Here is a 72,089-nt window from a genome sequence, read left to right as displayed (position 1 = left end):
AGGAGTAGGAAGCTGCGTTGGGCCTAGAAGTGCTCCAGAGACCTCTTGAGCCGCATTCTACTTCTCAAATTCCATCCACCTCGGGCACCACCTCTGTTGACCCCGCAACAGTGATATGGTTTCTTGCTCCCCTTCTTGTCGATGGAGAACAATACCTCTTTATCCATGACGTCGAGGTTATGAAGGTCGTCCACATAAAGGACCATGATCATACACCTGCCTCCTTCTTTGAAGATATACAAATTTGCATTTGATGGGCTCCTCCTGAACCCGTTTTGCAGAAAGTAGGCATCAATTCGATGGTACCATGCTCGTGGGGCCTGTTTCAGCCCGTAAAGTGCCTTCTTTAGTTAACAAACTTTACCTTCTGAACCGGGGATCACAAAACCTGGTGGTTGTTCCACATATACCTCCTCCTTGAGATCCCCATTCAGAAAGGCGGATTTCACATCCATCTGAAACACGGGCCAACTTCCTTGGGCTGCTAAAGCCAAAACACTGCGAATTGTGGTTAGTCGAGCTGTGGGAGCAAAAGTATCCTGATAATCAAAACCATGTACCTGTGCAAATCCTTTTGCCACGAGCCGAGCCTTGTACTTATCCAACGTGCCGTCGGACTTGTACTTGGTCTTGTACACCCACTTGGTGCCGATTACCTTGCGTTTTGGTGGACGATCCACAAGGTCCCAAGTGTTGTTCTTCATTATGGAGCCATACTTTGACTGCATAGCCTCCATCCACCTATCATCACCCTGTGCCTCTTCAAGACACGGGTTCATCAGCACGGATCACTTCTGTCATCAAAGCATAGTTGACCAAGTGTTCCTGCGCTCTTCTTTGGTCCTCTAATCTCTTGGACCGGCGGTGTTCGGATGGTTCTCCTCAATGGCTGGAGGTTCTCTGCCGTCCAAAAGCTACTTTACCCACTTTGGAATGGCTTTTGCCATTGTGGTTCTATAGGCTCTTCTTCATCTTCTTTATCTTGAATCCTCCCAAGCACCATTGGGGGAGTTCGGTCTGCTGTTGGTGGTGGTACTGGATGGATATCCTGGTCCTGGTTGTCTGGGAAGGAAGTATCCTCCTCCAATTGATGCGGCTATTCTGAGAAGACCACATCACGACTTACTATTACCTTCTTGGTAACAGGGTTATAGAGACGATAACCCTTTTCCTCTTCACTCTAGCCCAAGAAAATACACTTCCGGCTCTTCGGTTCCCATTTGGTCCTGTTAGCATCAGGGACATGCCCAAAACAGTCACATCCAAGAACTCTGAAATGTGCAGTTGAAGGTTTCTTACAAGAAAAGGCCTGCAGTGGAGTCATCCCGTTCACAGCTTTCGTGTAGGTGTAGCTACGATTCAGAATGTAAACTGCAGTGCTACATGCTTCAGCCCAGAAAGGTTTTGGCAAATCTTTCCCTTTCATCATACTCCTGCCCATTTCACAGATGACGCGCATCTTGCGTTCTGCTACTCCATTTTACTGTGATGTATGTGGTGGGGGTTTCTTCCTCTTGATCTCGTGACTTTTGCAGTAACTCTTGAATTCAGTTGATGTGAACTCTCCACCTCTGTCTGATCTCAATTTCTTCACCTTCTTCCCCGTTTCTTTCTCGACCATTACATGCCATTCCTTGAACTTACTAAAAGCCTCGTCTTTAGTCTTCAGGAAGTATATCCATATCCTTCTACTGTAGTCGTCGATCAGCGTCATGAAGTAGTAGGAACCACCCAAAGCTTCTGTCTCCATCTTTCCGCAGAGGTCCGTGTGAATGAGTTGTAGAGGAGCCTTTGCCCTACTGGCCTCTTTAGAAAAGGGCTGCCGATGCTGCTTGCCCATCATGCAAGCTTCACATACATCGGGCAGATCTGAAATTTCTGGTAGGTCTGTAATCATTCCACTTTTATGCATCTCCTTCAAAGAACTAAGGTGTAGATGACCAAACCTCTCATGCCACAGCTTAGTGTTCTTCACATTGGCTCGAGCACTGAAAGCTGAGAGTTCGTAGATGTTGTTGCGCCGTGTACCTTTACCAACGACCTTTCCTTGAAGATCCAGGATCTGTGCACCATTCTTATCGAATGGAACTTTGAGGTCCCGATCCGTGATCGCAGAAACGGACAACAAGTTTCTCTTGATATCTAGCACATAAAGAACATCGGACAACTGTTTTACAACTCCATCTAACTTGAGAGCAATCGTACCTTTTCCTTTTGTTGGACATTTTGCATCATTGCCGAGACTGCTACCAGGATGTCATTCCCTACTGGCTGTAGAGAGGTATACCAATCCTTCCGACTGGTCATGTGGCGCGATGCACCATTGTTAGTGATCCAACGTTCATCCATAGGTACATGAACTGCCTCTGTGTAAGTCTCCTCAATTGCTATGAATAGCTATACTGGTGGTGCCTATGCGCTGTTGCTGGACTCTTTCTTTACTTTGTTTTTCTCATCTGCAATCTTCTTTCGGCACTCATTCTGCTTGTGCCCTGCCTTGTTGCAATAGAAGCACTTGATCTTCTTCTTTCTCTTTTTATCATCAGAAGAAAATGGGTTACCAGAGTCCTTACCCTTACCTTTCTTTGATCCAGCGTAGAAACCCAAATCTTCTCCAGTCCTCGTCTTTTGACGCATCTCCTCCTCTAGAAGCATCACGCTGAAATCCTCAAAGTTGAGGGGCAGATTTCTGTTATGTGTATTCAACGCTGTAACAAGACCATCATACTTTGGTGGGAGAATCTATATACACCTTCGTGCTAGATTCTCGTTGGTGATGGTGATGCCAATCACAGTCATCTGATCGCGCAGATTCTTTACCCTGGTGATGAACTTCTCTGCCGCTTCAGACTCAGACAATTTCTCATTCGTGAGTTGAATCTCTAGATTCTGAATCCGCATGTGGTTCGTGGTCCCGTACTGATTTTTGAAGACCGTCCATGCCTCCTCCGCTGTGGTGACATGTTGAATTAACGCCATGACGGAATCACTTACACTGCAGATAATAGAACACAACGCGTCTGCATTTCTTCTTCTCCATGCGAGAATCTCATCCGCAGTTGGTACTATCTATTGTCCTGCATTGGCTGGATCCGGTCTCGCAACCGGCCTCATGCCACCCCAATAGCAATGTCCCAAAGCTCATATGTGCTTAGGATGGTCTTCATCTTGAACTTCCAGAGTGGATAGTTAGAGCCGTCCAACTTTTCGCTTTCGTTGAACGATGGGATTCGCAGTCTTGCGGGCTGGGCCATCTCTCACAATCTGCTCGTAAACAGAAACACACTACCAAATCTTCTTACTAGAGTCCAGGCTCTGCTGACACCATGTAAGAAAACAATACAACATCTGTGCTCAACAGATAATCGGATCTTGTATGCAAGAGAGAATACCAGATAGTATGGAGAATCAAAAATTTGATTACTATAGAACTAATACAATAGATGGCGCTGCCTCCCAACCGTGCGCTCTTGTGAGAGAAGCTTTGATGGCATGCTGGAAACAGTAGAGGACGGAGGCTGGACGCTAAGGAATCAGGGTTGCTATAGCTAGTGATGAAATGGGCTTCATGGGCTTGCTCTTATATAGCCACCAGTCGTAGTCGATTGGGCTCAATTGGGTGACTGACCCAGTCCGTCCAAAATAGTTGACTAGGGGTCGGTCCCGAAATAGGCCACTGACCACATGATAGAAGCGATGCGCAAAATAGAGCAATTAACCTACGGAATCCGTTCAGCCCACAGCCATCCAAGATCATCTGGGACTCCAAACGGGCCCCGCAACCCTAGAGCTCTGCCTCGAGAAATGCTCCATCTACCCTCAATGTGGTCAGTCATGGGATGCCTTCCTGCACTTGCATGTAGCCTAGTTGGTAGTGTGCCAACTCCGTCCAGCCATCAGGCCACACATGGTCCTCATCTGGTGTCCAAACCAAGACCTACCGGACAACCGAGCTACTCAAATGCCTTCTCCTCATATGGGGGGCTTACAAGTAGAGTTAGCTGGTTCCCGTGTAGTTACATGAGAGTGGAGCATTGATATCTAACACATTTTGCATCTGCACCTGTATCACAACCATACAAGCACTTGAGGGTATTCAAATCACCAGCTAGATGCCATTCAACTTTAAATGTTCCATGCCCATCCACTATTAATGTTTGCCCTGCCTCTTGTCTTTGAATAATCGATGGGATGGCGATTCTCTCCAAAAACTGACTTCAATGTCTCGTGGCACTCCTTTAGGGTCTCAAAGGCTGCACACCCCCATATGTCCTTCTTAGGTTGGACTGAGAAACCATGCTCAACTTCCTCATCCCCTTGAGAAAAATGCAAGGCGTCGTTCATAATATAAATGCTCTTCCTCTCTAGCTTGTGCTCTTTTACCATATGAGCTTCATTCACTTTTATAACAAATACTAGCTTGCCATCTGTACATTGAAAAATAAATACAGTAAGGATATAGAAATGAGAGGAAGTAAAGTTGAATGCGAAGAGGTAATTCCTCTTACCTTCTTCTCTGATCCCATAGAATTTGACCATGGCTCTCTGCAAATTCTCTACATCCATGTAAATATTATTGAAAGCGTTCATCTCAAACGTTTGGATGCTAGATTTCTTTTTACTCTTTCAAGTCATTGTGCCATTTACACAATGGTATCCTCCAAGCTTTTCTCTAGCACATTGGTTTGTTTCTTGATGTGCAAGCCTTACAGACCATGGCGTTGGCAATGGCATTGTAGATATCTTATACTTTTCCTCCATAGCAGACTTGCAAATTTAAAAGTAGAGTTGTAAGCTTCATGACTTACACCAGTAGCATCACAAGCTCTAAGCACGTCCTTTTCTTGCACAAGGCCCTTGAAGCCCTTCATTACCTCTCTAGCAACTTGTTCACGTAGCCCTTTTTGTCTAGGGTCCTTCAACACTTCCATGACATCATTTGGCTTTATTAAACTTCTTAGAACATATGAAGGATCACTATCATCCATTTCCATTGTTCCCATCACATCCTCCATGAAATTCCTAGAGTACAAAAGAGTCTTAGTGGAAACAATGCAACACGAGGATAGACCTTTCCAAATCTTGTTTGCTTTCAGCGAGCTTATGATTGATTCTTCCATTCCCTGTCGCTCCAAGTCCAGTGCACATGCTTTGTCACTGAGTTCCTTGTTTTGTAATTGGAGATCCTACATACTACTATGCATTGCCACAATAGTAATATTTCCAAAATGTGCTAGTTCTTCTGCTTGGGCTCTCTGCACCTCGCTTGCTTGCATAGCTAGAGTGTGTGTGAGGAGTGAGTTTTTTTTGGCAACCCACTATTTCTTATTCCACCTATTCCAATTAGTCCTCTCTCTCTCTCTCTCTCTCTCTCTCTCTTTGTGACATCTCTCTCAACTATTCAAGGTTGAGTCCACCTCTGTCCAACACTTGGATCATGGGATGTGCCTTTGAGGCATCTTGGGATTGTTCCTACCATATTAAAATTGCTCTCTCTCTCTCTCTCTCTCTCTCTCTCTCTCTCTCTCTCTCTCTCTCTCTCTCTCTCTGTCTCTCTGTCTCTCTGTCTCTCTCTGTCTCTCTGTCTCTCTCTCTCTCAATCCCTCCCAACCCTGTGTGTGTGTGAAACTCTCTCTTTCTCTCTCTCTCTCTCTCTCTCTCTCTCTCTCTGACATCTCTCTCAACTATTCAAGGTTGAGTCCACTTGGGTTCAACACTTGGATCGTGGGATATGCCTTTGAGGCATCTTGGGATTGTTCCTACCACATTAAAACTGCTCTCTCTCTCTCTCTCTCTCTCTCTCTCCCCCTCCGTCCCTCCGTCCCTCCGTCCTTCTCTCTCTCTCTCTCTCTCTTTCCCTCTGTGTGTGTGTGTGTGTGTGCGCACGTGCGTGCATGCGGGAGTGCATATAACTCTCTCTCTCTCCCCTTCCTCTCTCTCTCCCCTCACCGCTCAGCCCCCTCCCTCACCCGCTCAGCCCCCTCTCCCCTCACCCGCTCAGCCCCCCCTCTCCCTCACCCGCTCAGCCCCCTCTCCCTCACCCGCCCAGCCCCCTCTCCCCTCACCGCTCACCCGCCCAATCCCCTCTCCCCTCACCGCTCAGCCCCCTCCCTCACTCGCTCAGCCCCCTCCCTCACCCGCTCAGCCCCCCCTCTCCCCTCACCGCTCAGCCCCCTCTCCCCGCTCAGTCCCCCCTCCCTCACCCGCTCAACCTCCCCCTCCCTCACCCGCTCAGCCTTAGCCCGCCCCTCACCCGCTCAGCCTCAGCCCGCCCCTCACCCGCTCAGCCCCTCCCCCTTCGCCTCAGCCTCTCTCTCTCTCTCTCCGCCCCTCTGTCTCAGCCTTGTCCCCCCAGCCTGCCCGCACAGTCCCTCTCAGCCCCGCAAGCCCACTCCCTCCCTGCGCAAGACTCTGTTGGAAGGGAAGGGGGTTTAAGGAAAGTCTTAAACTCCTCTCCCCCCCGTGTGAATAGACCTACAGCAAGTGTCCTTAAAGTGCAGGAAACAGAAAACAGAGTAAAAAGGGGCAAAAAGAGGCAGTTTTGAGAGCAGAGAATTCAGCAGCTCCACCATGGCCCTCAGAGGCAGTTTTGAGCAGAGAATTCAGCACTTCCAGGAGTAAGGAGATGCCACAAACAAGGAGCTCCACCATGGCCCTCCAAGGAGCAAAAGTAGAGAAAGATAAAAGCATAGGTACAAGAGCCGAAGAGGCAAGTTCTTCTTTACCCTTAACATCTCCTTCCCCATCACCTCCAATGACCTCCCTTGCCTGCACCCCAACCCTTTCCTACCCACCTACTTTACTCAATCCTCCTGTGGCTCCGACCCCATCTCCTTTACTTCCATCTCCCCCATCACTTCCGGTTACCTCCCTTGCCTCAATCCCAACCCTTTCCTACCCACCTCCTCTACTCAATCCTCCCCCTCCCCCGCCTTCATCTTCACCTCCTCCTCTTGCTCCCGTTCATTCCTCCCTAGCCCTTTCCCTTGCTTATTCCTCCCCTCTCCTAGTCCCTACCCATCCTCTTCCTTCCTCTTCCTCCCCTCCCCTAGTCCGTACCCATCCTCTTCCTTCCTCTTCCTCCCCTTCCCTATTCCCTACCCAGCCTCTTCCCTCCTCTTCTTCCCCTCCCCTAGTCCCTACCCAGCTTCTTCCCACCTCTCCCCACCGACCCTCCCTTTCAGCCCCTTCCTCCCCTAGTGTAGGCTCTTCTTCGGTCCATGACTCCCTACTTCCTTCTACCGGATCTCTCTCTTCAAGACCTCCATTTTCTGCACCCCTCCTTTACTCACCTTCTTACCCTCTTACCCCCTCATCCTTGTACCCCCTCTCCCCTTCACCCTCCACAGCGGAAGCAGTCCTGGCAGATAATCTGCGCTTGAGAGATTTAGTTATGCAGTGCATGGAGACTTGCAGACTTTAGGGCACTGCGATTCAGTCTCTCACAGCACAGATACACACACTGACTGATCAGCTATCGACAGTTGAGAGTCATAGATCTGATCAGGACTCCCATATTTGCCAGCTTCATACCAGAGATATTGATCAGGACATCCAGTTACGGACACATGTTGAGCGCATAGTGCAGCTGGAGGCACGCATTCAGGAGCATGTTGTGGCATGCGATGATCGCCTCCAGCAGCTGCATGTAGCTCCTCCAGCTAGTGCAGCAGTTGAGGAGAGGTTGGCCACACTGCAGACAGAGGTACAGAAGACCTCAGAGTGGGTGGACGTTGTGCGTAGAGCCCCACAGGCCCAGCAGACCACAGTCTCTGAGATTATTGCCGAGAGTCAGCGGCGAGCTCAGAAGACCCTCAACATCCGCATCCGCGGAGTTGACCGATCAGATACGAGATCAGCCATGGATCAGGCGACAGACTTCATATCTGGGACACTCGGAGTTCAGGATCATGGCATAGTAGCTGCATATTGAGTGGGCCGGGATCCAGCACGGCACCAGCCACTTATCATCAGATTCAGAGATGCTGAGGCCCGTCTCGCAGTATTACGAAGGAGATCCAGATTGAGGGACCATCCACAGATTCACATGGATGAGGACCTTACAGCTCTTCAGTGGGAGGAGCATAGACGTCTCATTGCACAGAGCGATGTTGCCCGTCGTGAGGGCAAGTGGGCCGTGATCAGAGAGGGCAGACTTTTGATAGGAGCTATGCGATCTAGACCGGCTGGAGCCCACAGTGGAGGACACGAGGCCTATGGGACACGTAGCCTGCCAGATAGCTTGAGTTTCGCAGTTTGGAACTGTAATGGTTCCCTCACAGCTTAGCCTGGTAACTTACGAGAGGCCTTTTTTGATCAGGACATCGTCTTCTTTACAGAGACCCATGAGAGCCCAGAGAGAGGCTTGCCGCAGGTGACAGGGTATGCCTGGGAGTCTGTCTTTCGATAGCAGACTAGACGATCAGGAGGAGTCAAAGGATCTGGCGGTGTGGTAGTTCTTTATAGAGAGCATCTCAGATCGATACTCACAGTCATGAGGAGAGACCATCGGGCCAGATATCTTTGGGTACGGATCAGGAGACCCCCCCTGAGAGACTTGTTTATTGCAGTATGCTACTTTCCCCCGAGACAGTCTCGTTATGCCTCAGATGGACCAGGACAGTCACCTTTTGAGGATTTGTCAACCGATGTATTGGAGTACTCACGCCGCGGAGAGGTCATCCTTTTAGGAGACTTCAACGCGAGGACATCAGACAGACAGGCAGAGATTTTGGACTTTGCTGAGGATCCAGTCTTAGTTCCAGCTGCCCCAGATGAGAGTTTTCCACGCTTATCTTCAGATAGAGGGGTAGAGGTGACAGATCAGGGACATCGCCTATTGGAGCTTCTCTCATCGCATGGCATGGTCATTTATAATGGACTTCGACAGTGGCCGCATTCATCCACAGCCACATGTTTTCCCTTCACGGGTGGTGGTATGAGCGTCATTGATTACGTCTTGGGTCCCCCGACTTTAATCCCTTTTGTACATAACCTCACAGTCGACCCTTTTATGCCTTCAGCCGATCATGCACGTCTGCACTTTATTCTTACCCAGATTCCTCATGCCCCTCCTTCTAGACATCATGAGCGTCAGCCATACTATGAGGTTCATTTTGACCACCAGTTTGATGATATTTATAGCCAGCACCTGAGTGGTCTTCTCCGTCCGCACCTTCTCGATGCCCTACCCTCCACACAGGATCGGTGGGACCTTGTACATACCTCCATCATCTCGACAGCCCACAAGTCCTTCCCCGTCACTTGCCACACATCCAGTCCTCCACCAGTCAGTCTTGTGCCTTGTAATGGATGGTATGATGAGGAGTGTAAAGAACTCCGCAGGAAGCTTCGCCTTGAGACACAGGAGAAGTCTCCCCTCCTCATTGAGACCAAGAAGAGTTACAAGCATTTGGTGCGACGCAAAAAGTGCCAATTTCTAGCCCGGAATGAGGAGGAGCTAAGAAGTTTACTTTTCAGCTGTGATTCCAAGGAATTATGGAAGAAATTCCTTCGCTTGAAATCTCAAACTCCTCTTACAGACCCGCAGGTTTGGCTTGCCTATACTTCCACTTTATATGATATTCCAGACCAGCCACAGATCGACTTATCCCATGTGCCTAGACCCACTTCCTCTGCCTTATTCTCATCCAATAGTGTCCGAGCAGCAGCTCATCGTTTGAAGACTGGGAGAGCTAAGGGATTGATGCCTTAGCTACAGTCCTCTCCCGTCTTTTTAACGAGTCCATTTGTACAGGTCTTCCACCTAGTTGGCTAGAAAATACTATAGTACCCATACACAAGTCGGGGGATCCTTTGGAGGCGTCGAACTACAGGACCATTATGATTGGCCATGTCATGGCCAAGATTTATGCAACCATTCTAGAAGGACATATAAATGACCATGCCGAGGCGACAGGCATGAGAGCTAGAGGGCAGGCAGGATTTCGTGCAGAGCACTCGACTCTAGATCATATCTTCACACTTAGGGCTTTGATTGAGGAGGCGAAGTCATGTAAGCAACGGCTCTATTGTTGCTTCGTGGACTTCAGAAAGGCATTTGACACTGTGCCGCGTTTCAAACTCTTCCAGCGACTTCGTGACTTGGGATTCAATGGGGAGATTCAATGGGCGATCATGGCCTTGTATGAGAGAGTCACAGGTAGAGTCAGGACACGGGCGGGGCTGTCAGGGGAAGTACGTAGTACGATAGGGGTGAAGCAGGGGTGTCCTTTGTCTCCGACACTCTTTGGTCTCTATATCGATGAGTTAGAGATGTACATACAGACGATGGGTGGTACAGGTTCTTTACTGGCAGGATCCACGATACCGATTCTCCTCTATGCAGATGACGTGGTTCTTATTTCTTCCTCCCAGCAAGGTTTACAGGCACATCTCCATGCACTCCACAGCTTTTGTCAGGACAGAGGGTTGTCTGTAAACCTTGGGAAGACCAAAGTCATGGTCTTCAACACGTCATACCAGGTTTATAGGAGAGGCGAGTTCTCTTTCACATTTGATGGGCAGGAGGTGGAGCTAGTCAGGGAGTATACATATTTGGGTGCCACATTTAGAGGTCCAGTCTTCACCATGACGCATGCAGCACGAGATAGGATCAGTAGAGGGTATGCCGCCTTGGCTCTTCTCGAGAGGCAGTGTGCACAGTCACATTTTCTGCATCCCGACACGAAGTCCTTACTTTTCGATACGTTGGTGAGACCTGCAGTCATGTATGCTAGCCCCTTTTGGGCAGGAGATCCCAGTGTTGCAGATTGGAGACGAGTAGAGAGGTTATAGATCATCATGTTCTCCAGATTGATCAGAGCGAAGCCCACTGTACCGCATCAGATTACGTTCGCAGAGTTTGGAGCTACACCCCTAGCGCTAGATGCAGCATTTCAGTCAGTTACATACTTGCATAGGATCAGGGTGCTCGGAGACTCAGCAGCAGGCATAGCACGATTACCGTGGCTAGCACTGACATCCTCGCAGATGTTAGCGGAGAGAGGTCATACTTTTTGTTGGTACCACACACTCTCCACATGGCTCACCTCGCTGGGCTTGGATATGGATAGGCTGCCACCATTTCGATACAGCATAGATGCCCCTCGCCTCCCTCTCACTCGACATGAGCTCAGCCAGGTTATCAGGGCAGATTTGTTGCAGCTACACACGTTTTGCACTTGGGTTCATCCCACGGAGCTTCCTACGAAGATGGCCACATATCGTGACCATTTTCTCAGGATTTCAGAGGATGGCTTCATCATATCCCCAGGATATATCGGCATTCATATGTCGCACTCACTCAGGATTGGGCTAGCTCAGGGTATCTTCCCACAGATTAGACGTTGAGGCTGACAGGATGCGTCGTACAGCTACCGGACATAGACCCAGGCGAGAGACTAGGATATGCCCTTGTTGCACTATGGGGGAGGTGGAGAGTGAGGAGCACTTTGTTTGCAGATGCCCTTTATATTATGAGATCCGTGGCAGATTTCACTGTTTATTTGGGCACGGATTTGGACCTCTCTCTCGGATTATGGAGTATGAGGATCAGTATTGCTTAGCGTTGTTCATCAGGGAGATCACCAGATACAGAGAGATATTCCTCAGAGAGCACCGTCGCATCCCTGCCAGAGACCTGGTTATTCATGAGGAGCAGGACGAGGTGCAGGACCATGAGCACAGAGATAGCCCATCTTGCCAGAGAGCACCGATGGTTCCACCCCGAGGATGTACATATGACATGATCCGGCAGCACCACAGGATGATCTTACACAGAGGCCGTACCCGTCGCTTTATTTCTAGACGACGGAGGATGATGGCAGATTTTCGGAGGAGATTGCTCCATGGAGACTTGGCACCGCTAGCAGCCCATTTGACACTTGCCCAGATCTTCACACTCATGGCAGGAGGCATGGTCGATGGCCATGACTTCCATCATTTCTTTGGATCACAGACCCCTTAGGGAAGACGATGTTCCTCATATTTCATATTTTACATTTTGTATCTAGGCATTTTTGGTACTCTATTTCATTTCATTTTGTATCTAGGATTTTTGTAGCCATTTTTGGCATCTTAGCGGTATTACGATGAGGCCACCTAGTTGGTGCATCGTTGATGATGTATTTTCCTTTCGGATGATTTTGTGTCCCATAGGCCATGTATGGCCTTCCGTGGACCTTTAATAAAATTTCTTTCTTTCTTTCTTTCTTTCTCTGTGTGTGTGTGTCTATCTGTGTGTGTCTCTCTCTCTCTTTGGTCTTTAGCAATTGTACACGGCATGTGCTTTGTAAACTCAAAAGCCTTGCATTCTATTTTTGCATGATGGGTTTTGCAATCATTGGCTAATTAACAATGATGGTTTAAGGTTTGTGCTCCGGTTTTCTATAAGAAGAAGAAACCATTAAGAACAACAATACTTCTACGAAAGAAGAACAAGCAATGCATTCAAGTCCATGCTAATCACACATTTTTTTGGTGAATTGAACCCAACATTACAAAGGACACAATACTCCAAATTTGTCCACGATATTGGTGTATGATACATAATTGTGTCTGGAATTATGTTCCAAAGAAAAAAGCAAATAAATAGTTTTGCTACATATTTGGGGTTTGGGGAAATAATCTCCTGTTGCCGAAAATGACTTGCAAATTGTCATATGAAAGCATGGGTTGGTGTATGAACATGTTCGCATTGGCATCCATCCCAAACACGTGGAGGTACACAAAATACAAATGCTTGCATGGAAGGAATGCCTTCCCCTCTGTCACTCGATCCATGAAATCCTGACAACTACATGCTGGGTTCTTGGCAACATTGACATTATAACTTCCCGTCATCACTCTAGAATTTTTAGTCTCTATCTTGAAAACTTCATGTTTCAAGTCTTTCAATACTATGTGGTCCTTTACTGTTGCTTCTAGAGTAAGGGCGGAATTGATCCTTATAGCTACTGTAGCTTTCGAGACTCTCGATCGATATCTTGGTGCAGATGCATTCGAATGACACTCTATTGATGCCTTGTGTAGAAAAAATCCTCTCGTCTCTAGGGAGTTTATCTCATTCTCAGTGAGATTTTTTCCACGAGCTACTGGCCATAAAACTCTGGCTGGGGAATTTTTGATCGAAGAGCATATATTCCAAGTATGGTCCACGTGGTCATTGCAAAACCACATGTATTGCCTTCGCAAGCCTGATTGATTGCTTAATTGCCCTTGTGAGGTGGACCACTCAATCATCCCCCAAAATGATGGAGTTGGCACTCCTACTACTGTGTTCTTGATATTTTTCTTGCAATTCCCCTGTCATGCCCCTAGCCATCCTTTACATTGCACTCTGCTGCGTGGTGGAGTCCTTCTAATTGCCCATACGGTATTGTGAACTTCAGTCTCCATCACCTTCTCCAAAGATGTATCGATCATTGTGGGCTCCATTTCCACTTGTCCCGCTGCGCTTTTAAAGTCGAGTTGTCTTGCTCCTTTCTTGTGAGGCTGGTTTATTGCCACAAATTCTAGCCTGTGAGTGGCATTTTCCTCCTCTATTGTCACTTTATTGATGCTTTTATGCTTATGAGCCATTGTTATGTTGTCGCCCCTAAATTCAGGCTCTTGATGCATAGGAGTGCTGCTTATGACACCCTCCACCATCCTTGATGTTGCTGTAGGGGTTGGGCTTTTCCCTTGCTGAGCTTGCCTTGCAAGGTTCTTTGCACTAGGGCCAGCACCATGGTACATCCCTCCAATGAATGTGTGTCTCTTGGTGCTTTGCAACAACGCATTGGCCAAGTCACTGACACACACATTGTACATATTCAACGTCCCCTTGAATCCTCTGGTAGCCCACCAACTTGCATGTACAGGCTCAACAAGATTTCTTGTGGGCACGTGCGATATGTCCGCGTACTATCAAGAGTGATGTATAGTGAGTGGTTCGTTTGCAAAATTTGGTGGGAAAATAAAATTTTGTATTTGTGAATGGATACTCCCACCAACAAAGTGCTTCCACCAATGCAGATATCGAACATGCCACCAGCTCAGCCAACAATCCATCACAAGAATGTTCGAATCAGAAACCTTCCTTGTGGCCCACCAAGCTTGATTGTACCTTTGCTATGTGGTTGCATCCTCCTCTGTCGATGCACACCTCCACAATCGGCACAAGCATTTGTGCTCATCTTGGAAGCTCCTATGAACATTCTAGGAGGTGTGGATCTATAGGCTTTGCTCCCAATGGAAAAGGCAAGACCTTTCCTAGCCATGCATCACGTTCTCTAGTCCATGATTGAACACTATTCGTCTGCCATCCAGTTCGCGCCAGCCTTATCTTGCATGAAGCCTTTAAAGTCCGCAGTGGGGTGCCCACGCTTCTCCATGACATCATTTAGCTTCGACTAGAAAATGATTTGAGCCTCAGTGTCCTCTTTCATCTTGCACACGGCAACAATCATCAATTCTTGGATGCTGCATCATACAACTAAAGTTAGGCATAAGCATCATCCTTTCGGTGCTGGAGGGAATGTAGGAATGCTAGCATTTGCCTTACCTAGGATCATATACGTGAGCAGCCATCGTTGTCCACTCGCATATGCACCATACATGGTCAAAACATATCCAACTATTTTGTAGATCTCCGTGGCGCATGCGGTTCACCAGATCTAACCTCGAAGTAGGCCCTATTGTCGACATCTTGAAGATAAAGCATTTGCTTTCATCATCGACCACTTGACGAGGGAAGAGGCTCCCATGGAAAAATCTGTAAGCACATCTTTGCTTCAGCTTCAAGAGCCTGGACTCCATGCCTTCATCACTTTCAGCGCGAGCACCGCGTACCATATGCTTGAACTTGAGCCAGATTGTCCAGTTGATTACGCGTTATGCTGCTTCTAAGAATGCAAAGAAAACACATTTGCATGTAGTTGCCATTGGGTTGGTCCTGTATGGCTTACCTGTGCCTTTGGACAAGAGGTTTCAACTCCTCAAGCATTGCCATCAACTCATTATCCATAAGGGAGACGCCCGGGTCACGGATGAGGGCAGTTGAGACTATTTTTTTTGCGAGTACCATTTGTAGGTGTCTAGGACCTGTTGCACTAAAGTCCACCATCTCTTTGACCATGCACCTAAGGTCTTTTACGTGGGCTCTGTTAGTACCTCTTTGCACCTCGTGAATATGCATATTAACATGAAAAAAGAGTCGCATTTTGGGCCCTGCCATCACGTAGTAGGTCACACATTCGCATTGCTTCAAAAGAATCGGGGACCTTTTGCAAAAGAAACAGGCCAAGGTTCCCAAGCTAGTAGCAAACATTCTAACAACCAAAATGTTGTTCATTTTTCCTACACGAGATGAGAGAAGATTATAACATGCAATCAAAGAGACATGGCGGCGTTCTCTAACTCAATTTCTCGGCAATGGGTGTGCTATGGACCAACCTATCCATGCATTGTGGTTCGACAATCCATTAATCGACTTGTCGGAGCAAAGGGGATTTGTACACTCTAGTTCCCCCACACACCTACTGTGATGAACTTTGCTAGGAAATGTCATTGTTGTCGACATTGGTTTCTTCTAGCAATAGCCATCATACTTTTGCTCCATGCTGTCCATTGCACTCGCTCCATGCAGTGTGGGCAGTAGTTCGAATGCAACATTCCCATTGTACATTGTCAGAACTTCCATCAACTTTCCATTGTGGTTGAATTGTGCAACAATTGATGAAGCAGTCGATGACGTCCCCCAGAAGACCTGATGTACAATGACATGCTAATGATTGCTTGAGGACCCTCCATTGCAGTGTAGCAATAGCTGCCTTCCCTCACGCTCAAAATGATGGGTCCAACTCGCATGGTCTCTGCCTCAAATTGGCTGGGCTTTGGATGAGATCTATTGTGGGTGGAGAGTGGGTAGTTGCAGTCTTTCCTCTCTCCAGCACATAGTCACATGACAACTCCGTGTTTAATATGTACAACTGCCCCAATCCACTCTTCTGAATGGCTTCCACTTGCGTAGTTTGCAGGCGGCCATTTACATGTATGATGGCCATCACACGAATGCTGTTGCCTATCACGGGGTCATGCTCACTTAGCACAATGGTTCTGCCATTTGCATATTGTATCATTGGCTTTGACGAGAGGGAGTTCAAATAGATCCACACTTCGTTGAGGTTGCTAGACCCTGTTGAGGTTCACGCTCAACATCATGTGATCATGTGTGCATAGCACCATCATGCGATCATATGTGCATAGCACTAAGCTTATAGAGTGCTATAAAGGAAAGGGTTCGATCCCCTAACCCTAACCCTAAAAGGGTTTGTATATATTCTATTTTTTAAACTAAATCTAGTGTACAGTTAGTCATTTGTGGTGTGCTCTCTAGCTGTGCCCTCTCTCCTCATCTCCACTCTTCTCCTCTCCCCTCTTCATATTTTGTCATGGTATCAGAGCACCCTTGCCTTCCGCTGAGGCATTGCGATTCTTGAGAGTGAGAGAGATTGTGAGATTGAGAGTTCTCTTGAGTGTTCTCTGTGAGAGTCCACTTCCGGTGTGAGATCTTCATCCGTCCATTTGAGAGAAAATTCCGTCCATTTTCTTTAAGAGATTTCTGTTCAGCTCTTTGAGAGAGAGAGAGAGATTAAGATTGTGTGGAGTTAAGAGAGTTTCATATCTGCTGAGAAAGAGAAATTATGAATGTGTTCCTTTTGAGAGAAAGAGAGAGGTCTATCACCTACAAAGTAAGGAAACGAAGCTCTCCTTGAGAGCTCAAGTGCTTGACGATCGACTCCTTTAGAAGCATCTATGACCAAGCAAAGCCTTCAAGCAACTACTCCAAGCTTTAAGGCCACCTACGACAAGCTCCTCCATCAAATAGGAGCTCCTACAGCAAGTCGACATCCTCTTCATGCCTCTCTCTTCTACAAAGAAACTACAAGCTTCTACAATGACGGCTCTGCATAGCTCCCTAGCTCTTCATCGATCCACCAAAGCAGCTCATCGGCCAATGCCCTTCAATCAACCTTGCCTCCACAACGATCTCCTCCATTTTTGAGAGCTCGATTGAGAGCTCATCGAAGGTCGTCAGTCGTAGAGGATCCACAACTCATGTGCGTAGGGAGTCTCAGCAAGGTAGCCCTCTAGCAACCGACTAAAATGGCCTCCCTTCCACTGACTCTAAGCCATAGTGCTGTGCATACGAGGCGCAACCACTAGCGGCGGACCTCCAAGGCATACGGCCTCCCTTCGCCTACAAATGAAGCAAACGGAAGAAGAATCGTATGCTGTAGTAGCAGGCACCACTGTGAGAGAGACTTCTACCAGCTTCACGTGTGGAGATATTGGATATGGCCGCTTCTGGAGCAATGACGACCCTGCTGATGTCAAGCTTTCCTTGCCTTGATCTCTCTGCACTACTCATCAAACTACAGATTACTCAAATTGCAGATTGCAGATTGCGCTCTTCCGTGCTCTCACATCGCTCACAGGCTCTAGCAAATCGATTGTACGCTGATTTAAAGATGGTGATTCGGCGAATGTAGCAGAGGCCGCTTCTTCCTGCAATAGAATCTCTGAGATTCTATTGAATCTTCAACAAGATTCTGCAAACCATAGTCTACCACGTGGCAAACCTTATCTGCCACATCATCGCCCTCTCTCAGCATGCCACTTCATCACATTATCTTGACACGTGGCAGCTGATTGCCACATCATCATCTTGTCTCCAACTACCACGTCAGCTGACACATCATTGTGGCCATGTCATCAGCCACATCAGCACATACACATCATCACTGACTGACATGTCATCTGCCACATCACCATTACCATGTCATCAGTGCCACGTTAGCATTGCCACATCACCTTGCTGACATCATCAATAGTGCCACCTCAGTAATCCGGTCAGTACTGACCCCTACAGGCACAGTCCCTTGCCAGGCACACTGTGCACACACCTCATGTGCACATAACTGCACAGAGCTTCACTAGCACACTTCTTGCTAAGACATGAAAGATCTTGGACTTATGCACTATTGTCTTGGAATTGAGTTCTGGAGAGATTTAGATAGCACATTCATGAGTCAGCTCAAGTATGTTGACAATCTCCTGAAGAAGTTTCATATGGCAGATTGCAAGATTGTAGCCACTCTCATGGAACAGAGTTTGAAACTTATTAAAGATTCAAAAAAGCCTATAGTCAATTATAGATACTTCAGGTAGCTCATCGGATCTCTGATATATCTAACAATCACACGGCCAGATATTTGTTATGCAGTAAGCTCACTAGCACAGTTTATGGCAAATCCAAAACAATCTCACTGGAATGCAGCCAAAAGAGTCTTGAGATACATAAGAGGTACAAGACAATTTGGGATAGAATACAGAGGAAGTCATCCACGGTTGCATGGATACTGTGATAGTGACTATGCCAGAGATCATGAGACCAGGAGATCGACACAGGGATATGCATTTTTCCTTGGTCAAGGTGCTATATCATGGTTGTCAAACAAACAACCAACTGTTTCTTGTCTTCGATTGAAGCAGAATATAGAGCACTCACTACAGGTGCATGTGAGGCTATGTGGCTCAGAAGACTATTGTCAGAAACAGATTAATTTGATGAGTCAAAGCCAAAACAATATACTATGATAATCAATTGGCTCAAGCATTGGCCAAAAATCCAATATATCACTCCAGGACAAAGCACATTGATGTCAGAGCGCACTTCATCAGAGAAAGAGTGTTACTTGGTGACATCACACTACAGCATTGTGATAGCAAAGAAAATGTTGCAGACATCTTTACCAAACCACTCGGTAAAGAGCTATTCGAGAAAGACCGACTAGCTCTTGGTTTGATGCAGAGGAAGGACATTCCCATTAAAGGGGTGTGATGAAATGTAATGCTCAGTCCTTCTTTGATTCCCCAGAATCATCATCTTGAGGGAAGGCCTACTTCATGATGTTGATCTTGAGGGAAGGTGTTGAGAGTTCATGCTCAACATCATGTGATCATGTGTGCATAGCACCATCACGTGATCATAAGTGCAAAGCACTAACCTTATAGAGTGCTATAAAGGAAAGGTTTAGATCCCCTAACCCGTATATATTCTATTTTTTTAACTAAATCTAGTGTACAGTTAGTCATTTGTGGTGTGCTCTCTAGCTGTGCCCTCTCTCCTCATCTCCACTCTTCTCCTCTCCCCTCTTCATATTTTGTCAGACCCTCCACCAGTTGGGCCGGCCATTTCAAGAGGGATCTGAGAGAGAGAGAGAGAGAGAGAGAGAGAGAGAGAGAGAGAGAGAGAGAGAGAGAGAGAGAGAGAGAGAGAGAGCTAGGGTATGGAGGAGGAGTTGAGAGAGAACAAGAGCTTGATAGAGATGTGGAGGGGCGGGGGTCTTTATATAGTTGATGTTTGACAAATAGCATTTAATGAGTATTTAATGCAAGAATAGATGTAAGGGTGAAGATGCCATTTTTTTTATTTTGTTTGTTGTCAAATAATTAAAAAAACAGCTATACCCCCCCACCTCCACCCCAAAAAACAAAAAAAGCTCTTAAAACCCCCCAAAAAATGAGCATCTTGGCTCTTGGCATAGCAATCACAATTATGCAAAAACAATTAGAAAGTGTAGGTGATTCATCTGAAAGGCAAGCAAGCCTGTAGAAAAACATGAAAACTAAGAAAATTCATATAGAATTTTTGCCAAACCGTAAAACAACCATAACTTTTGCATACCAACTCCGATTTCCAAACTTTTTGAAGGAAAATCGATGTCATAACTAGATCTACGCACAAATTTCCAGAAGTGATGTCTGCCAAATTCGGAGTGGAAGGCCCTCAAAAAGGGCTGTCTTTGCTAGGGGTGAAAGATTGTGCAAATTTTTTCAATTTTTTAAGTTAAAAAAATATGAAAATAACAAAAAAAAGGGCAAAGTTGGCACCCACAGAAGGGCATCGATGCCCTCCTGTGGGAGCCAACTTTTCCTTTTTAAAAATCTCCAAAAAAAGGGTGAAATTGGTGCCTAGAGGAGGCCTCCGGGTGCCAACTTCACCCTTTTTTTGGATATTTTTTAAAAAATTACTTAAAAAAGAAAAATTTTCCTTTAAATAAATAAATAAATATATATAAAACAAGCTTTCAAAAAACAAAAAAACATGCTTTTGGGAAAAGCTACCCCTCCCCCCATGATACTCACTTTGTGAGTGAGCTATCAAGTTACCTCTCTCTCTCTCTCTCTCTCTCTCTCTCTCTCTCTCTCTGTGTGCCTCTATCTTTCCCCCCCTATCTTTCTCTTTTTTGTCTTGTAATGATGGTTTTTGTGCCATGAATGTGGGTCTTGCAAACCCTAACTTTATACCGTATCCGCAATCCACATCCTAGCAAGAATGGCATCACCTGTATTCAAGCGAGATGACATCGTCATCTTGTATGATGACAAATATGATCCCATGGCTCAAGCATGCATCCATCAGACACATGAGTCAGAAGATATTCAATCCAGTGATGTTGGTATCATCATTTTGTGCATGTATGCCCCATTGAAAGGAATCAACAAGGACGGGGTTGAAGTGGACCTCAAAGAGAACGTGTTACTCAAGTGGCCTGTTAAACAAGTGGTGAGCTCTTCTATCATGTCCTTCTTCCTTTGCATCAGCTTAGAGTGGGCTTTGTTGGATTTTCCTAAACCCATTTTACCAATTTCTATGAATAGAGACTTGATGATATAGCCCAGCCCGATGATGTGAGGACATGCCTCCGATAGGGGGTGAAACTTCTGCAAGAGGAAGACTGCATGTTCCCAAGGGTGCTACTTCAATGCAAGGGGGAGGTAGACAAAGAAGGACAAATTTGGCTCGATCCCTCAGACGTGTAAACTCTTATCGATGCATCATCGATGGGAATCCTGTCCTCGAAACTCTGTGGAGCCTTGGTGACATTTGTTGAGGCTATTGTCGGCGCTTCTAAGTAGGATTCCAAAGGAAAGAGGAAACTTGTGATGCGAGGGAGTTCAATTGAAGAAGAGGAGGAGGAAAATGAGAATAGTTACTCCAACGAGCGTAGCAAAAGTGTGAGCACATACTCTTCCTAGGGGTGATGCGGCAAAGGCAGAGGTTGATGTGCACCAAAGCGATTGGCTAGAGAGGAGTCGGAAGACGATGACGATAGGGATGTTTTTATTGAAGGTATAAAAATATAGTATTATAATATACTGGCAAAATTTTTCATAAATTATTTTAAAAGTTTCAAAGGATTGGCGAATTATATCTTTTGTTATAATTTTTATTTCAAAACTTAGCTAAATATTCTAGAGCGTTTAAAAAACTTTCAATTTTCACAAATATACTAAAACCTAGTTATATTGAAAACTCTCTCTTTTCTTCAAAAAAGAGACTTCTATTAAGTAAGAAAAACTCTCTCTTTTCCATTTTACATAATTTCAAAATACATGAAATAGCTAGCATTCAGGATGATGTAGAGTATGCAAAACATAAAATTATTAAAGAATAATGAATATCCTTCGAATCCAATGGGGAAAGAAAATTCTCAAAGTCTAGTTTAAATAGTCCAAAAAAAGTAATTATAGCCTTTTCTTTTACAGCTTGACTTCTAGAGTGCTAATGCTTTATCATATGGAAAGCTACTAACATAATAAGAACAAGAGTATAACCTCAAGATAAGATCTAAGCTATCATCTAGCTTATTATGAAGCTTATTCTTCAAGTAACCGAGAGTACTAAAACACCTTTCATCCTCAACTGAGCCAAGAATAAAGGTTTGACATAAATTTGCAAGCTTGAAGTACTCAAAAATTTTATCTTGTAGGAATGTACTGCGAGAGAGCTCGTTCCAAATCCGAACCATCAAATCTTGCATTTGAACATTTTCTATTAAATTACTTTGCTGGTGCATAACTTCTCCAAAAAGGAATGAGAGCATATTTTTTGAATACAACAACAAGATATTTTTGTAAGAGAGCATATTTTCTATGTTGCTAGCTTTAAAGCAGCATTCATCTCATCAAGGGGTCACATTGCTAGACTTGCATTACATCCAAATGTTGATAGGATGTTGTAGATATCCATAAGTTGTATTCTCTCTGTAGAATTCTCAGTCATCATCTTTTCAAAGGCATGTTTTTTAATACACTTTAATAGTGCACTATTAGGCATGTGGCAAGATAGTTCAAAAAACCCAATTGCATCTTCCCAAAACTGTATAATCTCTGTGATTATCCATCCTAATGCATGTATGTCTGACTGAGGGCTATACACGCCTCTCATAGAAAAACATTGATGCTCAGGTGCAAGCCACTTCTTTCATGCATGCTCTTGCTCTTTCTTACTCTTCCTTTGTGCAAATTGCTAGTCACTCTCTAGAGATGTCTTCTTTATATCCCTAAAAGCTTTTCTAGTCTCTAAAGAAACTAGTGCCATCCCCCAATCAATTATTGCAACTCTACATGCACTATTTGCTGTGAAATTTGACAGAATGTTACCAGGATAATGTTACCAGGATGTAAGTCTGTATGAATCCATTGACCCTTATGTAACCTTACTAATCCAGCAATGAGTGCACATATAATGTGGTGCACATTTGAACTAAAGTAGTTAATTTGCTCTATTTGCTCCCTTGTGCATACATCTTCCAATGTTTCTTGTGCCCTTGATTCGTTTCTATGCCTCTTTTCAGGACTATGTCAACATAGTGCCTAAACCTACCTTGCTCATATGGTAAAGTTCTCATGAAGTGCATCAAGCTACCACTGTTAAATATGGTGTGATAGTCCACAAGGGTTCTTTTGGAGTTGCTACAATAACACGAACAAGCACAGGATGCCAAATTTGCATTTGTTCCTCCTTCTTTGCCTCTCCTGTACAATCCCCTATGTCACCCTTATATCGCTTTCCAGCATAGCATATATGCTGTAATAATCCTGGAGCACCTGTGAGTCATACTTTGTAGACAAATCCCTATGTGTCGGAACCTATTTTTTCACCAACTTGGATCTCATTTTTAGTTATGTACATCACAAAGGACACATTGCTTATATGACTTGCCCTGATTTGTAGCTTTTGAGAATCACTACGTTGCACTTCTTGCATTTTTTCATTCAAAATCCTTGCACTTTCTTCTCCTTTTGCTACTTCCTCTGCCCTGTCGAAAGCAATTCCTGACTTTTTCTCCCAACTTGCAACTACTATGGTTTTCACATCCGACCTTATAACCTTTGTCTTATTTTTAGCCCAAAAGGAATTCCATAAATGCATCTTTGCCTCATTAACATCATTTGCAAATGTTGGGTTCCTTGCACATGCTTCATGAAACCGAGCCAAGACATTCCCAATGTTGCTCTCTACCAATAGCATAACATCAGTGTCCCATTTTGTGATCCCTACAAGGTGATTCCTGTTAGGATCCAATTCTACTTGACACCTTGTATTCAAAACAACTTTGCTCTTTGAAGCATGCAATCTGCCTTGTATTCAAAACAACTTTGCTCTTTGAAGCATGCAATCTAGAAGTGCTTTCTATGATCTTCTCCATCTCCTTTGTACTCATGTAATTTATCTCTGTAAGAAGCTCATCTCGAAGAATCTAATTGACATACTTGCATTAAGCTTTAGATAACTCAAAATCAATAGCCTTATGCTTAGATCCTTCCATTCCTAAACCATATGCAGGATCAAAACAAAAGAGCATTCAAAAATAGCTTTAAATCTAAGAAATGGAACAACTTTATCATAGCCCAACATACATGAAGGTATCAACTTATTAAAAAAAGAAGGATCACATTACATCATGCATACCAAATAATAATGCATATGCATATTCACAACATAAACTTTAAAAAAATAAATAAGCATATATTTCTTTAGGTTGTCACCTAGAACTAAGAAACTTGAGTCCTAGGTCGTGGTGCCCCTTAGCCCCATGACTTGTGAGCTCAGGGACCAGACACCACTTCCTGAACCAAGCCCTTCTTTCATGTTTGAAATCATAATGCTACACTACATAAAACATGCCAAACCAATTTCAACATACTCTATACAAAGCACCAATAAATACATTAAAAAAGAAAGAGCACATCACAGACAATGATGCATATGCAGATTCACAATAGAAACTTTTAAAAAATAAATAAGCATGTATTTCTTCAGGTTGTCAACTAGATCTAAGAAACTTGGTCCTAGGTTGTGGTGTCTCTTAGCCCCCTACCTTATGAGCGCAGGAACTAGACACCACTTCCTGAACCAAGCCCTTCTTTCATGTTTAAAAGCATAATACTAAACTATATAAAGCATGTCAAACCAATTTCAACTTACATTATACAAAGGTCCAATAAATACATTTAAAAAGAAAGAGCACATCACATCATGCATACCAGACAATGCTGCATATGCATATCCACAACATAAACTTTTAAAAAATAAATTAGAATATTTTCCTTTCAATTGTCAGCTAGATCTAAGAAACTTGGTCCTAGGTCATGGTGCCCCTTAGCCCCTTGCCTTGTGAGCACAGGAACCAGACACCACTTCCATGAACCAAGCCTTTCCAAAACATTGACAAAGCACATAAGTAGACCATGATATATAAGAGATTGGAGTACTCTTGAGGATAGATTGCTTAAAGATAATGGAATAAATGCATTTCTTCTCATGTGCACTCTGCTAGGGGAATTGCAGACCATATCAAGAGACTGGAGTGCTCCCTAGGTTAGATTGCTTAGATTACATACCCTAAGAGGACTTCATTTTGTGTGCATTTTGCCAGGGGAATCACAGACCTTGTCACAAGAAGTGCCACAAGAAGTGCGAAACATGAGACATAACGTGATAAGACATGAATAGGGATCAAGTTGAATCTCTTCATTTCACGAGAATGGAACTCTGTGATTCACATACTACATAAAAAGTGCGATTCCAATAGTAAAACCAACTCTGTGATTCAGATACTCATGTTGAACACAGTAAAGTGCGAAACCAACTTAATAATTGTAGCTTCTGTCTGCTCTAGATCGGAAGCCAATTAAAAGTTTCTTTTGCAAGCTCCACAAGTGTAGCGATATGAGGAAAATGTCCACAAGTGTAGCAATATTTCTTCAGCTTTGGTCTCGACTCTCTCCCTTCGATCCGTTCCAAGGCAACACAATTCACAAAGAATGAGCCATCGACTTGTAGGTTGTCACTGCTCAAAAGAAACAAAAAGTTAAATGGTCTACGTAAATAGGAAATGAGAAACATCTAGATGGAAAACGAGAAACAATTAAACCGTCTAAGTAGACGAGAAAATGAGAAATATCCAAAAGGAAAGAATCCATGGGCTTTCTTCAGGTTATAATATGGCAGTAATACCCGATTATAAGCATTAAACTTCATTGAAGATTCAATTTGTAGTTAGATGACGATTCATGGACAAAGTCATAGATCTAACTTTTGCTGCTTTTCAGACAAAAAATTGCTTGTGTTGGGTCATATCAGATTGAGCTTCACTGATAGATTGTATGGAGTGTAGAAAATTAATGGGAGAGGTTCACAAGATGCTTTGCCATAAAAATGATTGTATTGGATTCATACAGGTTGATCATCTTCACTGACAGATTGCAAGTTATAGGCTAGACCTATTAGATGATGTATGGGACAAAATCCTATGAGTTTGGACAGGAATGATTTTGCATCCAGACAATTTGGTCTGTATGATTAGAAGAGAGTGATAGAGAGAGGTGCCTTACATGGGATGCAATCACCGAATTCAACTTGAGAACTTAAATTGAACAACTTACATGGGATGCAATCACTGAATTCAACTCGAGAGCTTGTCTGATCTTGTTTTGTTGGCGTTGTTTTGTTGCTAGAGAAGCGAGCAACTGAGATCTTCGTTGGAAATAGTGTCGAGCAAGCTCTGCAAATCAACAATCGTGTATTCAAAGGATACAGTAATGAGGTGATGATAACCATGGCGAGCTATAGATTACATCTCACTAACCTCCGCTAGATCTTTCTGTTTGTCAATGGCGTGCTCAACCCTGGCATTCACAAACCTCCACTGCAACCATTGATTGTGCAGCAACCGCAATCGATCTAGGGCCTCTTCTTGCAGCTAGATCGTCCCCCTGGCACACTTTCATGCATCCCAATCGATAGTGAAGAGTGCAGCCTGTGCAAGATTGCCTTGGCGACCATTTAGAGACAAATGAGAGCACAATACCGGCTGCTGCGCTATTCTTGGTCTCGTGGGGCTTGCCCAGCCTTTCGAAGGAGGAGGATTAGTAGCTTGAATTGATAATCTAGCCTGGGAGGAAGGTGGAGACAGATCAAGCTCTCCGTATCGATCATATTCCATCCATAGTCCTCCATAGCTTTCACATTCCGTAAGCTCTTGCTCTTGGATTTTCCTCCGAGGTACATGAATCATCAGCTTTCGAACCTCTTCCGTTGCTTTGGAGTCTCCTACAAAATTCGAGTAAATCTGTCGAACGACTCTCGATTTGATTCCTTTGATGATGGATCCAGACGGATTTCACACTTCCATCGACTTGTCTACTTTTCTACTCCTTCCAAAAGATGAGACTCGATGCAAGGAGATTTCCTTCTCTACGCTGAGGTCCATGCTCCTGCTTATAATGGAGGAGGCCTTCGCATTGCCAATACCAGGCCACCTGTGTTGATCAATTCTAGAGCTCAAATTCTGGTAAGGCGTAGAGTTTGAAAAGAACATGTAAAAGTTCAAAACTCTTCATAAATGACTCGAGTCTTGACAATCTTACCGTTTACAAGTGCTCACTGCTCATGGGCTTCTTCTTGGGAATGTTTCAACGCACCAAAGGTCCAAGACTCAACCGTTAGGAATGTTCGACAAACAGGATTCGTATTAGAGCTCAAAGCTTCATGAAGAAATCCACGCAGACATGCTTTTCTCTTCCAAACCATGGACAAAATGAATGAAGGATTCACTATTGGAATCGCCCAGCTTTGTTTGAAACACAAGAAAGAAGGAAAAGCACGGGGAAAGAGATACTCACCATGGGATATTCCGGAATCTGAGCCTAGAATTAGCTGAAGCCATAGATGAAAGAGAGCTCAAGCCTCACTGCTCAGAGCAAAGGAAAGTCGATCTTGGTTCTTGTTGATAATGCGCTGCTTAAACTGTTCTGTTTTTTGTTTGAATTTTCCATTACTAATTTACTATATAGTAAACAAGGAATTAGGATCCAATTCCTAATCGTTGGGGCTAAATAGTAACTACTAAGGCTCCCAAGTGAGTCTTCTTTGGTGCTTAAGTGCATAAATCTAGCCTAATTTTCAAATTTCATATTTAATATGATGGCGAAAGTTTCAAATATATATATTTATTATATAAAACTTTGGTGATAGGTGTCCTAGTTTGTGATACTCCCAAAAGTAGTTTGTAGCATAGGAGCCAGAGAGGCATCTGGACATAAATTCTCTTGGGAAGTGGTGGTCCAAGTAGCACAACTTAGAGTTACTTAGACCACCACTTTCCAATTGATCCCAAGTGACTAGGGTGGACTTGGTGGTCCAATGTCCCACATGTGTCCTTCTAATAGATAATTTTAACAGGTAAATTCAATCAACTCCATGGTAAATTCAATCAACTCCATAATGATTAACTCCAAGGGCTGCCATGGCTAATCATATTTGCATGGGTCAAAAACTCCAAGGACTACCAAGGCCAATCATATTTGCATGGGTCAAAAACTTTTGCTAGTTACACCCATTAAAGTGTGTAAAACTATACATGCACATCCATTGATCACAAGGATGTCCAAGGCTGTGTGTGTGTGTGTGTGTATGTTTTGTAGTAAGCAGAATCGCAGAATATAACAAGTGAAGTGTTGAGTAAAGTGAGGGTGAAGAAATACTCCCGAAGTTGAAGAAATACTCTCTTGTCATATTCAGGATAGCCCTATGATTCACTTGGACAATCTATAATATAGGGCAAAAATTTTCTTTCTTAAAAAACAATGGTCTAAGATTGTCCTAATCATAACACATTGTGGTGCCATCTTAATGGCCATTTGTTCAAGCCTCCATGGGTACCTATGAAATGTTATCATTAACAACTTGCATTTAAATCCATTTATGCAAAGGAGGAAAGGGCCTAAAGTATGTTCATCTCACTATCATGTCAATTATTTCAATTCTCCCCACTGGGATTCATATAGTCATAAAAATCAAAGGGTCCCAATTTTTGTCATGGTACTCCCAATTCACATTACTAAATGGTTCTCCTATGGGGACCACATGAAATGCCATATAAAATCCCATAAAATGTATTAGTGGATGTAAAAAATTCCAAGTGAAAACAATCTATAAGTGAATCCCTCTCTTACATTGGGGTATTCCCCCATTCAATGGGCATTGCTCAAGTATGTAAATGAATATATTCTGACGTGTATCCATGAAATGAATTTAATTCAATCCATGGAACCAAGTTATGGACTTCCACTTGTCATGTTTCAAGATAGGGATCTTTTGTACATATGGTACCATTATGCATATGCTCCATGCCATAAAAGACCCAATATACGAGGGCTATTCAAGTGTCATGTAATCTATAGCACTCCACTTCCCCTTAAGGTCCCATATCACGATATATAAGAGAGACAAAGTCCGAGAGACAAAGTCAGACCATTTTCACAGTTGAAAATGCCTTAAGAGGCTTATAAGGGCCTAAAATTATTAAAGCAATTTGCGTCAATGCAAAAATGTCTGCAGGTAATCCTCCACCCTCTATTTTCATACCGTATCCCCCCTTGGGGAATTTTTAGGCAGTTTCCATTACTGTCTAAAAGGGTGTCACATTACCAATTAGTACAAGGAGAATCAAGGGGAGGTGTGTGTGTCTCACTGTGATTATTATGTACACTGTACTGTGATCATTCCATGTCCTTGTTGAAGATGGAAGCATGAAGACATATATACCTACTATAGGGGTAGACATAGTGCTGGTGATGGGCCTACCATAGGCTTAAGTTAGCCAAATATACATTGGATATAAGGCCACGCATTGGTCCAGTTAAGGTATTGATTGAGTATTGAATTCAATTTGTACTATCTCGGATATATTGGTGACAATAGTACATTGCATTTACATTTAGCCTTTTCTAATGATAAGCGTCCACATATACGCGTCCAATGCCATTTAGTGGAGGTGCCCTCTGAAGATGAAGGATAGTTGTTGTCTGCGTTATCAAGGACGAACAGGTTTCGACTCCATGCTAGCATAGCAGGGGATTGTCATCACCACTTTTTTGGACCTCATTTGCGAGGCCAGAGTATTGGGTGCTATATCAGTGTGGCAATCCACCGAAGATTATCAACTGAGCAAAAACAGTGGCTGGATGCCCACAGGAAGAAGGCAGCTATGAAAGTGCATTGGTACAAAAACCCTCTTCTAGTCATCGCACAAGTGATGTGGAAGGTAAGGATCAATAATGGGACACTTTTCCCTTTCCTTCTCTAGTTTTTGTAATATGTTTGATGACAAGGCAACGAATGCATGTGTAGGACATGTATGGTAAACACTTGCATCCAATCATGCACAGTCGCAGCAACGAGTTGTCGGATGCTGACTTTCAAAAGAAATGGAGCAAAGCGTACTACAGTATGAACGACAAGCTCTTGAAATGTACATGTCGACTCTTGAAGTTGGCTGACCCTGCACTAGGGGCAAGATGGTACAAGTAAGTAAATTGTGGGGATTACATGTGGAATGACAACGATTAGCTGACAATCTTATGTACTAAGTCATTGTTTATTGAAACCACTTTTGGTTTGCAGGACTATCACCACTCTAGATTGGGGGATGAAGCCCTTGGGGATGATCAACCAGGAGAGGCTGTATAGCCTCACAACGTCGGGGTTGATCGAGGATGATCAAGTAAGGTCTATGGAAGCTCTGGCAAGGGACGACAAGGAGATGCATGTCATGATGGGCATTCCTGAGCGTATGCTTCAGCACACCCTAAACCCACAATGAATAGGGTGCTTTGCTTTTGAATTGTGTTGTCATTGCTCAATTGATGAACACTTGTTTTGGGCGCTTTTTTGTAGATGGAAGTGTGGTTTTCAAGACCTGGCTGAGATGGGAGACACTGTGGTCCAAAATGCATGAAGTTGGACTCCACATTTTATGGCACTGGAGAAATTTCTACTCAACTGAGTGCGAAGAGAATAAGTTCTTTAGACACATGCAGGAAACTAAGTACAAATATAGGGAGTGCCTCTTCATGCACGTCCATAAAAATTTCAAGCCTGATACTACCTTGACAGCCAAGGAAGGTGCAAAGCTTGCAAGCTGGAGGCATGTGTATCGGTATGCTTTCATGACACACGTTTTTTTGTGAGATGTATTTGTGTTTCATAGTGGAGAGACTAACCTGGCGGGCTCGTCCTTCTGGATGTGCCGGTTTCATGTCTGCAAAAGTGGTGAACCGAGCCCTGAGCCATTTGTCAGGTGAGTGTAAAGATTGGGCCACGATACATGATCCGGACGCATCAATGTATGAGGAGTTCCAGTTGGATCAAAAGTGGCCAGAGGAAGTGTACAAGAAGTGCCCACTTTTCTTGGATTACCCTGAAGGGGAGCACCCATGAGAGGAGAAAGAAATGTACATGACATACAACAAACTAAGGGGGCCCAAAGAATCACAGAAGCCTGCAATGACGGCATCTACAAACTCAAGTGTCCCCCAAAAGATTTCTCTTCTAGGTTATTTTATGTACTTACAAAGGATTCTGTCTTACAGGAAAGTGAAGCAAGCAAGGCAGGGGCGCCTCCATCTACTAGAGCGGACAAAAAAGTGGCTGAAAGAACAAGGGGGCAGAAAAAAACATCGAGAGGCCAGATAAACCCGAGAGACTTGGAAAGTCCCACACCTAAAGGTACGAGACAAGATTGTGACAAAAATTGAGTTGGATTAAGAGTCGCATGGACGTTGTTTTTGATTTTTTTAATGGGACTCAAATAATTGGCAATGTATTAGCTTCTGCAAAAATGGAGCCACTGGCTGCACAAGTTGGAAGCACCCGAACAGGAGCTACAGGGAGAAAAGCTCAATGTGGAGATTAAGGTGAGGAGGAGCTTTGTGTGGTAGAATTCCTAGATGCAGCAAGGCAGGCGCTTGATGAATTATGGATAGAAAGTAGTCAAGTGGGACCACTGCTAGTTGGCCCTCAATCCACTAGTGCAGGTGGGGGTACAACTATGTCTAGACATCCAACCCAAACATGCAAGTAGCATGCTCCTTTGTTTTTTAATTATTGTCCTAAACATCATTCTAAAACATAATTTTCATAAGCTGCTGTAGCCACAGTTGATGTGACCACAACTACAAACATACAAGCATTAGGTGGATGCAAAGAGAATGAGGAGGACCTACCAAGAGAGCACAAACAATCCACTTGTAAGTAAGGTCTAGAAGCAACAAGATCCATGCAAATCAATAATCCATTGTTGAGGCACTTGTAACTGAGAGTCTCTTGAACATAGCTAGGGGTGAGGAGGTTCGAGAGAGGCATCTTGATTTTGCATGTGAGATGTCTATATGCATGGAGACATCCACTAAGCACATTCCACCAAAATGGCAGGTTATTATATGCAATCCATTCCAAGCAAGAAGTTCACTATGAAATGAGCTTAATTACAAGAACTTCAACTGGTTATTGGAGTCTCTGGAGGAGCTAAACCACGGGAAGTGTTTAGAGGTAGATGGTCTCATGTAAAATCATGGTGGTTCGCCTCCCTGATGCATTACCAATATTTGGACTAGGGGATGTCGATCAGTGGAGTGGAATGGTTTTGGACAGAATGCTTGCAATGCATTCGATCTTGCAGATCGAGTGCTTGCAGACAATGGTATCCTTATATGTAAGAAAACAATATAACGTCTGTGCTCAACAGATAACAAGATCTCGTACGCAAGAGAGAAAAGTAGATAGTATGGAGAATCAAAAATTCGATTACTGTAAAACTGATACAATAGATGGTGCTATCTCCCAACTGTGCACTCTTGTGAGAGAAGCTTTGATGGTGATCTGGAAACAGTAGAGGACGGAGGCTGGATGCTAAGGAATTAGGGTTGCTGTAGCTAGTGATGAAATGGGCTTCATGGGCTTGCTCTTATATAGCCACCACTCATAGTCAGTTAGAGTCAATTGGGTGACCGACCCAGTCCACCCAAAATGGTCGACTGGGGGTCAGTCCCAAAATAGGTCACCGACCATATGATAGAACCGTGGCGTAAAATAGAGCAACCACCCTATGGTTCCCGTTCGGCCCAGAGCCATCCAGGATTATCTGGGGCTCCAAATGGGCCCCGCAACCCAAGGGTGGGCTGTGCCCTGGGAAATGCTCCATCTACCCTTAGTGCAATCAGTCATGGCATGTAGCCTAGTTGGCAGTGTGCCAACTCCGTCCAGCCATCAGGCCACACATGGGCCCCATTTGGTGTTTAAACTAGGACCTACCGGATAACCGAGCTACTGAAATGCCTTCTCCTCACATGGGGGCCTTACAAGTAGAGTTAGCTGGTTCCCGCGTAGTTACACGAGAGTGGAGCATTGATATCTAACACCCCCCCTCAATGTCCACCCACAAGTGAATTTACTTTTTCGGGTCAATGCCAAGTCAATGAAGATGCCTCTCCAGCAAGTCTCTTCCAAGAGCCTTCATGAAGATGTCTGCAGTATTCTTTGTAGTCAGGCAATACACCAAGTCGACCTCTCCATCCATGATGGGCTTGCGTACAAAGTGATATTGAATCTCAATGTGTTTTGTGCGAGCATGGAACACAGGGTTCTTTGCAATCGCCATGCAACTCTGATTATCACATGATAACTGCGTAGGCTTGTTCTGCACTGCACCCATGTCCCCTAAAATCCTCCTCAACCACACTGCCTCATAAGAAGCAAAGCATGCTGATTTGTACTCAGCCTCGGTAGAAGAAAGAGCAACTATAGGTTGCTTCTTGCTGACCCATGACACAACTCCAGATCCAAGTGAGAAACAATAACATGTCACTGATCTCCTGCTGTCCATGTCTCCTACACAATCTGAGTCACAGAATCCGGTCAAGATGTTGCCCTTGGTATAGGTGATGCCATAATCAAGTGTGCCTTTGATGTATTTCAGCACTTGCATCCCTGCCCTCCAATGGTTCTCCCGGGGCTTATTGGAAAACCTGCTTAGTACACCAATCGTAATACTGATGTCCGGTTGCGTGTTGCACAAGTAAATCAAACTGCCCACAAGCCTTCTGTACTTCACTTTGTCCACCAGTGGTGATGAATCCTCATTTGAGAGCTTCATGTCAACCTCCATAGGGGTGCCAAGTGTCTTGCACTTATTCATGCCAAATGCCTTCACTATCTCTCCATCATACTTCAGCTGTGAAATGAAGATCTGTTTTGGTTCTTGCCAACCTCGAGGTCTGTCATTTCAAACTCTCTTCCTAGGAAATGCTTTGTTTGCGAGATCTTCTCTTCATGGTTCCCTATTATGACAAGGCCATCCACATAAAGGATCACCATCATACACCTGCCTCCTTCTCTGAAGAAATACAAATTTGCATCAGATCGGCTCCTCCTAAACCCGTTTTGCAAAAAGTAGGCATCAATTCATTGGTACCATGCTCGTGGGGCCTGTTTAGCTCGTAAAGTGCCTTCTTCAGTTTACAGACATTACCTTCTGAACCGGGGATCACAAAACCTGGTGGTTGTTCCACGTATACCTCCTCCTTGCGATCTCCATTCAAAAAGGCGGATTTTACATCCATCTGAAACACTGGCCAACTTCCTTGGGCTGCTAAAGCCAAACACTACGAATTGTGGTTACTGGAGCTGTGGGAGCAAAAGTATCCTGATAATCAAAACCATGTATCTGTGCGAATCCTTTTGCCATGAGCCGAGCCTTATACTTATCCAACGTGCCGTCGGATTTGTACTTGGTCTTGTACACCCACTTGGTGCCGATTATCTTGCGTTTTGGTGGTCGATCCACAAGGTCCTAAGTGTTGTTCTTCATTATGGAGCCATACTCCAATTGCATAGCCTCCATCCACCTATCATCACCCTGTGCCTCTTCAAGACATGGGTTCATCAGCATGGATCACCTCTATCATCAAAGCGTAGTTGACCAAGTGTTCCTGTGCCCTTCTTCGCTCCTCTAATCGCTTGGACCGGCGGTGTTCGGATGGTTCCTCCTCAATGGCTGGAGGTTCTCTGCCATCCAAAAGCTGCTTTACCCACTTTGGGAATGGGCTTTGCCATTGTGGTTCTGCAGGCTCTTCTTCATCTTCTTTATCTTGAATCCTCCCAAGCACCATTGGGGGAGTTCAGTTTGCTGGTGGGGGACCCACACATGGCATAGATGACTTGGGCATCTCAACTTTCAGTCCTTGTCAAGGCTGGGCCGGTCTCAACTCGTCCATGGCATAGATGACTTGGGCATCTCAACTTTCAGTCCTTGTCAAGGCTGGGCCGGTCTCAACTCGTCCATGGGCTTCCTCCACGGATTTCATTGGAAGACCCATTCTGCGAGGCATATGTCCTCGGGAAAATGCATGTCTCCAGCTTCCATGGCCTACAAGGTGGACGCGCAACTCGACTCCTTCAAATTGTCCACATAGATCTGTGTGGACCCATGCAGACTCGCTCATTGGGCGGGGCATATTACCTCGCGGCATTCCTTGATGACTTCAGCAGCTACACACACGCGTGCTTCATGGTTCGGAAAAGTAAAACATTTGGCAAATTCAAGGAGTTCCATCACAGAGCCACAGTTCAAACCTCGCATTCGCTCCAAATCCTGCGCACAGATGGTGGTGCGGAATTTTGCTCAAATGAATTCCAATCATACTGTGTCAATGAAGGAATCCTGAATCAGATGACAATCCCCGACACATCAGAGCAGAATGGAGTGACTGAATGCAAGATGAGGACCACAGTGGAAGGTTCACACACAATGTTGGTCGATGCCCAACTTCTGCGCACATTTTGGAGCGAGGCCGTACCTACATACAGAATAGAAGGCATGCAAGTTATAACCAAAGGAAGGACAACTTGAAGAACAATAAAGAGAGATGGTTAAAGATGAATGAACAAGCTGACCACTTCTGCCAACTACGATTTATCAAAGAAAAGGAATTGGTGCACCTGATAATCAACATGATAGAGAAACACATTGTAGACTCAAATGTTTGTTTTCTTGCAAATAAAAGTCGGGAATATATTAACAAGAAGAAAAAAAAGGTAATTACAACTGAGGAGATTTGCATGTGTATCTAGAGTTTACTAAAAACATCTATCCCGAACATGATAAAGCATATCGGGTAAAGTACCTTTATCCCGCACAAGGTTTTACCTGGATCAGAGTGTTATCGATTCCTCTCATTAGATTGCACCATAGCTGTTGCGCAAAGGAGCAGTCCCCAAGTAGATGAAAGTGTGTTTCTTTACATTCGAGACTGAAAGGTTTGTGGAATTTGAAGTTTTAGTTTGAATCGATCTTTGGTGATGGCATTTTTCTAAGTAAAAAAAAGAAAAATGTTGGCTCATTATGCTTTAAAAAGAAAAGGTACTCACTCGATTCCTATCTATTCTAGTAACGTTGGACAGATCGCTTGAAGCTGTCAATTAAAAGATGGCCAAAAGGCAAGAGTGTATAGCACGCAATTCGTGGCTCTACTCGATTCAAATTATATGATGCTACCGGACATGCAAGCTTTGGATCTACCACCAATCAGCCAGCCCCCTCGTTGAAAACATTGTAAAGTTCTCGTTATAGAGGAAGCTCGTTGCTCATTTGCTAGCTTCATGCATCATCAAGCGCGCGCCAAAGAGCCTCATGGCCACTCGCTGGAGCTTCCTCCTCTGGCTAATCTGCTTCCTCGCTGCAATTATTTGCATCGCGTATGCGAATAATTGCCCCATTTCGTGTACAAGCGATGACGATTGCAAGGACTGTCCCCATTACTGTACTTTCCAATGCTGCCTCCCCGCTCCTAAGGGTTGTTGCTGTTATGGATAAAACTTGGCAGGATGAAACGTCTTTCTCGAGAAGTACTTGCTCCCGGGAAGTGAGTCACAGTGAGAAATATTATCACCGTTAATTGGCTGAAACTGTTGAAACAGTAATTTCCAAAGCTACGGTAATAAACTTCTGCCCGCTACGTAGGATACAATAAGGCCCGACCTTTGATTTCACATGCAACACGGTTGTAACCGCAGGCAGTTCATCGTCTGCCTTCCTGCTATTTGATCGCGAGATCATGGAATAAAGAATCATCTCTTCTTTCGTCTTCATTGCTATCTGTTGATGATTCTTTCTTCCTCTCCCTATGCGCATTGCCCATATCTTCTTTCTTTTCTCTTTCCCTACGATTGCACGTGCTAACATGGTATCAGATTAAGATCCGGATTCGAAGATCCCTACCCACGCTTCCGCTACCCTCTCGTCTCTTCTCGATTACTTGATGGCGTCCACAAGTCACTCGTACCGTCGTGTATATGAGATAGAGAAACTCACAAACTCAAATTACCGTCTCTACTGGTCCATCAAGATGGAGATGCTCCTGGTTCGATCTGAGCTATGGGATGGTGTGAGTGTCACTCTGCCAAATTTGCACCAGGCGTTGGTTCTTTCAATTGCAAAAGATCATTTTGCATTGCGGGGACACACAAATTCAACTTGTGCATTCTCTGAAATCTTGTAAAGACATATGGAAAAACTCAAGAGCATTTACGATCACACCTGACATTGCAACTCAAGTGAACGCACGTCGAAGGCTCCTGAACCTTAGAATCAGTCCCAGATTTCCTTGATCGTTGGCTGAACACTCTTGATGAGACAGTCAATGCCGGACTTACCATTCCTCCCCTCCAGCAGGTCACCATGCTCATCTCCGCACTTCCTTCCTCATGGCGAGCATTTGTGACCGGTCTCACAACCCTCACCCTTCCCACCTTATTGGGAAAGATTCTTCACGAGGACTCAATGCGTCGTCACAACGAGTCCACACCCGGACCTGCTGCTCTCTTTACTCAAAGCCGAAACTTTCGACAACCACGTCGCAATCTACGCACATTTACTCGTTACTCGTCCCAGTTCGGCTCCTTTTCAGCAGACATCGCGCCAAGCTCCTCTCCCATTTTTCTCGGGTTTCAAGATAGGAAGGTTTTTCTCAAGAATTTCCCGATTTTTAAGCTAAAATATAACTAAATTACCTAAAATTTTACAGATTTTACAAAATTGAGAAAATATTTTATACGGGTGAAAATGAAAATGTTGGAGGTTCATTGTATATAGTTTGCAAGTTTTCTGTGAACACTCCTCCTCTCCTACCTCTCCCCACAGGCAATTCAAATGGCCCAATGAACTCTCCTCGAAACTTTCGTCGCTCCAGGCCTGAGTTTCCAAAACGCTCCATGACATTTGGTGGTCAACCTGAAGTTCCTCAGGCCTATTGTGCAGAAGCTCTCCCTGCATCTCAATTGCTCTGTGCCACGGTGCATCTCCCTGACCCGGATGATGAAGCTTCTCTATGCATGTAGTATCTCGACACTGGAGCCTCCCGCCATATGAAGTCTCGCAGGCAATGGTTCACCAACCTTGAAAAATTCATCATCCCTCTTGACATTCGCCTTGGTGACAATAGATCTCTGCAAGCATTCGATCAAGGATCGTCTTTCATTCATTTGCCAGATGGACGACATGTGGCCTTTCATAACATCCTCTGGGTGCCCCAACTTCATAAAAATCTCATCTCGGTTTCGGCATTTACAACACTCAATTTGAGCCTTACCTTCTCACATGATCATTGTATGGTGATATCCCCTTTAGAACCTAGCTTCCAACCCATTCGGTGCCCCCAAATTCACAAACTTTATCCAATTGGCCAAGGATATCCTCCCTCTGTGCATCTCTCTATTGCTACGGTAGTTCATTCAGAGACTCACCGGTGGCATCAACAACTAGGTCATATTCATTTTCAAGCCCTTTTAAAGCTGGCTCGTTCCAACATGTTCATTGGAATCCCAACTCGCCTTTCCCTGATGGACTCCTTCTGCGAACCGTGCGTCCTTGGCAAACATCATGCAGTATTAACCTTGTTTGGAATTGAAGGCACAATTGCAACCCACTTGTTACAAATCGTTCATTCAGATCTCTGTGGCCCCATGCAAACATGGTCGTTAGGAGGAGCCTGATCTTTATGGATGATTTCAGCTGTCTCATTGTCATCTACTTCCTTCAAAAGAAAAGTGAAACATTTGCAAAATTTCAAGAATATTTCAAAATGTCAACGGTCCAGACTAGCCAACCTTTGCAAATTCTTCACACCAACGGTGGAGGTGAATATGTTTTAAGCATCAAGTGTTCCTCCTACTAAAAAGTTTCTATGGCCTGAAGCAAAGTCTACATGTGTGGTACCAACGGTTCAACAAATTTCTTCTCGGACTCGGTTTGGTCTGCACAGCTTTTGATAGTAGTGTCTATTTTAAGCAATCCGCAAAGTCTTTCTATTTCCTTGGGTTGTATGTCGATGATCTCCTGCTTGCTAATAATAGCTCTAATTTTCTTCATCAAACTAAACTTCAACTCTCTTTGGAGTTCTCCATGACCGACAATGGCCTTGTAGAATACTGTTTGGGTATACAGATCCAACGAAATGTATCAACAGGACCATTGTAATTCTCCAGTAGCACTACATCATCAACCCAAATGGAGCATGGGAAACAATTCACGACTACAATGGACGTAGGCCTCAAGCTATCCAAAAGTATGTCTCCACAAGACCATGATCAACAACTGGCCATGAAAGACATCCCATACAGATAGGCAGTGGGATGTATCTGCTACCTTGTCTTCAGCTGCACATTTCAGAGTTTTTGGATGGGACTGTTTTGTGCATGTCCCTGATGCTAACAGGACCAAATGGGAACCGAAGAGGCGGAAGTGTATTTTCTTGGGCTACAGTGAAGAGGCGAAGGGTTACTGTCTCTATAACCCTGTTACCAAGAAGATAATAGTAAGTCGCAATGTGGTCTTCTGAGAATAGCCACATCAATTGGAGAAGGATACTTCTTTCCCTGACAACCAGGACTAGGATATCCATCCAGTACCACCAGCAACAGCAGACCGAACTCCCCCAATGGTGCTTGGGAGGATTCAAGATAAAGAAGATGAAGAAGAGCTTGCAGAACCACAACGGCAAAAGCCATTCCCGAAGTGGGTAAAGCAGCTTTTGGACGGCAGAGAACCTCCAGCCATTGAGGAGGAACCATCCAAACACCACCGGTCCAAGAGATTAGAGGAGCAAAGAAGAGCGCAGGAACACTTGGTCAACTATGCTTTGATGACAGAAGTGATCCGTGCTGATGAACCCAAGTGTCTTGAAGAGGCACAGGGTGATGATAGGTGGATGGAGACTATGTAGTCGGAGATCTATTGTCACCAAGGCGAATGTCAAGAGGGATGATGAATTTTTCAAGGTTGGTGAACCATTGCCTGCGAGACTTCATATGGCGGGAGGCTCCAGTGTCGAGATACTACATGCATAGAGAAGCTTCATCATCCGGGTCAGGGAGATGCACCATGGCACAGAGCAATTGAGGTGCAGGGAGAGCTTTTACACAATAGGCCTGAGGAACTTCAGGTTGACCACTAAATGTCATGGAGCGTTTTGGATACTCAGGCCTGGAGCGACGAAAGTTTCGGGGAGAGTTCATTGGGCCATTTGAATTGCCTGTGGGGAGAGGTAGGAGAGGAGGAGTGTTCACAGAAAACTTGCAAACTATATACAATGAACCTCCAACATTTTCATTTTCACCCGTATAAAATATTTTCTCAATTTTGTAAAATCTGTAAAATTTTAGGTAATTTAGTTATATTTTAGCTTAAAAATCGGGAAATTCTTGAGAAAAACGTTCCTATTTTGAAACCCGAGAAAAATGGGAGAGGAGCTTGGCGCGATGTCTGCTGAAAAGGGGCCGAACTGGGACGAGTAACGAGTAAATGTGCGCAGATTGCGACGTGGTTGCCGAAAGTTTCGGCTTTGAGTAAAGAGAGCAGCAGGTCCGGGTGTGGACTCGTTGTGACGACGCATTGAGTCCTCGTGAAGAATCTTTCCCAATAAGGTGGGAAGGGTGAGGGTTGTGAGACCGGTCACAAATGCTCGCCATGAGGAAGGAAGTGCGGAGATGAGCATGGTGACCTGCTGGAGGGGAGGAATGGTAAGTCCGGCATTGACTGTCTCATCAAGAGTGTTCAGCCAACGATCAAGGAAATCTGGGACTGATTCTAAGGTTCAGGAGCCTTCGACGTGCGTTCACTTGAGTTGCAATGTCAGGTGTGATCGTAAATGCTCTTGAGTTTTTCCATATGTCTTTACAAGATTTCAGAGAATGCACAAGTTGAATTTGTGTGTCCCCGCAATGCAAAATGATCTTTTGCAATTGAAAGAACCAACGCCTGGTGCAAATTTGGCAGAGTGACACTCACACCATCCCATAGCTCAGATCGAACCAGGAGCATCTCCATCTTGATGGACCAGTAGAGACGGTAATTTGAGTTTGTGAGTTTCTCTATCTCATATACACGACGGTACGAGTGACTTGTGGACGCCATCAAGTAATCGAGAAGAGACGAGAGGGTAGCGGAAGCGTGGGTAGGGATCTTCGAATCCGGATCTTAATCTGATACCATGTTAGCACGTGCAATCGTAGGGAAAGAGAAAAGAAAGAAGATATGGGCAATGCGCATAGGGAGAGGAAGAAAGAATCATCAACAGATAGCAATGAAGACGAAAGAAGAGATGATTCTTTATTCCATGATCTCGCGATCAAATAGCAGGAAGGCAGACGATGAACTGCCTGCGGTTACAACCGTGTTGCATGTGAAATCAAAGGTCGGGCCTTATTGTATCCTACGTAGCGGGCAGAAGTTTATTACCGTAGCTTTGGAAATTACTGTTTCAACAGTTTCAGCCAATTAACGGTGATAATATTTCTCACTGTGACTCACTTCCCGGGAGCAAGTACTTCTCGAGAAAGACGTTTCATCCTGCCAAGTTTTATCCATAACAGCAACAACCCTTAGGAGCGGGGAGGCAGCATTGGAAAGTACAGTAATGGGGACAGTCCTTGCAATCGTCATCGCTTGTACACGAAATGGGGCAATTATTCGCATACGCGATGCAAATAATTGCAGCGAGGAAGCAGATTAGCCAGAGGAGGAAGCTCCAGCGAGTGGCCATGAGGCTCTTTGGCGCGCGCTTGATGATGCATGAAGCTAGCAAATGAGCAACGAGCTTCCTCTATAACGAGAACTTTACAATGTTTTCAACGAGGGGGCTGGCTGATTGGTGGTAGATCCAAAGCTTGCATGTCCGGTAGCATCATATAATTTGAATCGAGTAGAGCCACGAATTGCGTGCTATACACTCTTGCCTTTTGGCCATCTTTTAATTGACAGCTTCAAGCGATCTGTCCAACGTTACTAGAATAGATAGGAATCGAGTGAGTACCTTTTCTTTTTAAAGCATAATGAGCCAACATTTTTCTTTTTTTTACTTAGAAAAATGCCATCACCAAAGATCGATTCAAACTAAAACTTCAAATTCCACAAACCTTTCAGTCTCGAATGTAAAGAAACACACTTTCATCTACTTGGGGACTGCTCCTTTGCGCAACAGCTATGGTGCAATCTAATGAGAGGAATCGATAACACTCTGATCCAGGTAAAACCTTGTGCGGGATAAAGGTACTTTACCCGATATGCTTTATCATGTTCGGGATAGATGTTTTTAGTAAACTCTAGATACACATGCAAATCTCCTCAGTTGTAATTACCTTTTTTTTCTTCTTGTTAATATATTCCCGACTTTTATTTGCAAGAAAACAAACATTTGAGTCTACAATGTGTTTCTCTATCATGTTGATTGTCAGGTGCACCAATTCCTTTTCTTTGATAAATCCTAGTTGGCAGAAGTGGTCAGCTTGTTCATTCATCTTTAACCATCTCTCTTTATTGTTCTTCAAGTTGTCCTTCCTTTGGTTATAACTTGCATGCCTTCTATTCTGTATGTAGGTACGGCCTCGCTCCAAAATGTGCGCAGAAGTTGGGCATCGACCAACATTGTGTGTGAACCTTCCACTGTGGTCCTCATCTTGCATTCAGTCACTCCATTCTGCTCTGATGTGTCGGGGATTGTCATCTGATTCAGGATTCCTTCATTGACACAGTATGATTGGAATTCATTTGAGCAAAATTCCGCACCACCATCTGTGCGCAGGATTTGGAGCGAATGCGAGGTTTGAACTGTGGCTCTGTGATGGAACTCCTTGAATTTGCCAAATGTTTTACTTTTCCGAACCATGAAGCACGCGTGTGTGTAGCTGCTGAAGTCATCAAGGAATGCCGCGAGGTAATATGCCCCGCCCAATGAGCGAGTCTGCATGGGTCCACACAGATCTATGTGGACAATTTGAAGGAGTCGAGTTGCGCGTCCACCTTGTAGGCCATGGAAGCTGGAGACATGCATTTTCCCGAGGACATATGCCTCGCAGAATGGGTCTTCCAATGAAATCCGTGGAGGAAGCCCATGGACGAGTTGAGACCGGCCCAGCCTCTACAAGGACTGAAAGTTGAGATGCCCAAGTCATCTATGCCATGTGTGGGTCCCCCATTGAATGGTGGCCGCAACTGACAGTCTCACGACCAACTCCAAGTGGGTAGAGTCCATTGACCCGGAGACAACGAATTGGAGGAAAGGTCGATGGGTCAGTTGCATTGACCATGCAATGATCTCTGCGAAAGTCGAGATAGTACCCATGAGCCGCCAGTGTGGCCACCGAAATCAGGTTCGTCTTGAGTTCGGGGACCAATAGGACATGCATCAGTGCCAAATGTCGGCCATCTCCGACATGGACTAATACTGTGCCAATAGCGGTAGTGGCTTCTAGGGAGGCACCTGTGTCGGTACCACATGTTGAATTCCTCTGCATCTTGGTATGGTGAGTGCGTGGACATGCAGAGTAGTTGGGCCGGCGGTGGATCATACGTTGCAAAGAGGCCATGATTGACCGGTGGCTGACTCACATTGGATGAGGGTCGACATTAGAAGTGTCTGGGGGTTCTGTGTGGAGGGTAATGAGTGTTGAAGGTAGTGGTGCCTTCAGAGGGCAATGGGAGTAGTGGTGCCTGGCAGTTGGATCCCAGGTACCACGAGGGAACTAATGTTGAGGTCGGCGCTGGTTGCACTAGTTCTGACTCTGTGAGAAGAGGGCATTCGGCCCTAGGCTGAGAGCGATCTGAAGGCTCATTGTGTCTACACATCAGATCCTCTTGGAGGATCTTGCCCAGTAGGGTCGGGAGGGTGAGATTTGTGAGACCCGTCAGGCATCTTTTAATTGACAACTTCAAGTACTTACTAATTTTTAATTTAATTCGACGACATGTCCAACGTTACTAGGATAGACATGAATCGAGTGGGTACCTTTTCTTTTTAAAGCACAATGTATCATCATTCTACCCAAGCCATCATTTTTCTTTTTTTACTTAGAAAAATGTCATCACCAAAGATCGATTCAAACTAAAACTTCAAATTCCACAAACATTTCAGTCTGGAATGTAAAGAAACACAATTTCATCTACTTGGGGATTGCTCCTTTGCGCGATAGCTATGGTGCAATCTAATGAGAAGAATTGATAACTCTCTAATCTAGGTAAAAGTTGATTGGACAGTCACCCTTTTAGAGGATAGAGGTACTTTACCGGATATGCTTTATGATGTTGGGGATAGATGTTTTTTGTAAACTCTAGATACACATGCAAATCTACTCATTTGTAATTACATTTTTTTTTCCTTGTTAACATATTCCCGACTTTTATCTGCAAAAAAACAAACATTTCAGTCTACAATGTGTTTCTCTACATGTTAATTGTCAGTTGCATTGACCATGCAATGATCTCTGTGAAAGTCGAGGTAGTACCCATGAGCCGCCAGTGTGGCCACCGAAATCAGGTTCGTCTTGAGTTCGGGGACCAATAGGACATGCATCAGTGCCAAATGTCGGCCATCTCCGAGATGGACTAATACTGTGCCAATAGCAGCAGTGGCTTCTAGGGAGTGGTTGTCATCGAGGAAGACTAGCACGGGATTATTGAACTCGACTATGTGTGTGAACCATCTTTGTTGAGATGACATGTGGCGGGAGGCACCTGTGTCCAGGTACCACATGTTGAATTCCTCTGCATCTTGGTATGGTGAGTGTGTGGACATGCAGAGTAGTTGGGCCGGTGGATCATACGTTGCAAAGAGGCCATGATTGACCGGTGGCTGACTCACATTGGATGAGGGTCGACGTTGGAAGTCCCTGGGGGGTCTGTGTGGAGGCTAATGAGTGTTCAAGGTAGTGGTGCCTTCAGAGGGCAATGGGAGTAGTGGTGCCTGGCGGTTGGATCCCACAAGGTTCGAGTAGGTACCACGAGGGAAGTAATGTCGAGGTCGGCATTGGTTGCACTAGTTCCGACTCTGTGAGAAGAGGGCATTCGGCCCTAGGCTGAGAGCGATCTGAAGGCTCATTGTGTCCACATCAGATCCTCTTGGAGGATCTTGCCCAATAGGGTCGGGAGGGTGAGATTTGTGAGACCCGTCAGGCATCTTTTAATTTGAAGGAGTCGAATTGCGCGTCCACCTTGTAGGCCATGGAAGGTGGAGACGTGCATTTTCCCGAGGACATATCCTCGCAGAATGGGTCTTCCAATGAACTCCGTGGAGGAAGCCCATGGACGAGTTGAGACCGGCCCAGCCTTGACAAGGACTGAAAGCTGAGATGCCCAAGTCATCTGTGCCATGTGTGGGTCCCCCATTGAACGGTGGCCACAACTGACAATGCAGTGTTTGGCTCACGACCAACTCCAAGTGGGTAGAGTCCATTGACAGGGAGACAACAAATTGGAGGAAAAGTCGATGGGTCAGTTGCATCGATCATGCAATGATCTCTGCAAAAGTCGAGATAGTACCCATGAGCCGCCAGTGTGGCCACTGAAATCAGGTTCTTCTTGAGTTCGGGGACCAATAGGACATGGATCAGTGCCAAATGTCGGCCATCTCCGAGATAGACTAATAGTATGCCGACAGCAGCAATGGCTTCCAGGGGGTGGTCGTCATCGAGGAAGACTAGCAGGGGATTATTGAACTCAACTATGTGTATGAACCATCTTTGTCGAGATGACATGTGGCGAGAGGCACCTATGTCTAGGTACCACATGTTGAATTCCTCTGCATCTTGGTATGGTGAATGCGTGGACATGCAGAGTAGTTGGGCTGGTGGATCATACGTTGCAGAGAGGCCATGATTGATCGGTGGCTGACTCGCATTGGATGAGGGTCGATGTTGGAAGTCCCTGGGGGGTCTATGTGGAGGTTGACGAGTGTTGAAGGTAGTGGTGCCTTCAGAGGGCAATGGGAGTAATGGTGCCTGGCGGTTGGATCCCACAAGGTTCAAGTAGGTACCACGAGGGAATTGATGTCGACATCGGCGCTGGTTGCACTAGTTCCGGCTCTATGAGAAGAGGGCATTCGGCCCTAGGCTGAGAGCGATCTAAAGGCTCATTGTGTCTACACATATGATCCTCTTGGAGGATCTTGTCAGTAGGGTTTGGAGGGTGAGATTTGTGAGACCCGTCAGGCATCTTTTAATTGACAGCTTCAAGTACTTACCAATTTTTAATTTAATTCGACGACATGTCCAACATTACTAGGATAGACATGAATCAAGTGGGTACCTTTTTTTTTTAAAGCATAATGTATCATCATGCTACCCAAGCCATCATTTTTCTTTTTTTACTTAGAAAAATGCCATCACCAAAGATTGATTCAAACTAAAACTTCAAATTCCACAAACATTTCAGTTTGGAATGTAAAGAAACACAATTTCGTCTACTTGGGGATTGCTCCTTTGCGCAACAGCTGTGGTGCAATCTAATGAGAAGAATCGATAACTCTCTGATCCATGTAAAAGTCGATTGGAAAGTCACCCTTTTGGAGGATAGAGGTACTTTATCGGATATGCTTTATGATGTTGGGGATAGATGTTTTTCGTAAACTCTAGATACACATGCAAATCTCCTCATTTGTAATTACCTTTTTTTTTCCTTGTTAATATATTCCCAACTTTTATCCGCAAAAAAACAAACATTTCAGTCTACGATGTGTTTCTCTACATGTTAATTGTCAGGTGCACCAATTCCTTTTCCTTGATAAATCCTAGTTGGCAGAAGTGGTCAACTTGTTTATTCATCTTTAACCATCTCTCTTAATTGTTCTTCAAGTTGTCCTTCCTTTGGTTATAACTTACATGCCTTCTGCTTTTACCTTTTTAATGCATATGCATGATGTAGATTCCTACTGAGTTCCTTCTATTGCCTCAATCCTTGTACTTCTTTCTCTCTTTCCTTGTAATTTGGGGTAATCATTGTCTTTCATTTTTGCTCAAGTCCCAACTAGTCCTTGCGCTAAGTTCGCTGCTCTATCCAAGCATTCTTTGTATCATTCATTACTTCCAATTGCTTTTCAATGGTTAAATTTTACCAATTGTATGTTGGTCAAGTGTTATTATTGAGACTAGTGTCACATGAGGGTCTTCATTTTCCTTTGTCTCCATAGAGTTTTCCTTTGCAATGATCTACTTTGTTGACTGGAAATGATTGAAATATATTAGTCATATTTGCTAGAAGTTCATCTTTTCATAGTTGTGTTGCAGTTGGAAATTCTACCTTGATAACATTTGTTTACATTGTCACTACCTTGTTAAACTTCCAACCCACATTGGTCTATCATGTGCATTTGACTTTAATTCATTACTTTTACCAAGTTGTTTTCCATGGGTGCCATTAAATGAATTGCATCATTCCTTCTTGAGTATTTTCTTCCTTTTCTTCTTTCTTTACCTTCGCCTTATAAATTGGTTACCATAACTTCATCGTCCAACAATACTCCTCGCCTTGATTTTGCACTTGACCTTTTACATATGTTGATTATTTAAAAGAATTAGTTGAGGTTGAAGTTGCCAATTGAAACTTTGCATTTGCCGCCTTGGTGGGGCCTTAGATTCTTGCACTTGATCTTTTACATGTGTTGACTATTTAAAAGATTTAGTCGAGGTTGAAGTTGCCAATTAAAACTTTGCATTTGCCTCCTTATGGTGGGGCCTTAGATTCTTGTCTTTTTGAAATTGAATCAAAAGGACATGGGGGAGGTGTACAAGTAGGGCGTAAGAGATGGCACATGGGAAAAGATTGCCATTGAGGTGGATTTAGGATGGTATGCAAGGTTGTCACATAGGAATTAACAAAATATGAAGAGAGGAGAGGAGAAGAGTGGAGATGAGAGAGGGCAGAGCCAAGGAGCACACCACAAAGGACTAACTGCACACTACATTTAGTTAAAAATATAGAATATATACAAACCCATTTAGGGTTAGGGTTAGGGCATCTAACCCTTTCCTTTATAGCACTCTATATGTGTTAGTGCTATGCACATGCAATCACATGATGTTGAGTGTGGTCTCTCAACACCTTCCCTCAAGATCAACATCATCAAGTAGGCCTTCCCTCAAGATGATGATTCTGGGGGATCGAAGAAGTACTGAGCATAACATCCCATCACACCTCTTTAATAAGAATGTCCTTCCTCTGCGTCAAACAAAGAGGTTGTCGATGTTTCTCGAAAAGCTTTTTATCAAGAGTGGTTTGGTAAAGATGTCTACAACATTCTCTTTGCTATCACAATGATGTGGTGTGATTTACATAAGAACCCCTTAGGGTTAGAATTAGGGTTTGCCCCTATGCCCTATGTGGATAGTGCAATTGACACTATCTTTAACATTGCTACTAGTTGAAATCCTTTGGATTTGTCTCTAATAGTGCATTCATCTCCATCAAAGATGACTAGGTAGTTGTGTTCCATCATTTGACCTACTGACAAGAGGTTCTTACTGAGCTTCGGAAGATAGAGTACATCTTTCACCAATCCTTTCGTACCACTGAAATTGTTCATAGGGATAATGCATGTCCCTTGAACTAGATTTGGTGTAGTATCTGTCGTGTAGATGACATTCTTTTGACCTTCTAATGGTTTCATCTCTGTGAACCATTCTTGATGATTTGTCATATGAGATGATGCATCGCCGTTGATGTACCAAGGATCTTGGCCTTCTTGGTCGACTTGATAATTGAAATCCTCTTTTGAATTGCAATCAGTGTCTAGATACAGTGTATCAATCTTCTGCATTTCCTCATTTGCAAGAAACATATTCCCATGTTCATTTGCATAATGACTGTGACCAGAATATCCACCACGGTGATTTCCTCTTCCGCAAAAATTTCATCGATTATTCTTGCTGGATTGACCGCCTTGTTCGTACTGCTTCTTGTGGCAATCTCTTTCATAGTGTCTAAACTTATGACAGTAGTTGCACTAGATGTTTGACACGTTAGTAGACACATTCCCTCATCCTTGGAATCTTCCTCGATTTGAATGATTTCCTCTTTGCTGATGCTGATGTTGCTGAGTATTATGTTGATGTTGATTCTAACTTTGCTGATGATTATGTTGCTAATGATGACCACTTCTCTAGAATGCTCTGCCTCTGCCTCTGCTTCTGTCTGAAGCTTTAAATGCCTGATCATTAGAATGACCTTTTGTGCATGAATCGCTTGTGTCCTGAGCTCTTCACCAAGTAATACTGACTAAAGTTCTTCCAATGTCAGAATTTGCCGTTGAATGGCAATACTCTGGACTAGATTCTTGTATCCCTCTCCTAGTCCATTCAAGATGACTTGAACTATTTCTATTGGAATCATGGTCTCTCTTGCTGTTGTGAGTTGAATGGTGTAGTCTTTGATCCTGAGTACGTAAGCATGACCGGTTTCACTGCTATTACGAAAACTTTGGTTGATTTGGTTTCTCAGTGTGAGAATCCTAGAAGTGTTCTTGGACTTGTAGAGAGCTGCGAACATATCCCATGCTTCTTTAGATGTCTTTACGCTGTTGAGCTATCCTAGCATGACATCTTGCACATTCTGCTTGATTAGATGATATGCATACTTATCTTTCTTATCTCATTCTGCCTATGCTCCAGCAATGGTACGATCTGCTATAGGCGTAGAAACTGTTGGTGTAGCTGGAGATTCCACTGTAGATCCCGCTACTGCCGGTGCTGTGACAATAGGTGGAGTAGAGCTATTGCTGGCTGGATCGTCCAATGGTCTAGGTGTAGATACATCAACATACTCCCATTTGTCCTGAAGCACAAGAATGGTCTCCATTCGGTATTTCCATGTGCCATAATTGGAGTTGTCTCACTTAGTAGATGCCTTCAGATTTAGCTTGCTAGATGTAGACATGGTGCAAGAAATGTACTCAAAAGTGTCGTGACTTCTGGGCTCCTACCAGGGAGAACAGGGTGACAGCGTGTGATTTCTTCTACAGGGAGAACATGTGCTCTGAACTAAGAGAAAGTCTACTGGTCCACCTACTTAAGCCCGTGCAGTTCCTGACGGAGAATCAGGTACTACGATGGCTGACTATGTGCACGATCATGAAGACCATGCACATTCCAGTTCACTACGGTCAAACTCATGGGGAAGAGGTGGTAGTGAATAAGGCTCGCCTATGCATGGGAGACTGCTCTAAGAAACCTGACTTCAGTGACTTTGTCGGAGGTTTGGATGGAGAGTAATCTGTGTCCATGCGCCGATGGACCAGATTCGTCACTGGCTCAATCCCTACCATGTGTGCCCAGTACTACATGAAGGAGACATCTACGCCGAAGAGGTTGGCGCACTGCTGATGGCTCCGATAGTGAGGCTGTGAGAGAATCGTCTCCGCTGGCAGGCAGATCACTGCTACAGCTAGGCCTGGCTCTGGCTTCACTGGAGAAAAGCTAGGCTGAAGTACGTAGAACCTCCGTGAGCAAACCAGAGGTCCATGCCCTGAGGTACCATCTAATCATCCATCATATGGTAAATTGGGTGCTCCATCGTGTCAAAGAGCTCTAGTTTCCACTTCTCCACCCCTGTGGAGGCAAAATGGAGGATCCGAACTGAGTGGGTGCTTGATCTTACCACACTGATGCCCCCTTTACGAGAATGCAGGACTAGAATGGTAATCTCCAAATAGTTCCAAGGTCCCAACTGCCAAAACTCTCACGGTAATGACCTCCCAGCATGCATGCGAAGGCTCACAAACTCATCGACTTGACCCTACTCCTCAGAATTGTGGGAAGAGAAGGATGAGTCCTGACTGCCTAGGGCATTGACCTGCTACTGAGGAGAGCTCAACGGAGGAGTATTTTCCTTGCTCGTGCTCGCAGAAGCGAGGTCAGCTGCAGTGCCTAGCGAGGTGCTCGAGGAAGAGGCTGCAACTAATGGAGGGGCAGGGGAGGGGGCCGGAGGGGAAGTGTAGGTAGTGATGGTAATCACCGAGGAAGGAGCAGACTGACACAGCGCGGGAGGGGAAGGCATAGGAAGGGGCTGCAAAGAGGAGGCTGGCAGGTCCACGGGAGGGAGAGAAGAAGGCTGTGTGGAGTCTGCCTGCTCCTGGCCAACTCAGTCTGCAAGAAAACCACCCCCACCAGCCCTATATTTTGGGCTGTGGGCAGCTGCTCTTGGACTGCGTGCCCTCAGTATTTAAATGGGGGCCCAGCCCCCTTGTTTTGTGTGCCAACTGAGTGGCTGGCCCCCTCCACTCCCCCCTATATATGGGGCTGTGGGCTAGGCCATATGGCTTAATTATTTGCTGCTTGCTTAGGTGTTGTGTGACAGACAAGTCTTCCATCATATTTGAAATCAGGAACCACCTCAAACAAGACCAATCATGCAGGCTGGGTAGCTTTTTAAATTAAGGTCTCTGTTAGGGAAAACATTTAGTGACTGAGTGCTACTGTCCCCTAGGAAGGGTGCTGCAGTGGAGGTGTCTGCATCATCTGAGGCTCCTCCTCCAAGCTCAGAGGGGGGTGAGCCCGAGAGGTGATGGGCACTGGTGCTGTGAGGGTCTCTGTTGTCGGCTCTGGCTATGGTGGGGGGTTCTGTGGTGGACATAGAGTCCCTCCTCCGGAGGGGCCTGAGGGATGTCCTGAGGTCACTGTCTCCCTCTCTAGATCACGTGATACCTGTGGGTCTCCAATCGCATCTCCCTATGACTGTGTAGCTGTCTGTGCTCACCTCTTACAGTTGGCGCAATGTCATTGATTCTTTTTGGCCCACTTGCGCCTCTTCTTTGCCCCCACCTTAGTCCATCTACCCTCTGAAGGTTCTACCCAGGGGGTTTGTGACTCTGGCTACTGTCTCTGAGACTCTTGCTGGGTCCGCCTAGGTGGCCTTCGAGTCCCCTCCCCTCTCATGTCACTATGCTATCCCTGTGCCTCTTAGGGGGATGGATGAGTTTGGTGCTGGCCACGTGTACCATCACGAGCTAGGTGCCCCATCTATCTATACCTCAAGCACTGGCTTGGTAAACCTAAAACCTCCAAGTGCTAACGAAGAGTACCAGTCTCCAAGAGAATCACATCTGGGAGGGTGTCTAGGCTCACTACTGTGAGTTTGAGTTGCGGAACCCCATCATGTGTCACCACTGCTGCCTCTCCAACTCTGATGGGTGCTCCAAAACTGTGCCAAACACTTGTCCAAAGGAGGAAAGGATGGGCCTGTATTCCCACGGAAGTCATGGGAATCGAAGCGCCACTGGGAAGCAAGCAACATGGTGATTCAAGTCCATGTCCTCCACCATGAAGCCATGATACCAAGGGATGAGGTAGACCAAGTGGGGTCCCAGGAGGATAGGGCTACGCTCCACGAGAGTCAGAGCGATATCTGGGGAGCCTCGATGGAGGAGGAAAACATTGCGTCCATAAATAGTGACCTCGTGGATGTGGTCACCATCTAGTGCCAGGCTATCCTGAATCTGCCTCCTCGAGGAAGTGAGGCCTACTATCCTACCTATAACAACTATGTCCTGTAAGAGATTCACTGCCTGCTATACCTATTGCTTGTCCACTGGTGATAGAAGAACTTTGACAGCTGTGGGGATCGAGGGTGCTACCATGGACCCCCTTTGGCTAGACCAAAGGTCGCCACCAAAGAATCGGATCACAAAACTGCACCTCCCACTGAAGGGTAGGAATTGGGAGATAGGAAGAAGAGAGTGAAAAAGGAGAAGGAAAGCGCCCATGAGGAAAAGGTCTGCCAAGAATGCCACAAACGTGTCACCACCCATGATTGCTTAGTAGGTTTTTCCATTGATACCGCTTAGTCTCGTACCCATCACAATGAGATTGGCAAGTAGTAACTCTGAAATTGATGTTGTTAGATTCGTGAAGGTCAGATTGTTAGTTGAAACCAAAAACTTTTGGCCATTAAGCCCTAGCAAACTAGTCCAGTCTGACATTCTATGAGTGAGTATCTGATCTCGTGACTAAAAAATTGCGGTTTAATTGATGTGGAACAAAGGAGGTGTTATTCTTATTGTTGAGGTTGCGTAAGAAATCTCTTAACATGGCTCAAGGTGTACTTAGTGTCATTGGTGATATGGAAGCTAAGAAATTGCATATTTTTCAATGTCTATTTGGTTTGCTCCTTCATAATAGAAGAGGGAACTTTTGGAAACGGTGGGCTTAGATAGTGTAAATTCTAAAGGGTGTCCCTAATGATAAGCACTCTTTCTTCAGGGTCTTAAGGACAACATGTCTCTCCAAGGCTATTGTATGTTTTCTTCTCCAAGCCCATTGCCACATCTACTCCAATGTATGGCTTCTTCTCCTACCAAGAGAGAGGGATCGGCCCCCATGCCCTATTTTTATAACTCTTGTAGAAATACCCCTTTCTTTTTTGTCTTGTGTTTTTTGTTTCATTGAGCTCATATGCAAAGAAAAAAGAATGTATCAAAGCTATTAATCACATGCAACAAGCAATAAAAAATCTAAGGCTTTGAGGGAAATAGTAATACCTACCATGTCTTGGTCTTGTCTTTGTCTATATTTTGTGGTGGCTATACACTTCTAGATTATCCAACCAATGGTAATATTGGCTTAGAAAATGGTATTGACAAGATCTAATATATAGAACACATCAACTGAGTTGTGTGGGTTTTACAAGCCTCATTTAAGAAGGAAATCTACTTATATCGGTGGGAAAATGGTCAAAAAAGAGATGATGGTTGACATGAGCAATGACAAGTGTGAATCAGTTAAGGCATTAATATGGGTGGAAAACTGAAAGAGATATTTCTTGCAACAAAGGAGAAGGGGAGATCAAGTAGGATTTGTAATGAAGGAGAGAAAGATGATGAAGAAATCAATGTACTCGTTAAGTTTTTGCAATAGATACTCTAAAGACTATTGGCGAGGATCAGAGTTGTGAGGAAAACCGCTTCCTCCCAAAATCCTTTTTGCCCTAAATTAAACCAAGAGCCAAGGACTATGGGCAAACAAGCAAAGAGTTGGGACTAATGGAGATTGTGCTTGAGTTGTATGGTGAGAAAGGTATGTTCGTGATGACATATGACACTACCATTAGAGGATGGTGTTGGTGTTGTACCCATGTACTAGCTTGGTTCTTAGAATGACATGAAGGTTAACAGTAGGTTGGTATCAAGACTTGATTTCAGCAATTTCCCAAGTGCTCCTGAGAGCTTTTGACAAGGAACAAAAGGAGTATATATGTCTTTGGTTCATTGAGGGCCCATAGTGTCCATTGTTCCACCTGTAAGATCCCACATGAGGAGAGCACAAGGACATGGTACCAAGATAGGAATGGGGGCTTACTATGTGTGCATCAAGTTTAGATGCCACATGGGCAGATCTAGGTGGAAGGAAACATCCATTGGACTACCAGATTGTTCAATGTGAGAGTTGGCATCAAGGATAGTAGGAAGGAGAGATACTAGATAACTACAATGATGTCAGCACCATCCTGGAGTAGAAGAAAGTATGCAAGGTCAGGTAAGTGGGGCTGTCAAGACCATGGTGAAAGGTTGCAAACCTATACAGAAAAATAAATCCAGCTTGGAGGTGTTCAAGCAGATCAGAGCAGAGCAACACTGGGCAGGCTCAGGAAAGCGCTCTCAAACACAGTCCAGGGATGACATGAGAAATGCCACTCCTATTTTGGTCCATTTATAGTTGCAAGTACAACTCGGTCCAGCCTACAAACTGGTCAGCCAATCTAGGCTAGTCGATTAGTTTACCCAGGCTACATCCCTTTATAAAAGGCCCCCATTCTTGGCCCATTCTTGGGGTCAGTTTTATCCAATAAATCTATGTGTTATGCTCACAATAGGCTATCTTGGAGTGCAGCAAGGAGGTCAACATCCATTTTTGGTGGTCCAAAGAATGCACAGTAGTATGGAGCAGCAAGGAAGATCACTCAACATGCAATCCGACTTACAGATCATCTAAGAGATTAAGAGCATGACGTTGTAGAGCCAAAAGTCCAAACTAGAATCATCCCTTACCGCTGAGAGTAGATCTTGGTGCATACGTACAGCTAGTAGGACTGCACACATCTGGGGGAGGGTGTTGTCCATGGAGCACACACTACAAAGGTTAGTGAAGTACTAAGTAGCACAAGCACACACTAGAAAGGTTAGTGAAGTACTAAGTAGCACACAATCAAAGAGTGCAAGGAAACAATTGAAAGTAGAGTTTGTGCTCACCATAGAGCATCCAACACAATGGATTGCTGCGGGTTTTGAGATCTCTAATGGTATCTGACTCAGATTTGTGCTATATATTCTAAGGCATTTTAGGAATTTCTCTATTGTTGTCTATCTCTTGAGTTTGGTGCTTGTGAGTTCTATCTTGTACACACATAAAGTCAAAGTTTTAAATTATAAAATCCAAGAGATTTAGGCTTGCTATATTCCCCCAATCGCTAAAACTGGTGTTTTGAATAAAAACCAAACGACTAACTTAAGATATTTATCACAACTTCAACTCATATTAGCACTTCAAGTGTGGAAGATTACACACAAATGTTCAGCCAAAAGAAAGGTATAGATATCCAATCAAACTAAAATCTATCAAATTTGTTCCAAGACCTTTAACCAGCATTGACTAAGGTATGGCACCAGTACAAGCTCTTTTTACTAAACCCCCTCTGCTAAAGAACCCTCCTGGATCACCACGTGCCTCTAGCAGGTCTTCAATAGCTTGCTCTAGGGTTAGCCTGAATGTTGCTCCCTCCTGCACACACGTGTACTCTCCTACAGCCTGTAGGTTTGTACCACGTGGAGATAGTGTAGCTCCCTAGCCCTCAACCAATATTGAAGGGATGCCCCCGAAGGGGGATCCTTTTATAGGGCTAGGGAGCTCCCTATCTCGCCAACTAGACCCTATGAATTGGCCAACCCAGCTAGTCTACCAATTAACTAGAACAGGGCCAACTGGCCCACCTCCACAAACTATTGACTACATCTTTGTAAGACTACCGACCATCCAAGACTGTAGGATAACTAGCTCTGATTGTCATTGGCGTTGACTCAATCACCACTAAAAACCATAGGTTCACGATACCTTGGACCACCCTCAAGATCCACCTCGAGAGGTGGACCTAGATTGTCACAATGGGCCTAAGCCTTTACGAGGCTATAATTAGCTTATCCCTAAATTAACCTCTCAATTCACATTATGCCTACCAACTTGTCCTTGGCCCGAGCATCCTTAACCAAGTTTGGTATGAATGAGTCATAGTCAACCTGATCTTAATAGCAATGATGAAAGGGAGATCAAATCTCGAGATTCCTCTATCAACTCCTCTTCTTTGGAATCCAAGGTCAATGGATCGACTGTTGTTGGATCAAACTCGTTGTTGACATAGAAGAAAAAGAGGGGGCTCTTCAACAATGCCACCATTGAAGCTCAATGGCATAGATGACTCACTCGATTCTGACTTCCACAATTTCCCCATGTGGGAAATTCTTTAAATAAATTTGGATAATCGTCTCACGCTACGTCGTCATCTTTTCCTACATCACCAGTAATGATTGGTTGTCTTCTCCATTGCCCTTGGCATGATCTATCACATTGCCCATTCCTTAGTGATTCCAAATCACATTTCTTCCTTGGTCATTGCCTAGCCTATCATCTTTTGTTGGCCCTTTCAAGCTTTTCCATCATTCTTCCCCGCCGCTGCTGCCATGTTTCAGAAGCTTTTCACCAATCCTTGCTTATCGCTTCTTTCCACAACTATCGCCTTCCTACCAAAGTGGTTGATTTAGTTTATCACTTCTTAGAACCATGCTCCATCCCATCACCTAGACAATCTTTGGAATCGATTACTCCCCTTCCTCATCGCTTTATCAGTTTCTACAATAGCTCCTTATAGTTCTTACTTCCTGCGTGACCATTTGTTCCATGCGCACTGCACCATAAATGTGCAAATATATACCTAGATGAATCCAGGAACATTCCCAAACTCATCCTCTAAAAACACAACATAGTGCAGTTTCAATCTCATGATAGTCACTCACAAGGTTGAAAACCATAAACTCCATCATGCATAGTAGGGACTAGCTACTATGACATCCCCACTGACGTCATCAGCGCCCAACAGTGGGTGTAGACCATAGTATAAAAATATGCTCTCACACACACAAATCCACACACCCACACATACTTCAGCATCCATTTATACAAAGTCTTCGTACTGAGTTTCTGTCGGCACTCCGGAGGTGAAGGGCAGACTCAGCCATGATGAAGGCTAGCACTACAGGAGAAGGCTAATCAAAAGGTAGTCCAAAATCTCTTCATTCAAGCTACAACTGCTTGTGAAGTCTAAACATTTTCATTTTAGTCTCTCCCCAACGAGCATCTAAATCTATATCTAGCTGATAGGGCAACGCACCATTTAAGATAGAAAGAATTATCACAATACCAGCAGGCCGCAACACCATAAATGTGCAAAGCCTCATGTCACAACACCTCCTTAGGCACCGCCTCGCCCCATAACCTAAGCATACTTGACATCTCCACCAACAAATTTCTAATTAAGTACAAAGCTTCATCATCCATTTGCAAATAAGAATGAAGGCGCAAGACTGAATTTTGCAAAAAACAGCCCTTCCATCCCTTTTCAAAAAAACTATGAGTACAATCTCTCTCTCAAATCCACCTAGCCTCTCATCAACTGACAGGCTCACCAACGTCCACTTGACATGATCCCCTTCACCCTCACTCACTCTGGAGCATTCTCCACCGCCCTATCATGTAGACATTTCCTCTTTTTCATTTAGACCATACCTTATTCTCTTACAAACTAACGACTCTCTAACCCCCCCCCCCCCTCCCCCCCCCCCCCCCCCCCCGGCGATGGCCCCAAATGGAAGCATGACCACACACAACACATATATGTAGCTTAATTCAGGAACATGCCCAAAATCATCCTCTAAAGAGAAAACACAAACTGCAGTTTCAAACTCATGACAGACTCTCACAAGCTTGAAAACCATGAACTCCACACAAAGCAAGGACTAGCTACTATGACATTCCCAATGATGTCAACAGGGACCAATGGTGATAAACATATGCTCTCACACATACTCGAGCAAAAGTAGTCCAGATTATCTTCATTCAGGCTACAACTGCTTGTGAAGCCCGTATTGATCTCCCAAATGAGCATTCCTAAGCAAAAAATGCTTAGACAATCTAGCTGAGACGACAATGCACTACTTAAGAACATGACCACACAGCATGTTTAATTGCATATGTCCGAGTAGGCATCCCCGATCTTCAAGATTCTTGACGCACCTTAAAGCTTATGGAATTCCACATCTCCCTCTAGACTCCATGGGGAAGAGGGGCTATGTATTTACAAATTAGAACTCCCTTTGGTATAAATTCAAATTCATCATAACAATGGCTTGATCACCAAGGCATCCACCTGTTGGCTTTAGATATCACCCTCCTATGAAACACCCGTCTCACAGTGCTCTCTTCCAAGCACACCATCATCTCACACCTCTCCAAATAGGCAGTCGGCCTCTCATATATGTTAAAAAACCTAGACCCTAGCTAGTTTGTCCATGCAGACGAAATAGAAATGGATATGGTGTAGGCAATGGAAGAATCTCGAGAGCACAGAAGGGAATTCTTTAATTAAACTTCGAACTTTCTGTGTCCACAAGCTAGAGCTCACAAGCACCAATTCTAGAGAATACAACTACAGAATAATCAAACTCACATCGAAATATATATTTTTTAAATGAGCCATAACACTTCTTATAGAGAGATCCAGAAACATGCAGCAATATACTCCCCGAGATGCTCTAATGGTGAGCAGATGAGCTGCCCCTACTTCTGTCCTCGCACTCCTCACGTTGCATGCTCCTCAGTGAGCTTTAGTCACCCACATGGCAATCCACATTCTGCCCATGTGGAAGCCCTGCACATTCTCTCAGATCTACCCCTGTGACATCCCATTTCTCTGCCCACATGGCATCTCCAATATGCTGTTGGCACACCTCCCCCATGTCCTCATTTGAGGGGATCACAGGTGGGGAGGTGATCCAGATAAACCCAACACCTCTTCTTACTGACCCACCATGGGCAAAATCCCACAATTCTATGCAGATGCCACATTAGCTCCTATTGAAAAGTATCCACGAACAAGTCGAGACACCGATCATGGACCCCACAGCTCCTGCTCCTTCAGGTCCAGTCCCGTACAAACAAACCACCTTGGAACATAGGTACAATCTAGGTAGTGCCAAAAATCAATGGCATCACCATCCTTGATCAGGAACCCGCCAACGTTCTCAAGCAATCCTGGCACAAACATTATCCATCTGTCCCCCTTAGAATCTAAGGACAGCCTCGACCCAGCCAAGCACCACACTCCCAAGGTCTGGTTCATGTGTGGATCAGCCACTGGGATCTCATTGCTCAAGCGAAGGACGGATCTCATTGCTCAAGCGAAGGACCTTGGTTGCGGATATCCAGAATGAAGAAGGGTGATCTCCAAAGTTAAGTGTCTTTCCAGAAGTCCTGGACTATGAGCTCCAAATGAGCTCTCAACTTTGTAATCCTCCAGCAGCAGTATGCCCCCTCTCCACGGACCACCATGAAGGCTTCAATAAGTTCACCATGTTCTCCTTCCAGTAATTTGCAGCTGGGTTTCAGAAAAGCAACAAGACATAGCCCTCAAGGCTTTCACACAGTCCCTCAACACTTCAAAAACACGAAGCAAAGACTTTGCCCATAGCATGCTGCTGATGTCTGAATGTATGCACAAAGACATACATACCAATGAATCCATCCATTAACTTTGAAACGAGCCAGATGCCTCATGGAGGCACCCACAGCATCCCTATGAAACCTGGAATATCATCTTTAGCATCCCTGCATCCATCTGACTCTATTCCCCCAGTTCCTCTCAAAAGCACCTCCCTCATGCAAGTGATATCAGCTTGGTTCCAAAAACAATCTGAGCAAACGTTGATGTCCTTGACCTTCTCTGGTCCCTATGAATCATTAGGCCAACTCGCAATGTAAAACATATGAACAGGTACACCAAGATCTGCAGACATTATCTCAAAAACACTCGGAGTTGTCACCAGTAAAAGTTCCCTATTTCTATTAACATATTGGCTGCTGGTTTGACAACTCTTGATTCGACTCTGTCCTCTTTTGGTCAGCCTTCTTTCTACAGTCCTTCGCGACATGCCCTGTCTGGTCACAGCATTGACCAGGCAGAAGCATTCGTCTTCTTGCCTCCACTAGATGAAGCGTCCTCATCATCATCAGGTTTATCATTCCCTCTTGTTGTCGGGCCTGCCGTTGCCAAGCTTGCCCTTGCTCTTTCTTGAACGACAAAAGCCTTGTCATAGGATCCATCGTACTCTCTCTTCTAGCTTCTTCCTGCAGAAGCAGAGGCAATAGCTCTTCGAAAGTAACCGGTGCCAATTGTTGTCCTGTAACCATGGTCATTACAAACCCTTATAGCTCCTAGGGAGCATGCCAAGCAAAAGCCTAGCAACCGCACTAAACCTCTCTGCCGACCAACTGGTAGCAATTGATCCCTCACCCCTTCATCTTGTGATGTGATCTCCCACTCTGCCCCCTCCTCCATACCCATGTTGTAGAGTTCTGTTTCCAATTCGATGATCCTGGCTGCGTTATTGATCTCATACATATCCTTCAGCGTGGTCCATGCTGAAAACACCGTGTGCTAGTTGAATGTGAAGGAGGATCGACCGTACTCATGCCAAAAATAATGGTGAGGGTCTCTGCATCCTGTGGACCTAGCTCCACTCCTGTACTTATCTCCCAGATCATCCAAACCACGCTCTGGATCTTCATCTTCCAGACAGGGTAGTTGCTTCTGTTGAGCTTACCCAATTCCCCAAATCCTGGAATGGGCAGTCTAGCAGCCATGCTCACGAGGAGTACACCTGTCTAAATCTTGATCCCCTGCTTCTCACAAGGATACATGTCCTTCAGACGTTAAGTCAATTTCGGAAATTGCTTGCTACATGCAAGGCTCCCCACAGGGAAGATTGTGAAAGTGTATGCCCAAAAATGGCAGTGTGCTAATTCAAATTACACTTATTTCCTCAAAGGCTCAATGTGTGCATATGCACAGAGAGAGAGAGAGAGAGAGAGAGAGAGAGAGAGATGCACAGTTACTGAACTATGTTCAATAGAGTAGAAACAGTAAATATATATTCTCCCAAAAAAAATAGTCCTTAATGTGTACATGTGCGCACGCACGCGCGCACACACACACACACACAGATGCAGACAGTTACTGAACTATGCGCAAGAGAAGAGACACAATAAATCTATATTGTCCCAAAGATGGACCAAAGCCTTGTACAAAAGGTGTGCACAATGTGCCACCATCTAGCAGCAAAGTGCTGCCAAGATAACAAGATTGGTCTTCTACCTCCTCATGGCACCTTCAAAACAGTCAGCCTGTGTGCTCTCCTAGAGCTTCCGTGGGCTGCATAGTGATGCCCTGCAAACACGCTTTCTTGCTGCTCCTGTGGCCAGCCAATGGTACAGCACTGTTTGCTCCTTGAACCTTGATTCCTGTGATCCTGCAGTGTACTGGTCTTCACCTTTCAGATGATCTGCAAGCTGGACTGGCTGTTACGTGACGCTCTTCGCTACTCCCGACTCATGCGCAATCTTTGGCCCACCAATAGTAGTTGCTGGCCTCCCTGCTGCTCTCCAAGACAGCCCTCAGTGAGGCACAATAGATGGATAAAATTGGACCCTTTATATAAGGCTGCAAACTGGCCCAACCCAGATCTGCAGACACATCATTGCCAACCTTGATGAGGTAGCCTTCCAGTTTGCACCTGTCTGCTGTAGTTTTCTGTCTGCCCCAACCAGTCTGTCTGCTCCAATCTGCTCCTGGAATCTGTGCAGGTCTGCAGGTCTGTCTGCTGCTGCATCTATCGCAGTCTCCTGACAACTTTCCTTGCTGTCCATGCTACCCACGACATGGCATCAACTGTAGACCTCCCCCATGTCCTCCTCATTTGGGGGTAACAGGTGGAGAGGTGACCCAGATAAAACCCAATACGGAGCTCCTGCCCACCTGTAATAGTAGACAATGTGGCAGCCCATGTGGCAACCTACAGTGCCGTCCCACATGCTTCTGGATATCTTCTTCCACCTATGCCCATGTGGCATCCAAACCTAATGACTCTCATGCCCCCCATCCCTACACTAGTACCATGTCCCTATGCTCTCTCCTCATATGGGGGCTTACAGGTGGGACAATGGATCCTATTTTCCAAAAAACGGTGCCCTACAACCAACCCAGTTGTTTCACAAGTAGTGCTCTCTCTTCAGGTGTACTGATTAGAGCGCATGCCAGTTTCTCACTGTACCTAGGGTTCCCCTTATCATCATTAAATGTTTCCTGTAGGACATGGTCCCAATCAAAGGTATCCTTCCTCCACTATACTGGAAAAAATATCTTTGAGCTTTACATACATATCATTGCTTGGAGGACGTCTCTTATGCCCCAACTCATATGTATCCACCAATCCACCAAGCTCAGTCCAACAGCTATTTCCTGGCCCTTTCCATGTATTAATGTTCTTTCTCATTGCAGCAATCTTAACATAATCCTCATGCATGTGACTATCTGCATATATGTTTGCCATCAAAATATATGCTGCTGAGGTGTTTTCATCTAAGGTTGCCACATTTTCAAAGGCCTGCCTTCCAACCTCAATATTCTTCCAATTTCTACAAGAACCCAATACCGCCAACCATGCAATAACATTAGGTTGGAAGGGCATCTTCTCCACCATTGCCACTGCCTCATCCAGCTGTCCTGCACGTCCAAGGAGATCAACCATGCAAGTGTAGTGCTCAATATTGGGGATAATGCCATGCTGTTGGCTCATCGCCTGAAAATACTTCTGGCCTTTATCTACAAGACCCACATGGCTGCATACAGTGAGAAGACTAAGAAATGTGACATCGTCCGGCTGTATGCCTTCTTGGCTCATTCTCTTAAACAAATGAAACACAAGTTCACTTTCTCCCTGGTAAGCATACCCTGCAAGCAATGCGTTCCAAGGCACAATATCCCTTGAAGGCAATGAATCAAACAATTCCTGGGCATCAACCATACTCCCACATTTAGCATAAAGGTCAATAAGACTGTTTGCCACAATTGCAGCAGACACAAAACCAACCCTGCTAATCTGAGAATGAAGTTCCATTGCAGTTCCTAAAGCTGCTGTGTTGGCACATGCTTTCAGGATGGCAACAAAGGTAAACCTATTTGGTGACAGACTTTGACCTTGCATTTGTGCAAAAAGTCTAAAAGCCTCCTCACTTTGTTCTTCCTTGGCATACCCCTGGATCATGGCATTCCAGGAAACCACATCACGATAAGGCATTTCATCAAAGACATTCCGTGCATCCTCCAGGCTCCCAAATTTTGCGTACATATCCAGCAATGTGTTTGCCACAAATACATTTGACTCAAAGCCACTCCTTACTAATTGGAAATGGATGGCTCTACCTTTCTTGGGGCAACCTGTTCTCTCAATTTTACCGTCAACTTGTTTCCTTTCTTCTAGTGCTGCCAGGCAACTGCAAGCCATCAATGCACCAACAAACGTTCGCTCACAAGGTTGGAAACGTTCTTGGTGCATCCATGCATATAGCTCCAAAGCGCACGCACCCTCTTCCTGCTGGGCATACCCCAGGATCATGGCATTCCAAGAAACCACATCACGGTAAGGCAATTCATTGAAGACACGCCGTGCATCTTCCAGGCTCCCACATTTTGCATACATATCTACTAAGGTATTTCCCACAAATACATCTGACCCAAAGTCACTATTTAACAGTTGGGAGTGAATGGCTCTACCTTTCTCCAGGCATCGTAGTTTCTCATCAACTTGCATTCCCTCTTCTAATGCTGACAGGCAACTGCAAGCTTTCAACACAGCAACAAAGGTCCAGTCATCTGGTTGGAAACCTTCCTGCCACATTTGTGAATACGCGTCCAAACCAAGGGCACCCTCTTCCTGCTTGGCATACCCCAGGATCATAGCATTCCAAGAAACCAGACTATGATAAGGCAATTCATCAAAGACACGCTGTGCATCCTCCAGGCTCCCACATTTCGCATAGAAATCCACCAAGGTAGTTGCGACAAACAGATCTAACTCAAGGCCAGCCCTTACCACTCGGGAGTGGATGGCTCTACCTCTCTCCAGGCATCCTGTTTTTGCAAATTTCTCATCAACTTGCTTCCCCTCTTCCAATGCTGCCAGGCTACTGCAAGCCTTCAATGCACCAACAAAGGTTCCGTCATTTGGGTGGACACCTTCCTGGCTCATTCGGGCACATAGGTCCAAAGCTAGAACTCCCTCTTCTTGATTGGCATAGCCCAGGATCATGGCATTCCAGGAAACCACATCCCGGTGAGGCAAGTCATTAAATACAGACAGTGCATCCTCTAGGCTCCCACATTTCACATACATATCCACCAAGGTGGTTGCCACAAATAGATCTGACTCAAAGCCTCTCCGTAATACTTGGGAGTGGATGGCTCTACCTTTCTCCTGGCATTCTGTTTTCAAAAAGTTCACATGGCTTTTCTTCCCCTCTTCCAGTGCTGAGAGGCTACTGCAAGCCTTCAGCGCACCAACAAAGGTTCGATCATTTGGTTCAACACCTTCCTCCAGCATCCGTGTATACAACTCCAAGGCTCGTACGCCCTCTTCCTGCTGGGCATACCCTTGGATAATGGCATTCCAAGAAACCATACTACGATGAGGCAACTCTTCAAAGACACGGTGGGCGTCTTCCAGGCTCCCACATTTTACAAACATATCCACTAAGGTGGTTCCCACAAATACATCTGTCTCAAAGCCACCCTTAACGGCTTGGGAATGGATGGCTCTACCTGTCTCCAGGCATCCTGTTCTCACAACTTCCTTGCCAACGTGCTTCCTTTCTTGCAAAGCTGCCAGGCTACTGCAAGCCTTTAAAACACCAACAAAGGTTCGGTCACTTGGTGGGATGCCTTCGTGGCGCATCCGTGCAAACATATTCAAAGCTTGTGCACCCTCATCTTGATTGGCATAGCCAGTTATCATAATGTTCCACGAGACAACATTGCGATTACGAAGGTTGTCAAACACAAGGCGGGCATCCACCATGCTTCCAGACTTCACATACATTTGCATCAAATTGTTTGTGTCATACATTGGAAGCTCATTTAAATGTTCCAAGGTATATGCATGTCTTTCCTTAACCGCATACTCTTGAGAAAGCCTCTTGTGAATTGCATTTCCATGTCTGCCTGCACCAAAGGGTTGGTGGCAGGGGGGCAGCCTCAGCTGTGGGCCCATAGGCAAGCAGGGAGCAACCTAAAAAACAAAGCCCAATATCCCAGAAGGGAGAAGGGAGAACTAACTCAGACAAAACATGACAACGTAGGTAAAGGGAACAAATATTGCAGGCATGAAGGCAAAGAAGGTGTACGCACCTTGTACTCCCTGGTGACCTGCGCTGCAAAAGAATGTTCATAGCTCGTCAATCTCCTTGATACGTATGCCTTTATTCCGTGGTAATTCAGTTAAGCCGAGAGAATTGCGGGGATAAAGGCAATGAAGGTCGATGCACCTTGTACTCTCCGGTGACCTCTGCTGCATATCCTTCCATCCCGTTTCCATTACAACAAAGCTACGACGTTCATCCATCTCCTTCAGGCTCCTGTTACAAAACATCATTTCATAATAGCAAAGAGTTGATAGAACAACTCATAGTTCTTCTTGATTAGCCTAGAAATGTCTTCAGTAAGCTTCTTGTGCAAAGACACTGACCTCTGACTCCTCTTGAACACAACAGTATTCCTGCAATCCCAAATGTACATAATGATCACCGCTCTTATTTGTTCCATCTCCGTAATTCTCAAGGCCTTTGCTACTGTCTCTAATTCATGCGGCAAATAAGTTTAAGTTCGGTCAGCTTCTCAGGTATAGGTATCTGGGTTGATATGTAATTCTTAGATTGCAAGGTCTCTTTCGAAACTCGTTTGGCAATGTCCTCTTAGAGGCTTATGTCATGGAGGGGGAAAAGGAGGGAAATAATCATAGCTATTTTGGATGCTTTCCCCTTGGAAGAGCCTAATTTGGATGTTTTTCCTATGATGCATGACATAATGATCCAAGGGAAAATGACACATGCTATAAACCAAATGTCACATCGATGGTTCTCAAGAGTGTGAGAATTAGCACCTTGAGATCTAAGGCATGGGTGCTATTTCCCACCGTCCCCCCCTATTTCCCACCTATTTCCCATAACACATTTGCACAACATAACAGAATTAGCTATTTCTTATTCTTACGTATTTCCCTTCCATGACAGGAGGATGTTTACAAACTAGAGCCGCCCATACCCGCATCTAGGCCGTGGGCAAGCAATCTTGCCCGTCCATGATTCATGGGCGGTACCCATGGTGCTCAATTCTGTAAACATCCTGAAAAGTTGCCACGTGACACCATCCCGCATTACAATGAGCCACTCCTCCATCTCTTCATAAACGGAGAATTTTCGGAGGATCATGTACCCGTAACTCCGATAAGGTCTGGCCACCTTCCAATAGCCATGTGCCCTTAATTCCAATAGCATCCGATAGGCATCATTCTTAACGGGTTGCAATTTGGAGTACACGTGTGCCCAATTTACCTGAGAGATGAGGAGCAAGAACCCTATACTTGGTCACAATCTTATACCAAGAAATGCATGGCAAGTGTATTGCCATCCTTCAATCACAACACACAAAGTTCAAGAATTTATTATAACAAGCAACAGGTGGAGTCTCCTGTGCCCCATCACAAGGTTGCAAGACGCAACCCCAATGTGCGATCATCCATGTTTTGATGTTGGCCAGTGCTCCTCTCTACGTGCATCCTCCTCTAACATTGTTTTTTTCAGTTGTGTCTTTTTTTCAAACACATCATGGCCATGTCATGGCCTAGTGCGTTGCTCCTAGTATGACATCTTGGATCTTGTGGCGTGCGGGTCTCTCTCCACTCATCAAATCAATACAAAAGGCATGCAACCTCTCTCTAGCCAAGCACCAAGTGAACACTTTCTGTATGCATCATGGTTCTCATTGAGCAATGTCAAATCCTCTCTACTAAAGTGTGAAACTTGGTGAACGCCTACCATATAACAATGATATTATTAAACTCAAAGTTCAATAGCTCCTCCCCTTATCAGATTGAGAGGCATGTCCCAACAAAACCTCATGCCTACCATCTCCAAAAGTATACCAAAGCCTTTGCAATATAAGAAACAATAATGGGCCCAACCCATGTGTGGTCCAATGAGCAACTACTTGGAGCTATCTACATATACAATTGTGACCCATCTAATCCCCTATGCTAAGAAACCATGTCTCCTCATGTTATCCCCCAATAAAGTCTAGTCGACCTTGTCATATGCTCTAGCGGAATCCTAGAGGAGGATCACGAGAGGCTATGATTGCTATTGGCCTAATTGCCTAAGATGCTCTCATCTATACAAACCTAGACTTGGTGTCATGGATATTATTATGGAAGAGAGGTTATAGACCCAAACTAAAGGCCTTCACAAATATCTTGTGATGAGTATCTAGGATGGTGATCACCAGCACCCAATGTCATCTCTATCCTCCACTCTTCTCTTAGGAACGAGGACAGGTCGACATTGATCTAAATCAAAGACCTCCTAGAAAGCGGGTAGAAAGCATGGCAGAGCATGTTGCTAACCAAGTCCTAAGATTGCCGAAAGAAGGCCGCAAAGAGTCCATCCTCTCTCAAGTGTTTTTTACGATCATCATCTGCAAGACCATTTGGGGGACTTGGCCAAATCTCCTTATGTGAACGCTCTATCTAGGTGTGAAATCCTATGCATAGAGCACTGGCCTATAGAAAGAAGCAATCGTCTTTGGATTTATATCTCCTAATCACATAGGTGCTAGAGTTATATCCTTGCAAATCTAGGAGATGAAATGGTAGGCAGCTTTATCTCTCTCCTAATCCATAAGTACATATGGGGGGCATTGGGTCATCCATGCAAATCTAGGACATGAAATTGGTATGACATTTTGTCTCTCTCTTACATCCATACACTATGTTTGGAGCATTGGATTCTATTTCTTTCCATAGGTTCCCTCAATTAGATGTTCTACTCTCATTTCTTCCTTGTAAAGAGGAATTAAAACAAAAAATTGTCTATGATGTATTCTGGTATGAGTATACTACTCATATGGTCTTTATTGTCTACAACTCTAGTCTGGTATACTATTTATATGCTTTTAATCACCTACAACTCTAGTTTAGCACAACAATATTGGTATGCAAGCCATGGGGAGTCTGGTTGTTGCTCATGAAGTATCTCAATGAAAGGGAGATCTTGTAGTGGGCCTTATTCCTTGTCTTGATGGAAATTTTGGTTCCACTTGCACGTTCTCACATACTAGATGAGAAGAGGTAATGTGATATCAAGACAATGCATGCTTATTAGATATAGTGAAGAATGCAAGGCTTACAATGTATGAGTTTCAATTCAAGGGATAGCTTATATTTTCGCAAGATGTCATTATGGTTAGTTTTTATTAGTTTGTCCTACAAAGTAGCCGTAGTTTGAATAACTCCGTAATGATAGCTCCAGTGAATACTCAATAGTTTTTGGTTACAAGGATTAGTAGGGCGCATGTGTTGCTAGAGGAATGTAGTGATTCAAGAAGGTGACGTGATAGGAGATCAAGAAACACAACTAGCATAGGTCATAAGGTCAATTTGAGGGAGATAAAAATTTGATAAATTTACCAAAGCTTTGCATAATTTGAGATGATGATCAAGAAAGCTTATGAGCCTTGCAATTTGTATGTGGGACTTTGCATATGTAACTTGATGTTGAAAGTGTGCTATGAACTATGCATACTTGCAATGAGTTCGAGCTTGATGTCATGATCTCCAAAAACTTCATTGTTAAACCAAAACATAGATCCCTTTTAATCTCTATCTTTGACAAGGGGTATATCCTTTGAGATATAGGATTTTCATAAAATGAAATCTTTCATCGCAATCACATTGCATGTTAGCATACATGTTGGACCAAGTGACTTTGATCTTTGCTTCAATGATCATTGTCAAAGCACATAATTCCATTGTCTAGACCTTGTACATAGTTTAAGTTATCATGTAATTGATTGTCATTATTTTTATGACTTACATTTTAGTTTGTAAAACTTATGTCTTATGCACATGCATAATTGGAACCCATTTTTGTTGGTAAATGCAATCCTAATTTACAAATTTCGGAATCATCTATGGAGTAAAAAGTTGAACTCATTGTCCTCTTAACCTATATCTCTTAGGACATCTACCCAAAAGACTTTTTTGATATTTGGTAGAACTTGATATGTTGCAGATTTGAAAGTGCTAAAACCATTGCCTATTGATTGGCTTTTTTGAAAGAAGCATTTCCAAGTAATTTGCACTTTGATTGCAATGTCAAAGACATATTAAAACATGAGTCCACTTTATTCACCATAGTGATGATGGGAAAATATATATATATGAATCCAAATGTGATATTTTAATATCAAACTCATGGTGATATATTTGTTGGATAAGCTTTTCTTCTTTTATAACATGTGTGTCTTGTTCCATTGACAATTATATGATTACATTTGCATTTCACCATAAAGACATTGGTCTTCTTTAGCATTATTCCATTTTCCCATGCTTTTGGAATTTTTTGTGTGTTGCACAATTTGCTCAATAGAGAAATTCAAATCATAATTTATGTATCAACTTTATCAATTTTGTTTGCTCAAAAAGCTATTAGACATTATCTATGCTTTATCTTTCTTTTAAAGATTTACATTTTCATTAGGTTATTGAAACTTTGGCATTTGTATCGATTACACCGATAGAATATGTATTTCAATGTTGGTATTCTTGTCATTGCTTACAAAATTTTGATTATTGCACTATGTTGGTGCTCATTAAACCCATACTATTTGTATTCTTTTCATTTCTAAGAGGTTATTGATTGTTGCAATATGTCTAGTGCTCTTTAAACCGATGCAATGTTACAAAATTATATTTCTGATATTTCTTACTTTGGATATTATTTTATTATTTTAGTCAAGTGTGACTATGGCAAAGTATTCCATAGGAGCGCATCAGACACGACAGGGGTCCTAGTGAATGCTTTGTGTGGTTTAGTTGGGGACGCCTAACTAGCTTGTGTTTTTCCATTCTAGACGGTCGGTATTGTGGGTGATTCCATGTTAATACTGATGTTGCTAGTGTTATTTGTGTTGTGCTCGATTATTGTACTTTGAGCGTGGTTATATTGGGATTGGTTGATTCGGTAGTTCATTTAACCGATTGTTATTAACTAATGTAATTGGTGGTAGCTTGAGTATAGGTGATGGAACTAATGGCGAGGATTGGAGTTAGTGGGAGGGTACCAATTGAGGTGTCACATGGTGCATCTTACATGGCCATGGGCTAGTTTTGTATTTCGATCATATTGTAAAGTTTGAGTAATATATTTTGGAGAGGACATAAATCAATTTTGGGCCCAAAGAGGCTATGTAAAGCAAATCCCTTATTTTGGAAGAGGGATAATTTTGGCTCCTTGTGCTTTAATGAAATATTATAAATACTCTAGATGAGGAAGCGTGAGCCACTCATCTGAGGGGGGGGATTGTACCTAGACTACTTGTCTTTGTCATTGTGTGATTGTCTTCTTCATCTCTAATTGAATTAAGTGGTGATTTTGTGTGATAGAGTTCTCGCCGTTTTTAGTTTCACGCAATTTGCATTGATTGCACCATGATCCATCTTGTTTAAAAAAGACATAATTTTTATCATAATGCACAATTTGTTTGTAATATCTACATTTAATTGTACCATTTGCATTTCATCTCCTTTCATTCTGTCATCTCCTAATGTTGAAGCTTTTATTGCATCTAAATTTCTTACATATTGGAAGTCTATAATAATTATTTCATTGATTACCGATTGTATTGCATTATCACGGATTGAGCACGACCATATTCACAAGTATAAATTTGGATTTTTGATGAATTTTGAGCCTTCCAGCAAAGTTTTCAATTTGGTGAAATTCCCTAAACATTACCACATTTTCGCCGTTGCATTGATTCCTTGAATGTGTGCTACTAACTGTGTTGAAACCTCTTAAAGCTAAAATGAGACTTAATGTTTTAGAACCCTTAAATTTTTTATTAAATTCTATTCCAGCATGGTTTGGATATAGAGACCCTTTTGACCTTTTCGCTAACCAAAAATAACTTGAAAGCCCCACTAAAAGCTTACTTGAGTTGATGCCTTGGTAGAAGTCCTTGACACTTCAAAGAGACTCAAACATGTTTTGAGTGAATTATATTCTTTTATGGACAATTCACCCTCTAGTACTTTGGGGGAGCTAGAGTCAAATTTTGATATTTTGGTTCATTGTGACCTTGAATCCATGAAATAGCCTTAAATTAATGTTGATTATATTCAAACATGGTTTGGACTAGAGATTGTTCATTCAAAAAAGAGCTTTAGAGATATTTTTGTGACATCAAAAGACCTTTGAAGTAGCTCGAAAGATACATTGAAAAGGCTCTCTCTTGGTTGAAAACGAAGTATTGAAAACTCTTAAATGACCATTGAAATACATCTTGATGAGGATTACAACCATGGAAATAACTAAGCCTTGATGAGGATTATGGCCTTGAAGAAAAGGTTAGAGATAAGTCGTAGTAGAAATTTAAAATATCCCTTAGAAACTTGTTTTGGAGAGGTTCAAAAGCCTTAAATTTTTACCTCGTAAAAATATTTTGAAAGAGGCTTGAAAATGGTCATTAGAGCTTGTGCACAATTTCAATAAGAAATGGGGTTAACAGTGACCTTAATCTTACTAGGTGGAGTTTTCAAAAAGTCAAAAGTATAACAATCTTTTAAGAAACATTGAAGGACTTTTGGATAATATTGGGATAGAAAAGCCACGATGTGTAACGGATAAATTAGAAATATGGTAAGACAATGCCACGCATAGGATATGGATCTCGATGGGAAGCTCCGCTCGTCATGTGCCAATTGAAGTCATGCCATTGCATATCTATCTTAGTTGGACGTCCATGTGTTGGGCTAAAAACTATGAAAATCATATGATCAGAATTCTTGAGTAGCATATTGAGGATTGTCTTAGTGATTTGCACCACATTTGGTGCAAAATTTTCTTGTGAAGATGGATCCATTTCTGCTTAAGTAGACCAAATGCCTACTTTACAATCAATTAGGTGAAGCAAAGTTTCATGTTGAAGTGATCTCCTTGTCCTTCATTGTCTCTTGTATGGAATGATGGGCCAAGGCTTAAGGACATAACTATAATAACCTATTATTAAGTACTCCCATATGCATATTAGTCATGTAATGCATATTCTTGTCCTTTAACTTTTGGACAAATACGGCTTCAAGCACTCAAATGAGCATTTATGATTTTTTCCCAAAAT

The 72,089-nt window shown here is 44.1% G+C and overlaps 1 protein-coding gene across 2 annotated transcripts; it reads right to left on the bottom strand.

Moving 5' to 3' along the window:
* Window positions 1-61,470: 61,470 nt before the first annotated feature.
* LOC147903978 (pentatricopeptide repeat-containing protein At3g16610-like) lies at window positions 61,471-65,264 on the bottom strand. 2 transcript variants are annotated; one of them, XM_087369710.1, is made up of 2 exons: window positions 65,049-65,264; window positions 61,471-64,929 (listed from the first exon to the last, which is right to left on the bottom strand). In XM_087369710.1, the coding sequence occupies exon 2, from the start codon at window positions 64,909-64,911 to the stop codon at window positions 61,969-61,971; it is 2,943 nt and encodes a 980-aa protein (XP_087225836.1). In that variant the 5' UTR covers window positions 64,912-64,929; window positions 65,049-65,264; the 3' UTR covers window positions 61,471-61,968. The 2 variants fall into 2 exon arrangements, with proteins under 2 accessions (XP_087225836.1, XP_087225846.1); XM_087369720.1 differs by having other exon boundaries at window positions 61,471-64,862.
* Window positions 65,265-72,089: the final 6,825 nt, after the last annotated feature.

The sequence above is a fragment of the Dipteris shenzhenensis genome, chromosome 3, assembly GCF_047967505.1.
Source record: "Dipteris shenzhenensis isolate YYH24624 ecotype China chromosome 3, Dip_SZ_1.0, whole genome shotgun sequence".
In the NCBI taxonomy this organism is placed as follows: domain Eukaryota; kingdom Viridiplantae; phylum Streptophyta; class Polypodiopsida; order Gleicheniales; family Dipteridaceae; genus Dipteris; species Dipteris shenzhenensis.
The sequence above is the reverse complement of the archived record's forward strand: the minus strand, read 5'-3'. Positions and strand labels throughout refer to the sequence as shown.

Bases quoted from the DNA above. Each gene is read 5' to 3' on its own strand.
- LOC147903978 (XM_087369710.1), bottom strand. From the start codon at position 64,911: ATGGGCCCACAGCTGAGGCTGCCCCCCTGCCACCAACCCTTTGGTGCA.